The sequence below is a fragment of the Mixophyes fleayi genome, chromosome 4, assembly GCF_038048845.1.
Source record: "Mixophyes fleayi isolate aMixFle1 chromosome 4, aMixFle1.hap1, whole genome shotgun sequence".
Classification (NCBI taxonomy): Eukaryota; Metazoa; Chordata; class Amphibia; order Anura; family Limnodynastidae; genus Mixophyes; species Mixophyes fleayi.
Window position 1 is genome coordinate 332481121 of NC_134405.1, and position 60948 is coordinate 332542068.

General features: G+C 42.0%; 1 protein-coding gene across 2 annotated transcripts; it reads left to right on the forward strand.

Annotated features, from left to right (window-relative positions):
- Positions 1–20283: 20283 nt before the first annotated feature.
- On the forward strand, positions 20284–60692 carry LOC142153121 (solute carrier family 23 member 1-like). 2 transcript variants are annotated; one of them, XM_075210424.1, is made up of 12 exons: positions 20284–20400; positions 40825–40985; positions 44050–44207; positions 48214–48373; positions 49784–49965; positions 50260–50383; positions 52867–53023; positions 56101–56354; positions 57586–57750; positions 59151–59259; positions 59701–59796; positions 60059–60692. In XM_075210424.1, exons 1-12 carry the CDS (start codon positions 20346–20348, stop codon positions 60283–60285), a joined length of 1848 nt encoding a protein of 615 aa, XP_075066525.1. In that variant the 5' UTR covers positions 20284–20345; the 3' UTR covers positions 60286–60692. The 2 variants fall into 2 exon arrangements, with proteins under 2 accessions (XP_075066525.1, XP_075066526.1); XM_075210425.1 differs by lacking the exon at positions 20284–20400 and adding an exon at positions 25456–25824 and having other exon boundaries at positions 40821–40985.
- The last annotated feature ends 256 nt before the right edge of the window (positions 60693–60948 follow it).

Below are 60948 nucleotides of genomic sequence, written 5' to 3' on the forward strand. Positions count from 1 at the left end.
GCAAAAAGAGCATTTTAGTCTTTAGTTAAGGCTAGCTTTTGTGACCCAGTCGTTGGCCTGTGATATATTCAGCGTATCCGTTTGATAAATGTTGATATAGCATTTGCAATGGAAACCTGGCTCTGCAAAGCCTGTCCTATACTGCATGTATTATGGTGGTACTGCAGTATGTTTATAGTGATGAATGAAAATACAGATTGCATGTTATTACTTCCCCTTTTGCACAATAGAACTGTAGACAGACTTGAGGTCATTTGCAAACACACAAGTTCCTCACTGTGAAACGCGTTGGGTTTGCATTGGTGCATAGATGGCGTGTCCGGCGCGCATCATACAGGTCTACATGTACTATCAAAGAGCACTATGTTGTGGTATGTAGTAATAAGAACCACATGGATGGCAGGACTGCTGGGACTTGTGGTTCCACTGCAGCTTGAGAACCAGAGGTTACCTAAAATTTGCTCTACAAGTATTGTAACTACTACATAAATATTATATAAATGAATGATACACATGTAGAGATGTGAAATGAAAAAGTTCTGTGTAAAAACCACTTTAGGCAGAAACTGGGAGCTGCCGCTGATAAGATTTGACACGTGAAGGCGGATATTACAAAACACGAGTCCTCCTGTCAATGACAAGCATGTGCTGGATATGTTCTACTCTGTCTCCAAGAATTCAAATCACATGTTAATCAAATCTTACTGTACTGTCTCTGAAGCTCCACAATGTGACTATAAATATATATATCTGCTTAACCCCTGAATTACAGGCTAGCTGATATAGCGCATCATACATTGGAAGCTATGAAGGTGGCTAAATACTGGCCAATGCTGGCCCTCAGCCCAGGGGCCCACTTCAGAGTCACCGTCCATGACAAACGATGGTGGCCAAATTAGACAAGTTTCAACCGATTTAAGTCTATGACGAGCTGCCGGATCAGTGCACTGGGGCTTTGGTTGTGCGGTCAGAAGATGGATTCATTATTGGGGCTCATGCTAGTTCTGGGGCCACGTGCTGCAGTATTGGGCCAGTGATTTTGCTACGTGTAGCCAGCGTTAGACATTGGGTGGTTTTTTCTCTATGTGTGTTGGTGCGAAAGTCATTTAATCCATGGGTAAGACTTGAATACAATTGGTAATATATTGTGGTAAAAATATAAGGTGGACGGGACTTTTTTTCACCAGTGTACACTAACCAAATGTAAGCAGAGATTAACACCAGAGACATTCTCAGCAGAGAAAGAATGACAGAGAGAGCGATAGAGAATGACAGAGAGAGAGAGAGAGAGGATGACAGAAAGAGAGAGAGGGTGGCAGAGACTAGAGAGGATGGCAGAGAGAGAGAGAGGATGGCATAGAGAGAGGATGACACAGCGAGAGAGAATAAAAGAAAGCGATAATGACAGAGAGAGAGTGAGAGTGACAGAGTGAGAGTGACAGAGTGAGAGTGACAGAGAGAGACAGAGAGAGTGACAGAGAGAGTGGCAAAGAGAGTGAGAGAGTGACAGAGAGAGTGACAAAGAGAGTAAGAGAGTCACAGAGAGTGAGAGAGTGACATAGAGAGTGACAGAGTGAGAGAGAGTGACAGAGAGAGAGTGAGAGAGTGACAGAGAGAGAGTGAGAGAGTGACAGAGAGAGTGACAAAGAGAGTGAGAGAGTGACAGAGAGTGAGAGAGTGACATAGAGAGTGACAGAATGAGAGAGAGTGACAGTGAGAGAGAGAGAGTGAGTGACAGAGTGAGTGAGAGAGTGACAGAGAGAGAGTGACTGAGTGAGAGAGTGACGAATGACAGAGAGAGAGAGTATAATGTAATACAAGTGACAGGTCCGCCTTTCGCCACCTTAAGACCGACAATCTAACTCTGGCCATTGTAAGTGACGTCATTCGCGCTGGAGACATTTGAGAGAGTCACAGTTTACATAGGCTGGGAATTAAGCGTGTGGGGAATGTTACATGTCTGTTATATGGTAAGTCTCTATTTCTTCCTTGTCAGCCTTCTACTAATTGGAATTTTTACATCGGTCTAAGTTTTGTCGACATTATTGGAGCCAAAATAATGACGACCACCGATGTTTGGACAGGTGTTGCTCAAACTCCGAACCAACTGAATTATAGTTTTTTGGGTACAAGGGACTTTGTACAGGTGGGGGGGGGGGGGGGGTATATCATTCACCCTCGCCCTCTCTCTCAACCTAACCACTGCGCTGCTCGTCCACATTTATTAAGAGACTCATACATTCATGGACGTAACCATTGGGTTAGCAGCTGCTATGGGGCCTGGCAGCTAAGGGAGCCCATAATGTCCAATTTGCTGTTGGGTGGTCACGTGCCCCATGCCCTCCCTTATCATAGCTTTGCTCCATTGCCAATTATGGGTATGAGTAGTCATTTACACCCCGTGGAAGCGGCTTGTGAGCTAACCCAATATCCATGAGAAAACAACCCATTGATTACCTAGAGCTCAGTACCTCATATATTGATGTTTATTAGTCACAAAATGCCATAGTGACATTCTAGCTTCTTCGTGAATTCTCATGAGTATTGTCACAGAGATGACACAGGTAGACAACCTTTACATCCCCAACGGTTGTGGAACTAGAATTTTGGGCAGCGCGGTGGCTCAGTGGTTAGCACTTCTGCCTCACAGCACTGGGGTCATTAGTTCAATTCCTGACCGTGGCCTTATCTGTGAGGAGTTTGTATGTTCTCCCCATGTTTGCGTGGGTTTCCTCCGGCTGCTCCGGTTTCCTCCCACACTCCAAAAGCATACTGGTAGGTTAATTGGTTGCTATCAAAAATTGACCCTAGTCTCTCTCTGTCTGTGTGTGTATGTTAGGGAATTTAGACTGTAAGCTCCAAAGGGGCAGGGACAGAAGTGAATGAGTTCTCTGTGCAGCGCTGCGGAATCAGTGGCGGTATATAAATAAATGGTGATGATGATGATGAATTTCTAAGATAGGATCGGCAGGACATACTGGGACTTGTAGCTCAACAACAACCGGAGATCCATAGATTTCCTAAACCTGGCTCACAGCATCAGAGAGCCACAGATAACCAGTCATCATATGAAACCTATATAGAACAGAAAAGTACAATATCTCATTGTACAATATATTATTCAATAAAGCATTGTAACAGGGCATCACAGTAGAGTAACTATTATCCCAGGACATAGGCAAATGACACATGCCGTTATTTACTTAATGTGAAGCCACATCATTTCAATAAGGCATCACAGGACAACATACTGCATCTATAAAGGTACAAAACCGCACATCTGCAGCGCTAGAAAAGTTTTGTGACTCAATTTCATCACTAATGCGTCATTGCTAGCTAAATGCAACTTGTGTCAAGGGGCAAAATATTTGTATCTCCTGCAGAACGATAGTAAAGAGCAACACAGGAGACCATATAGAAGTATATATAACCGTAAGGAACACAAGGAATAACAGTGCAGTATATACCAGCAGATATAGACAATCTGAATCCGTTTCACGGTCAAGGCATTTCAGGGGCAGTATTGTATGAGCCAACAAAGATAGTAATGAATAAGACATCTGTCAGACATGCGATTACCACTTAGATGTAAGCAATTGTCCACAATAATGCAATGTGTTAATCATGGGTTGCAATTGTGCAGTACTGTTGGATATGATTGCGTTTTGTGCAAAAAAAATAAATAATAAAACAATTCTTAATATAAGAAACTGGTTCTTTCAGTCATGTAATACATATATGGCAACGGGCTACAAGAACGTATACTGTGTATACATTAATTTTCTGCCTGTTGGATTGTTCTACCCATGGTCCATGTGATTACTGCTAAGGAAACTCTGTAACACTATTAGATTACTAGCCCATTTCCTGAACTTTAAAAGACCACATTGAGCCCACCCTAACCCCTCTAGATAGTAGTATCACCGCACAGAAATTATGTTAAGAATTAAATAGATAGAGCAAGGTTTCTAATGGTGTTAATCCAGCGACAAGGCTCAATTAAATCCCCAGCGAGGCAGCTGTCAACTTAACCCCTTCCAGTCCCTTTAATAACCAATATTGTGAAATCCTTGGATCAACCACCTTAGTTATACTATATACCAGGGCTACATAAGCTTTTTTTTGGCCCAAGGACTTACATTGGGAGATCGTATTCACTTGAACGGACTGCAGTTAAAATTACTCTGCGCATGCTCAGAATCGGGACATACGTCAGTAAACTTAGATTGTACGCTCCTCTGAGCAGGGCCATCTCTCCTCCTGTTTCCACCACTTCTAACTCTGCTCTCCAGCTACTTAGCCCTCCTCCTCGAGGGTCCTCCACCCCACGTCCACTCTCGCTCCCTCCTCCCCCCTGGGGGTCTCCCTGTCTTCCGCGCCCTCCTTCTTGGGCCCCGTCGTTTGCGGATCCTCCCTCCCCCTTCCCCGCCCTCTCTAGCTGTGCATTGAGCGTACTGAGTTGCTGTGTTTACTGTACTGTGCTGTCTCCCATTGTATTGTGATTTTGTTTGTCTCTGTACGGCGCTGCGGATGCCTTGTGGCGCCTTATAAATAAATATTAATAATAATAATAATAATAATAATAAACGCAGCCCTGTCCGCTCTGTCTTCTAGCGCAAATTACACTTACTACAGCCTACGATTTTGGGGAATGAGCGGGGAGGGGGAAGAGGCGTTTTGCCGTAGTCAATGTACATTAGGGGCGTGCCAAACTCCAGTGCACGCAGCCAAGTCTAAATCAAGCACTAAGCATGTCAAAGTTACTTGTTTTTCTGCGATATCTCTTGCTCCAGCTACAGGGCTAGTCTACGTCCCGAGCAGTAGTGATGACAGTCTCCTATGCATGCTATAAGATTTGTAATCCTTAAAAATGCCAAAGGAGAAAAAGTCAGAACGTCTCACAGTTCTTTAAGAAGAGATAGCTGAATCTCGTCTAACCGAATCTCCGTCCAGCAGACCTGAGGCTGAGGAGAAGTCTACATATTGAGCTAGCAAAAGTGATATTGTTTGTATCATACTGGAAATAACATCACTCAGACCTACCAGTCTGATACTGGCTCCAAAAGACAGGGGTGTCATCCGCCATAGACATGGAAGACTATTTTCACATCCAGGCAAATATCAACGACTGATCACTATAACTGTTCAGTGGTGTTCAGTCCTCTCGCTCCAAGCAATGCATAGGTCCTGTTTCAATGTCTTCCTGCTTTTGGCTGGCACACACATCCACATGACCTGCAGGAAACGAGGGTGAAGGAAGCCTGAATAGCAGAGCGGGGGCCTTAAAAATGTGGCCCTGGATGTAAATTGTCTTTCTTCCTTCTTAAATATTTCCAAATAAGTAGAATAATTTTTAATTAATAATGGCTGCAGTTTGGGGAGTCAAACTTTTTGTTCCTCACCCAGTATAAACATGGGCACTGCCCCCCCCCCCCCACGTATCCATAAGACACCTGTTTATTGAGTTTATTATAGATTTTACCCATGTCTTTATCCTTGCCCTTTACACAATATTCTTGGCTAGCACCTTAATTGCTTTTAGCCAATTTAGCTCTTTTCTCACCCACTCTCTCCACCTTTCTCCTTTTTCTTCCATCAAGTTTCTGCTCAATGGGGGGTATTCAATTGGCCGCGATACTGTTAAAAGTAACGCGGCCTGCGCAATATTACCGTTATTACAATAATAATGTGCGCAATTACCGTTATTACGGTAGTTCTAACGACGGCTTTTTGCTCGCAGCTCCCTGAACTGCGAGCTGAAACCCGGGCTAAAACTACCGTAATAATGGTAATAGTTTTAGCACGTCGGTACTTCGGGGGGAATCGAATTCCCCCCAATGGACTTAAGCTGGTTGGTTACATTGTATCTTATAACTGAAGTTTGCCGTCTAGACAACATTTTCTCATTCATCGATGTCCGGTTAAGTTAATTAATTTAATGTAATGTTAATAGGCTCAAAATAGTACTCCAAAGAGCTATGAATTCTTCCTCGCACCTCGTGTCGGGGATGTTGTCTTTCTACAGGAGACTTTTTTTTAGGTACCAAACATCCTAAATTGAATTCCAGGAAGCAAACTGCTGCCCTCCATGCGACTCTACACAGATATAAAGAGGGGGCGGCTATCTTTAACCATCTGGGGCCTGATTCATTAAGGATCTTAACTTGAGAAACTTCTTATTTCAGTTTCCTGGACAAAACCATGTTACAATGCAAGGGGTGCAAATTAGTATTCTGTTTTGCACATAAGTTAAATACTGACTGTTTTTTCATGTAGCACACAAATATTGCATTGCAACATGGTTTTGTCCAGGAGACTGAAAGAAGTTTCTTAAGTTAAGATCCTTAATGAATCAAGCCCCGATGAAGAAGTTTGCTAACAAAATGGGATTTTATACTCAATGGCGCATTGAAGAAGCTCCCGAACACCCGAGTTGATGTTTGTGCCCATAACCAGACTCCATTCACCTTCTACCTGTCCTTAGATTAAAAATCATGACAGCATAACAAAGGTAATCGTTTTTTAGGCAGGGGACCAGGTTAGATGCTAAATTAGGTCAAGCCTTCCTCAGCTGTCTATGAACGATCATCTACAACACTGTTACCTTAACTTAGAAAGCATTTTCTACACAACTCGTAATGGGCTTGTGATAAAGATCCGAATTTCGGTAACATCCCTAATAATTATCTACATCAAATTGTTCTAGAAAATACTTGTGTAACCTTCTCTCTCGTCCCTTCTTAGTTGCTATCGGCACCTCCACTTTTCCTTTTCAGAAGTGTTAGTAAACCTGCCCTTAGGGCCACCCTAAGTCAGGTTGCTTGACAGAAAGCTATGAGCAGAATTAATTGGTACTTTATTTCCACTCTGATAAAGAATAATTGCTACAAGGTATATACAAGATGGTATTTGCTTTCGGCAAGGTTCCCCAACCTTCTCCCCACATCATCACTACAATTTAGCATGTTTGATGGGCATGGGCCTGATTTATTTTGGAACTTAGGCAAGAATTTTAGTAAGTTTTCTTACTTAAGTTTTCTGGACAAAACCATGTTGCAATGCAAGGGGTGTAAATTAGTTTATTATTTTGCACATAAGTTAAATACTGGCTGTTTTTTTCATGTAGCACAAAAATATCAACTTTAAATTTCAGTGTACAAATAAACTATCAAGTATTTGTGTGCTACATGAAAAACAGCCAGAATTTAACTTATGGGCAAAATAATAAACTAATTTACATCCCCTGAATTGCAACATGGTTTGATCCAGAAAGTAAGAAAACTTACTCAAATTCTTGCCTAAGGTCCTTAATGAATAAGGCCCCATGTCACACATTTTTTCATTTCAGTAGGGGATGCCAGCACGGCATTCTGGGGCTTCAAATCCCTTTCACTATCGGGATACACCTAATACACTGATTCAGGTAGAAACATACAGTGATAGTTCTGTGATTGAGGCTATTGCTGCTCTCTTCCTCTTGCATCTGTGTATAAGGTGCCGAATGGGTGGAAAGAGAAGTGATATGGAAATAGTCCTTCCTTTGCCATAGAGGTGGACACCTTGCATCATGCCAGACAGGCAGACAATGATAGTGCACAGCTTATCCTTCCTGATAAACAGTTAAACACCCTCGTGTCACTTCCTCTCCCATAGTTTCCTTACTGGGAAATCTGTATTGCATTAAATAACAGAGGACACTTTGTATCCCATGAAGGGAGATCAGTACCACGCTTGTTACATACAGCATGCTGTAACTAGGTCGTTATCATCCATTTCCATCATAATTTAATCACTGGGTTAAAGACATTTTTGTTTATGAGCGTGCTTCCTGGTGGCCAGACTCTTATTCATATTTATATAATTTTGTAAGAAGAATAGTATACTCCCAGGATAAGTAAAACAACTCTACACTACTATTCAGATAGTACTATCAACATGTCCTGACAGACGCTGCTTATAAAAATAGAAGAGGAAGTCCAAAATTAAATCAGCCCTTTCATAAAAACAAACCTTGTGCTCATACTGATGAACATGATCTTAAAATTGGGAACATCTTGTGCAATTATTAAGAAATAAAAGGGCCATTAACATACCATTACTGTGCAGCGGTTCCCAAAGTGTGCGCCGTGGCTCTCATGGGTGCCGCAGCCAGGAAAAGAAAACTAAAACAAAAAACTTACCAATCCAGCGGCGCCCGGGAACCAGCATCCTCCCTCCTCACTTCTCACTGAATGTCGGACATGACGTCATCACGCCCGACATTCAGTGACAAGCGGCAGGAGAGAGGATGCTGGGTCCCGGGCACCGCCGGATTGTTGTTTTTTTTTCTCCCTAGCCTGATGCAGAGGGGGAAGAGTAAGTGGATGCAGAGGGCACAGATTGAGTGGATGTAGAGGGGGCAGAGTGTGTGGATATGAACGAGGGCACAGTGTGTGGCTGAAGGAGGGCACGGAGTGTGTGGAGATGAAGGAGGGCACAGAGTGTGTGGAGATGAAGGAGGGCACAGTGTGTGTGTGGAGATGAAGGAGGGCACAGAGTGTGGAGATGAAGGAGGGCACAGAGTGTGTGGAGATGAAGGGGGCACAGAGTGTGTGGATGAAGGAGGGCACAGAGTGTGTGGTGATGAAGGAGGGCACAGAGTGTGTGGATGAAGGAGGCACAGAGTGTGTGGAGATGAAGGAGGGCACAGAGTGTGTGGATGAAGGGGGCACAGAGTGTGTGGATGAAGGGGGCACAGAGTGTGTGGATGCAGAGGGCACGGATTGAGTGGCTGCAGAGGGGGCAGAGTGTGTGGATATGAACGAGGGCACAGTGTGTATATGAAGGAGGGCACGGAGTGTGTGGAGATGAAGGAGGGCACAGAGTGTGTGGAGATGAAGGAGGGCACAGTGTGTGTGGAGATGAAGGGGGCACAGAGTGTGTGGATGAAGCAGGGCACAGAGTGTGTGGTGATGAAGGAGGGGCACAGATTGAGTGGATGAAGGGGGCACAGAGTGTGTGGAGATGAAGGAGGGCCCAGAGTGTGTGGATGAAGGGGGTACAGAGTGTGTGGATGAAGGGGGCACAGAGTGTGTGGAGATGAAGGAGGGCACAGAGTGTGTGGATGAAGGAGGCACAGAGTGTGTGGGTGAAGGGGGCACAGAGTGTGTGGATGCAGATGGCACAGATTGAGTGGATGCAGAGGGGGCAGAGTGTGTGGATATGAACGAGGGCACAGTGTGTGGATGAAGGAGGGCACGGAGTGTGTGGAGATGAAGCAGGGCACAGAGTGTGTGGAGATGAAGGAGGGCACAGTGTGTGTGGAGATGAAGGAGGGCACAGTGTGTGTGGAGATGAAGGAGGGCACAGTGTGTGTGGAGATGAAGGGGGCACAGAGTATGTGGATGAAGGGGGCACAGAGTATGTGGATGAAGGAGGGCTCAGAGTGTGTGGATGAAGGGGGCACAGAGTGTGTGAATGGAGGAGGACACGGAGTGTGTGGATGAAGGGAGCACAGAGTGTGTGGATATGAAGGAGGGCACAGAGTGTGTGGTGATGAAGGAGGGGCACAGATTGAGTGGATGAAGGGGGCACAGAGTGTGTGGAGATGAAGGAGGGCCCAGAGTGTGTGGATGAAGGGGGTACAGAGCGTGTGGATGAAGGGGGCACAGAGTGTGTGGAGATGAAGGAGGGCACAGAGTGTGTGGATGAAGGAGGCACAGAATGTGTGGGTGAAGGGGGCACAGAGTGTGTGGATGCAGATGGCACGGATTGAGTGGATGCAGAGGGGGCAGAGTGTGTGGATATGAACGAGGGCACAGTGTGTGGATGAAGGAGGGCACGGAGTGTGTGGAGATGAAGCAGGGCACAGAGTGTGTGGAGATGAAGGAGGGCACAGTGTGTGTGGAGATGAAGGAGGGCACAGTGTGTGTGGAGATGAAGGAGGGCACAGTGTGTGTGGAGATGAAGGGGGCACAGAGTATGTGGATGAAGGAGGGCACAGAGTGTGTGGATATGAAGGAGGGCACAGAGTGTGTGGATATGAAGGAGGGCACAGAGTGTGTGGATATGAAGGAGGGCACAGAGTGTGTGGATGAAGGGGGCACAGAGTGTTTGGAAATGAAGGGGGCACAGAGTATGTGGATGAAGGGGGTACAGAGTGTGTGGAGATGAAGGAGGGCACAGAGTGTGTGGATGAAGGGGGCACAGAGTGTGTGGATGCAGAGGGCACGGATTGAGTGGCTGCAGAGGGGGCAGAGTGTGTGGATATGAACGAGGGCACAGTGTGTATATGAAGGAGGGCACGGAGTGTGTGGAGATGAAGGAGGGCACAGAGTGTGTGGAGATGAAGGAGGGCACAGCGTGTGTGGAGATGAAGGGGGCACAGAGTGTGTGGATGAAGCAGGGCACAGAGTGTGTGGTGATGAAGGAGGGGCACAGATTGAGTGGATGAAGGGGGCACAGAGTGTGTGGAGATGAAGGAGGGCCCAGAGTGTGTGGATGAAGGGGGTACAGAGTGTGTGGATGAAGGGGGCACAGAGTGTGTGGAGATGAAGGAGGGCACAGAGTGTGTGGATGAAGGAGGCACAGAGTGTGTGGGTGAAGGGGGCACAGAGTGTGTGGATGCAGATGGCACAGATTGAGTGGATGCAGAGGGGGCAGAGTGTGTGGATATGAACGAGGGCACAGTGTGTGGATGAAGGAGGGCACGGAGTGTGTGGAGATGAAGCAGGGCACAGAGTGTGTGGAGATGAAGGAGGGCACAGTGTGTGTGGAGATGAAGGAGGGCACAGTGTGTGTGGAGATGAAGGGGGCACAGAGTATGTGGATGAAGGAGGGCTCAGAGTGTGTGGATGAAGGGGGCACAGAGTGTGTGAATGGAGGAGGACACGGAGTGTGTGGATGAAGGGAGCACAGAGTGTGTGGATATGAAGGAGGGCACAGAGTGTGTGGTGATGAAGGAGGGGCACAGATTGAGTGGATGAAGGGGGCACAGAGTGTGTGGAGATGAAGGAGGGCCCAGAGTGTGTGGATGAAGGGGGTACAGAGTGTGTGGATGAAGGGGGCACAGAGTGTGTGGAGATGAAGGAGGGCACAGAGTGTGTGGATGAAGGAGGCACAGAATGTGTGGGTGAAGGGGGCACAGAGTGTGTGGATGCAGATGGCACGGATTGAGTGGATGCAGAGGGGGCAGAGTGTGTGGATATGAACGAGGGCACAGTGTGTGGATGAAGGAGGGCACGGAGTGTGTGGAGATGAAGCAGGGCACAGAGTGTGTGGAGATGAAGGAGGGCACAGTGTGTGTGGAGATGAAGGAGGGCACAGTGTGTGTGGAGATGAAGGAGGGCACAGTGTGTGTGGAGATGAAGGGGGCACAGAGTGTGTGGATGAAGGAGGGCACAGAGTGTGTGGAGATGAAGGAGGGCACAGAGTGTGTGGTGATGAAGGAGGGCACAGAGTGTGTGGATGAAGGAGGCACAGAGTGTGTGGAGATGAAGGAGGGCACAGAGTGTGTGGATGAAGGAGGCACAGAGTGTGTGGAGATGAAGGAGGGCACAGAGTGTGTGGATGAAGGGGGCACAGAGTGTGTGGTGATGAAGGAGGGGCACAGAGTGTGTGGATGAAGGAGGGCACAGACTGTGTGGAGATGAAGGAGGGCACAGAGTGTGTGGGGATGAAGGAGGGCACAGTGTGTGTGGAGATGAAGGAGGGCACAGAGTGTGTGGATGAAGGAGGGCACAGAGTGTGTGGAGATGAAGAAGGGGAAAGAGTGTGTGGGATGAAGGAGGGCACATAGTGTGTGGAGATGAAGGGGGCACAGAGTGTGTGGATGAAGGAGGGCACAGATTGAGTGGATGAAGGAGGGTACAGAGTGTGTGGATGAAGGGGGCACAGAGTGTGTGGAGATGAAGGAGGGCACAGAGTGTGTGGATGAAGGAGGCACAGAGTGTGTGGGTGAAGGGGGCACAGAGTGTGTGGATGCAGATGGCACGGATTGAGTGGATGCAGAGGGGGCAGAGTGTGTGGATATGAACGAGGGCACAGTGTGTATATGAAGGAGGGCACGGAGTGTGTGGAGATGAAGGAGGGCACAGAGTGTGTGGAGATGAAGGAGGGCACAGCGTGTGTGGAGATGAAGGGGACACAGAGTGTGTGGATGAAGCAGGGCACAGAGTGTGTGGTGATGAAGGAGGGGCACAGATTGAGTGGATGAAGGGGGCACAGAGTGTGTGGAGATGAAGGAGGGCACAGAGTGTGTGGATGAAGGAGGCACAGAGTGTGTGGGTGAAGGGGGCACAGAGTGTGTGGATGCAGATGGCACAGATTGAGTGGATGCAGAGGGGGCAGAGTGTGTGGATATGAACGAGGGCACAGTGTGTGGATGAAGGAGGGCACGGAGTGTGTGGAGATGAAGCAGGGCACAGAGTGTGTGGAGATGAAGGAGGGCACGGAGTGTGTGGATATGAAGGAGGGCACAGAGTGTGTGGAGATGAAGGAGGGCACAGTGTGTGTGGAGATGAAGGAGGGCACATAGTGTGTGGAGATGAAGGGGGCACAGAGTGTGTGGATGAAGGAGGGCACAGAGTGTGTGGTGATGAAGGAGGGGCACAGATTGAGTGGATGAAGGAGGGTACAGAGTGTGTGGATGAAGGGGGCACAGAGTGTGTGGAGATGAAGGAGGGCACAGAGTGTGTGGATGAAGGAGGCACAGAGTGTGTGGGTGAAGGGGGCACAGAGTGTGTGGATGCAGATGGCACGGATTGAGTGGATGCAGAGGGGGCAGAGTGTGTGGATATGAACGAGGGCACAGTGTGTATATGAAGGAGGGCACGGAGTGTGTGGAGATGAAGGAGGGCACAGAGTGTGTGGAGATGAAGGAGGGCACAGCGTGTGTGGAGATGAAGGGGACACAGAGTGTGTGGATGAAGCAGGGCACAGAGTGTGTGGTGATGAAGGAGGGGCACAGATTGAGTGGATGAAGGGGGCACAGAGTGTGTGGAGATGAAGGAGGGCCCAGAGTGTGTGGATGAAGGGGGTACAGAGTGTGTGGATGAAGGGGGCACAGAGTGTGTGGAGATGAAGGAGGGCACAGAGTGTGTGGATGAAGGAGGCACAGAGTGTGTGGGTGAAGGGGGCACAGAGTGTGTGGATGCAGATGGCACAGATTGAGTGGATGCAGAGTGGGCAGAGTGTGTGGATATGAACGAGGGCACAGTGTGTGGATGAAGGAGGGCACGGAGTGTGTGGAGATGAAGCAGGGCACAGAGTGTGTGGAGATGAAGGAGGGCACAGTGTGTGTGGAGATGAAGGAGGGCACAGTGTGTGTGGAGATGAAGGAGGGCACAGTGTGTGTGGAGATGAAGGGGGCACAGAGTATGTGGATGAAGGAGGGCTCAGAGTGTGTGGATGAAGGGGGCACAGAGTGTGTGAATGGAGGAGGACACGGAGTGTGTGGATATGAAGGAGGGCACAGAGTGTGTGGATGAAGGGGGCACAGAGTGTTTGGAAATGAAGGGGGCACAGAGTATGTGGATGAAGGGGGTACAGAGTGTGTGGAGATGAAGGAGGGCACAGAGTGTGTGGATGAAGGGGGCACAGAGTGTGTGGATGCAGATGGCACGGATTGAGTGGATGCAGAGGGGGCAGAGTGTGTGGATATGAACGAGGGCACAGTGTGTGGAGATGAAGGAGGGCACGGAGTGTGTGGAGATGAAGGAGGGCACAGTGTGTGTGGAGATGAAGGAGGGCACAGAGTGTGTGGAGATGAAGCAGGGCACAGAGTGTGTGGAGATGAAGGAGGGCACAGTGTGTGTGGAGATGAAGGAGGGCACAGAGTGTGTGGAGATGAAGGAGGGCACAGAGTGTGTGGAGATGAAGGGGGCACAGAGTGTGTGGATGAAGCAGGGCACAGAGTGTGTGGAGATGAAGGAGGGCACAGAGTGTGTGGTGATGAAGGAGGGGCACAGATTGAGTGGATGAAGGGGGCACAGAGTATGTGGATGAAGGAGGGCTCAGAGTGTGTGGATGAAGGGGGCACAGAGTGTGTGAATGGAGGAGGACACGGAGTGTGTGGATGAAGGAGGGCTCAGAGTGTGTGGAGATGAAGGGGGCACAGAGTGTGTGAATGGAGGAGGACACGGAGTGTGTGGAGATGAAGGGGGCACAGAGTGTGTGAATGGAGGAGGACACAGAGTGTGTGGAGATGAAGGAGGGCACAGAGTGTGTGGATGAAGGAGGGCACAGAGTGTGTGGATAAAGGAGGGCACGGAGTGTGTGGATGAAGGGGGCACAGAGTGTTTGGAGATGAAGGAGGGCACAGTGTGTGGATAAAGGAGGACACAGAGTGTGTGGAGATCAAGGCGGGCATAGAGTGTGTGGATGGAGGGGGCACAGAGTGTGTGGATGAAGGGGGCACAGAGTGTTTGGAGATGAAGGAGGGCACAGAGTGTGTGGATAAAGGAGGACACAGAGTGTGTGGATAAAGGAGGACACAGAGTGTGTGGAGATCAAGGCGGGCATAGAGTGTGTGGATGCAGGGGGCACAGAGTGTGTGGAGATCAAGGCGGGCATAGAGTGTGTGGATGCAGGGGGCACAGAGTGTGTGGAAATAAAGGAAGACACAGAATGTATGGAGACAAAGGAGGGGATGAAGGGGGCACAGTGTGTGTGGATGAAGGGGCACAGTGTGAGTTAGTTGTAAATTAGTCTTTGACAGAAAAATAATTGAAATTCCCTTGGATTTATGTGTATAATTTTTGAATGCAACTAAATAAGTATTTCTGCCCTGACCAAAATACTTTTTACGTTTTTTTGACCCAATTACTTATAAAACAAAACTGCTCGGTAATTATTTTGGAGGGGTGACTTGAAAAAATTATGGAGACTCTAAGGGTGCCGTGAACTGCAAAAGTTTGGGAACCACTGCTGTAGGGGGTTGGGTACCATATAACGACTGTTTAAAACACAACATTACCTACCCCGGCATGATGAAACCAAAGACCTCATTGCTGACTGAGTGGAAAGACTGACAGCTTGAAAGGAAGGACTTTAATAAATTGTGGCAGCTGCAGATCCCGGCAGCATCCAATGACATCAGATTGAAGGGACACTCTGTCATCCGACCTCTTAAGGTAGTAATTTAAAGTGGAGCCGTCTGTACAATCTACGTGGCTTACTAAACAGCCTTGTACAGGTGGCGCCTGTAAGACTCATTTCTTTATTCAAGTCTATCAGTCCTCCTCCTAACTCCCGTGTCCTGGCTCTCTCCCCCAGTTAGTACCACTCTATTTGTGTCTCCCCCTTTCCTTTAGGATGTAAGCTCTCAGGAGCAGAGCCCTCTTTCCTTGTGTGCTCCTTCTACTGTTCCATCACCCCCTGTACCTCTTGGCCTGATTCCCTAGCCATGTTTTCTTTAGCTTCAGCCTACTTCTCGCTGTTTTCTACCATCACTTTTACTCATTGTCCCAGAAATAATCTGATTTGCATTACCTTGTTACCTGTGTTTGTATATATTTTTGTTCTTTCTGTATCATGTTGTGTCTTGGGCCTCTGTTTTCTGTATATGTCATGTACGGCGCTGCGGACCCTTTGTGGCGCCTTATAAGTTAAAGATAATAATAATAATAATAATAATAATAATAATAATACAGCACCGATAACTCCTACTACACCCAACTACCGGTAATTAAGACAGCAGATAATGTTTCTTCAATGTAACTGTTGGTTAGTAAGTAATCAAGCAAGCACAATACACCTTCCCCTCTACTCAGGGAACCGTGTGTCTTAGCTGTTTTAAAGAAAGAGTCTGAAATCATGATATTTTTAAATAAAGTCAAATGTATTAACTCTTGTGTACATGGACCAATCTGGTCTAAAACAGATTAGAAGGGTAGCAATAATAGATTTGTACATACGTTGTATAACCATACTTGCCAACTCTCCCGTAAAGTCCGGGAGACTCCCGAAATTTGGGTCAGTCTCCCGGGGGAGATGGCATTTCTCCTGCATCCCGAATTTCACCGAGAATCGCGTCATTTGACGCGATTCTCTGTGAATCACGCCATTTTGGAGGGCGGGAGGGGGCAGGACGAGGCTAATCTCGTCATTTTGGCCCCGCCCCCACGACACAAATTACGTTTTCGTGGGGGGCGGGGCCAAAATGACGCGATTGGCCTCGTCTCGCCCCCTCCCGCTCTCCAGTCTCGCCCCCTCTCCCGGAAACAAGTTTCCGGGAGTTGGCAACTATGTGTATAAGCAATCATTTTGGCATCCTTGCACAGAGGGGCATTTAGCTTGGCATTTACACTGATTGGATATCTATTAATTATGTGCACCTCTACTCAAAGAAAGTGCCTCCTTTACCTCGATGTGTTAATATATGAGGTCTTATCTCTGTGGTTTGGAGACAATTATTCTTTTATGAATGTTTCTAAATAAGCACGTCCTGCATTAGCACATTCCAAAAAGCATGAACCATGAAAAACCTATTCATCTCTTTTAAAACTTAGTTAAGTAAGTAATCCAGCAAACTGAATATCTGTCACTCTCTATTCTAGGTCATGTTAAATAACCAGGAATCTTGCTTTTTGTACATGGTTCTATTATGTAATGATTATATCGTTTTCTTATATACATTTTCAGGAATGTTGCTTCATGTATTTACTGTTCTATTGTGTAATAATCTGTTGCATAAACAGCAGGGATCTTGTTGTATCATTGTATTGTGTAATGCTTACACCTCATGCTGGGAACCTCATCTTTGGACTAAAGTACAGAGCCAAGAACTATATCAGTCTGTCAATGTGGCGGAACCAGTGTAAGGTGTGCGGGTGACTGATGACCATTTGTACCACTGACGATTGATACTTTCCCGAAAATAAACATATAAACATTTTTTCTATAAACCTTTTTATTATTTACTTAACTTGTTGTGATCTCACTTCCTTACGCTACTGGACTTTCTTTAACATACAGAAGTCCTGCTTGGGAAATCTGGGAAACCCACGAAGAAGATCACTGAGCTCAGTATAATCAATATATAATGTATATACAATTGTTACTTTGAGCAGTCTCATGGCCAGTGTCACCCTATGACCCTCCTATCTTTTTAGGGAATTACGTACTTTGTTTTTCTTCTGTACCCTGCTTATGATAATTAAATTAATTAAAACTCAAACAGATATAGACATGATGTCTAAGGAGGTACAATTTGGTACAGGGAAGTTGTTCCCAAACTTTTGCAGTGTGCGGCACCCTTAGAGTGTCCATAATTTTTTCAAGGCACCCCTCCAAAATAATTACCGAGCAGTCCCGTTTTATAAGTAGTTGGGTCAAAAAAACGTAATAAGTATTTAGGTCAGGACAGAAATACTTATTTAGTTGTATGCAAAAATAATACACATAAATCAAAGGGAAAAGAATATTTTTATATATTTTTTTCAATTATATTTCTGTCAAAGAATAATTTACAGCTAACACACTGTGCCCCCTTCATCCGCACACTATGCCCCCTTCCTCCGCACACTATGCCCCCTTCATCCGCACACTATGCCCCCTTCCTCCGCACACTATGCCCCTTCATCCACACCTCTCACTCTGTGCCCTCCATCACCATTCATCACACTCTGTGCCCTCCATCTCTATTCATCACACTCTGTGCCCTTCATCTCTATTCATCACACTCTGTGCCCTTCATCTCCATTCATTTCACTCTGTGGCCTTTATCTCACTCTGTGCCCTTCATCTCCATTCATCACACTCTGTGCCCTCCATCTCTATTCCTCACACTCTGTGCCCTTCACCTCCATTCATCACACTCTGTGCCCTTCATCTCCATTCATCACACTCTGTGCCCTTCATCTCCATTCATCACACTCTGTGCCCTTCATCTCCATTCATCACACTCTGTGCCCTTCATCTCCATTCATCACACTCTGTGCCCTTCATCTCCATTCATCACACTCTGTGCCCTCCATCTCCATTCATCACACTCTGTGCCCTTCATCTCCATCCATCACACTCTGTGCCCTCCATCTCCATTCATCACACTCTGTGCCCTCCATCTCCATTCATCACACTCTGTGCCCTTCACCTCCATTCATCACACTCTGTGCCCTCCATCTCCATTCATCTCACTCTGTGCCCTTCATCTCCATTCATCACACTCTGTGCCCTCCATCTCCATTCATCACACTCTGTGCCCTTCATCTGTGCCCTCCATCTCCCTTCATCTGTGCCCTCCATCTCTCTTCATCTGTGCCCTCCATCTCCCTTCATCTGTGCCCTCCATCTCCTTCATCTGTGTCCTCTATCTCCCTTCATCTGTGCCCTCCATCTCCCTTTATCTGTGCCCTCCATCTCCCTTCATCTGCGCCCTCCATCTCCCTTCATCTGTGCCCTCCATCTCCCTTCATCTGTGCCCTCCATCTCCCTTCACCTGTGCCCTCCATCTCCTTCATCTGTGCCCTCTATCTCCCTTCATCTGTGTCCTCTATCTCCCTTCATCTGTGCCCTCCATCTCCCTTCATCTGCGCCCTCCATCTCTCTTCATATGTGCCCTCCATCTCCCTTCATCTGTGCCCTCCATCTCTCTTCATCTGTGCCCTCCATCTCCCTTCATCTGTGCCCTCCATCTCCTTCATCTGTGCCCTCCATCTCCCTTCATCTGTGCCCTCCATCTCCTTCATCTGTGCCCTCCATCTCCCTTCATCTGTGCCCTCCATCTCCCTTCATCTGCGCCCTCCATCTCCTTCATCTGTGCCCTCTATCTCCCTTCATCTGTGCCCTCCATCTCCTTCATCTGTGCCCTCCATCTCCCTTCATCTGTGCCCTCCATCTCCCTTCATCTGTGCCCTCCATCTCCTTCATCTGTGCCCTCCATCTCCCTTCATCTGTGCCCTCCATCTCCCTTCATCTGTGCCCTCCATCTCCCTTCATCTGTGCCCTCCATCTCCCTTCATCTGTGCCCTCCATCTCCTTCATCTGCGCCCTCCATCTCCCTTCATCTGTGCCCTCCATCTCACTTCATCTGTGCCCTCCATCTCCCTTCATCTGCGCCCTCCATCTCCCTTCATCTGCGCCCTCCATCTCCACCCCTCACTCTGCCCCCTGGGTCAGGAAGAGGGGAAAAAAAAATACTTACAAATCCGGAGGCGCCTGGGACCCAGCATCTTCCTCCCTCCGGCAGCTTGTCACTGACTGTCGGGCATGATGACGTCACGCCCGACGTTCAATGAGAAGCGAGGAGGGAGGATGCTGGGTCTCGGGCGCCGCCAGATTGCTAAGTATTTGTTTTTTCTTTTTCTTTTTTTTTCGCTATCTGGCCGCGGAACCCCTGTGACAGCGCCGCGGCACCCCTGGGAGTTGCTGCGCACACTTTGGGAACCACTGAGTTAAGGTGAGAAACTCATCTCAGGCACCACATAGGGGTAATAAAGACTTGGTAGGTGTATCAACCCTTCTTAAAAGGAAAAGTGGAGATGTTGTCTATCAGATTCCGGGATGATGATGATGATGATGAGAATGAGGTTGATAAGGATGAGAACGATGAGCAGGATGATGATGATGATGGGGAGAAGGAGGATGATGAGCAGGATGATGATGAGCATGATGAGGAGGAGGATGATGATGAGGAGGAGGATGATGATGAATAATGATGAGAATGATATTGATGATGAGGAGTAGGATGATGTTGAGGAGAAGGGTGATGAGGATGATGATGAATAATGATGAGAATGATATTGATGATGAGGAGTAGGATGATGTTGAGGAGAAGGGTGATGAGGATGATGATGAGAATGATATTGAGGATGAGGTTGAGGGTTATGATGAGGTTGAGGAGGATGATAAAGAGAATGATATTGAGGATGAGGATGAGAATGAAGAGGAGGAGGATGATGGTTATGATGAGGATGATGATGAGAATAATATTGAGGATGAGGATGAGTATGATGAGGAGTAGTATGAGGGTTATGATGAGGAAGATGGAGTATAGTTGGTAGATATGTACATACACATCAGCTTATTCATCATGGTTAAATATATTACATCTGACTATTTCTATCATTCACACCAGAGAATGACTGGGGCAATTTTGCTAGAAATATATAACATATTGATCCTAGAATCACCCTCCACTATGACAGATTCAGAACAGTGTTTGGGCCTTTTATCAGCAATAAACTTTTCCCAGCCAATTATAGTCAGATTGCTCTAATTCCCCTCACATGAGCCTCAGCCGCTCTGCCCTTAACTTCCCTGCCGAACAGTGCAGCTTCCCATTTCACATCTTGTAATGTAGCATGAGGTATTGATGAACAGTCGATATTATTTAAGTGTACGACGTATGCCTGTCAGCTGCCAGGATAATGACTGAAGGAGTCAAGATCTGCAACGGACTGAAAAAGGCAGTTTTTAAGGCAAGTCCTCATTCAACAATGATTTTGCTCCAACATCTTATGAACTTGTGTCCTGCTCCAGATTAACGTTTTACCTTGACTTTGCAAAAGTTGGTTTATTGATAGTATATGTAAACTACCTAAAATATGTTTTGTATTACTTTTTAGGCATGTAGAATATTGCATTTTTATATTTAGGTGCTAGATATATCTATAACCTGATTTACAGACTAAGCAACCACTTTCAAAGTTTCGTTCTGTGTTTTTCAGGACTTGTTTTACTCTTCATGTAGGTACAACTACACAGTAACACTTTTCCTATATAATATATATAGTTATTCTGTATACTGGATGGTATTTGCCACATCTGTTCCTATTCTTTAAGATTGGACAAGTGCACAGTACTACTTCTTTTGTACTGTATAATATATATAGTTCTTAATAATAGGTGCTTTCATGTATATATGTACAGAGCCACTTCTCTTCTTTCTAGTGCTAGATATGAATCTCCATTCATGATTATATTCTCTATACATAGACGGATTTTGAAAGATATTTCAGCCTCAAAAATGTTCTTTGTTTATTTGTGCCGTACACAAAGAAAGCTGTGTATGTTATTCCTCTGTGCAGGACAAATCTAGGACAAATTTGTGGATCTTTTCCTCACTTTCCACTATGGTGGCAGACATATTGGATTCCACTAGGCCATGCCTACAGACTGCTGTATTGTCAGGGGATTATCACATCTCAATAAAGTTAATAGCAGGAGGTAAATGTATTCTAGGGAAGAGAAGGCAGGCAATGTGACTGTACTGAATGGTTAGCTTTACAAGTAGACTTACTAACGTGATAAAGTCCTACAACAAAACATTTTCAGTTATCTTTTAATATTAAAATGAGACAGAAAGAGAAAAAATAGGGTTAAAATCCCTTTAAATAGACTTATTTGGACCTTCTTTTTTAATGTGCGCAGTTGCAATATGCAAAGAGCTGCCACATTACTTAAACTTATATATTTCACTGTGTTTATAGTAACGTTTTATAACTGACGTACTGCAGATACCCTAATCTCAAGTGGCAACAGCTAAACTATAACTTTCATAGAAAGGGTTAAAGGTGATGTCAACTAAACTTACCAGAAAATAATAAATTTCTCAATTGGTAAAATAAACCTGCTATATTTGTAATCATTTATCTGCTGTCTTATGGCTGAAATACAATATTTCTGTTTACTGCAGCAGAAGGACTGACTTTTGATTTGCCAAGAGCGGCAACATTGTTACAACAATGTATAAAATTAATACAGGAGTTGGCAATCAGCCAGGACTACTGTTTTGAGTTCTGGGGTGGTGGGAGAAGGAGGGGGGCAGTTGGCAGTGTGTGAGAGCTCAGACTATCACCCAAGACCTGCTTTAGGGTTCAGGCCGCTCTAGGCTAATACGTAGTATTCCTTAGCCGTCGGATCTTTACTGTTCGCTGACTATCTCTCTTACTTTGTTTTATCTCAAGCCCAAGGATGACTCATTGGGGCTGATTCATTAAGGAAAGTCAAGCAAAAAATATGAGTAACTTTGTACCTTGGCAAAACCATGTTGCATTGGAGGTGGAGGCAAATTTAAAATGTGATGGCAGATTTATAGTGGGGGTAGGGCTTGTTCTAGATTAAATTTGAATTTCAGTCTACTGTGTGCTATATGAAAAAAAAAATAGCCAGTATTTATCTTATGTGCAAAATATTAAACTAATTTGCACCCTTTGTATTGTAACATGGTTTGTCCAGGAGAAAACTTTTTTGCCTTACTTTCCTTAATGGATCAGTCCCAGTGTCTCCAACCTTTACCATGGGACTATGTCAAGATTAAACCTTACTTAATTTTTCTTTCTACATTTTTTTATTCTCTTACATTTTAAAATTAATTTCACTTCATACCTTTCCTTGACACAATTTTGCACTCCCAAAAATGTTGCTCCCCCTCCAAAAGCCTTGCGCCATAGGCTGCAGCCTAGACAGCCTACTGGGTAATGAGGCCGTGGTATCATCATACTTACTTAATGGTCCATAGCACAAGGCCATACAATTGTGACCCTATAATGCTTTTTGTGCCCCCAGCTTAAAATTATTGCAGGATATATATTTTTTATAATAGTTTTGAGCCCAAGAGCAAGTCATTATACCAGACTTGTTGCCCTCTTCTTGCCAGTACTTGATAGTACTCTCATAGGGAACCTCTGATTACAGACAGGTCTATAGTTTAGTGCAGGGCCTCTTAGCTATGAGGGAAGAGGAGTTCTTCATCTAAGGTGGCAGGAAGTGGGGTCGGAGTTAATAGGGGAGTCATGTTGGGAACAAATTCAGGCTCCTGGTATAACCAAACTCTCACCCTCTCACGCTACGGTCCCACATACAGGCACCTGTCTTGTTACCTGCCTCTCACAGACCATAAAACCGGCATATCCTGGCATCAGGCTCATTCCATACGTCACCCTGCGGTCAGTTCTGCGCAGGTGTAGTGTCTGTTCCCCTTCGAGACCTCCTCTCTTCCCTCATTGGCTATGGGATTATGGTGCACTATTTAAACCTCCTGGATTCACCTGTCTGTTGCCTGTTCTTCAAGCTCACTTCCTGCAGCCTGTGGTTCTGGTTCCTGTCTTCCTTGTGGGTTGCGTTTGTTCCTTCAGTCTGCTCTCAGCTCGTGGCCTGTGTTGAACTACCGCTGTTCCAAGTATCTCTATTACCATCTCTTGAGTACTACATCGTGTCAGCTTCGGTTCTCTCATCGCTGCCTCTCAGAGCTGCTACTGCTTCTGTGACTCCTCAGCTGTTGTCCTGAGTTACCACCGCTGCATCCACTTGCTCTTACCGTGGCCGGCATTGTATTACCATTGTTCCAGTGTCTCTACCACTTACCTTTTGGTATCAGTGTCTGCCTCCTAACATCTCCTGCCTCCTCCACACCACTCTGCTGTCCACTCACTCGCAGGACCGCGACCTGTAGGCTTGGTGCCGCTAAGACCATACTTCCTTGCAGAGGTTCCTGGTGAAAACTACCTTCCTTTTAGACTCAGCTCCCGTGAGTGGGCCTAGCCATGCCCAGCAGAGCCTAGGGATCTAAAGTCCAGCCTTGTCAACCGTGACACTCCCTCATACCTCCTGTTGTCACCTAGTGCTCGCCTCCTCCTGACAGTTGTTACGATCTGTGGCCCTGGACTGTATGTATGCGATGAGCCTCCACCCCACATGTAGGTCACAACTACACGTCCAACATAAGTCATGTGTTCCAACTACCCCATGGCATCCCCATCCTGAACAACCTCCCTATGCCCCCTTTATACCCATCATTCCCACATGCCACCTTCCTCACTAGCCCATGCCACACACACTCTCTGTACCCATCACCCCAACATGCCACCTTCCTGACTTGTCCTTGCCACCCCGCTCCGTACCCATCACCCCTAACATGCCACCTTCCTCACTAGTCTGTGCCCCACATAACCTCTCCTTACTTGTTTGCCAACTTATCAGACTGTTGTGAAGTCCAAGAGATATATGAGGATGGGTAAATGATCATGGAATCCTCAGGACTTCCCTCGACTGGCAGCCAATCACAAGTGTTTTCCCACACTGGCTGCTTTAAATGTCTGGTAGTAAAGGTCTGGTAGTGAAGTCCCAGGGATCATTTCACATCTCCAACATCTAGCCACTACTTGCACACGGCACATTGGACATGTTCACTATGTAAGCATGCCCTACTGCTTTGGGCCACGGGTATCCACCCCATTCACCCCTATTATAATCTGACACTGCCTCATGGAACACAAAAACTGGAAATTAAAAACACAAGTATGATATATTCCAGTATCTTTAACCCCCTGACTGTTTTGTATGTGATCTAACCAGACCCTTGAGACCGACTGGCCCATGTTCAAATGATGTTCATATGGAACCCTTCTCCACTGCGGCCTTTAAAGTTCACGTTTGAATATTTGCTAATACCACCAAGATCTTTCACAGACTCAGCATTATTCACATTACATATAGACTCTAGGGGGGAATTCAATTCCCCCCGAATTAGCGCGGCGTTAAAGTTATTACAGTTATTACGGTAATTTTAACCCGGTTTTCTGCTCACTGCTCAGGGAACTCGAGCAAAAAGCCGGTAATAACGGTAATAATGTGCAGGCCGCGTTATTTTTACCAGTAATTCTATTTTGCACATAAGTTAAATACTGTCTGTTTTTCCGTGTAGCACACAAATACTTGATAGCTTATTTGTACACTGAAATTTAAAGTTGATATTTGTGTGCTACATGAAAAAACAGACAGTATTTAACTTATGTGCAAAACAGAAAACTAATTTGCACCCCTTGCATTGTAACATGGTTTTGTCCAGGAGACTACTTACTCAATTGTTTTACTTAACTTTCCTTAATGAATCAGGCCCATTGTATTCATTAATACATTGTATACATTTAATATACACAAGAGAATTAGAGTGGCTGGAAAATAAGTGGTGAAGACAGAAGCAGTCTATTATTACTTTGTGAAAATTTGGCAGGTGTGCACTACCCCTTTCTGTTCTTTTATATATAGGATTATGTATAAATAAACTCCAGAGTTGCCAAATTAGCCATACAAACCTGGACGCGTATCAAAATCTGCATTATTGCCTTGGAATTCATTCATGCATAGTATCCATGCCTTGCCACTATGTTACATGTAATTAGCTTTAAATGGTTATTTCAGAGCCATTACTAGGGCAGCGTGATATGTACCCTTGTCCAGGGCTCAAATTAAAAGGGGCAGCGCCTATCGGGACTGCCGTGGCAGGTGAAATCTGCTCAGACCCGTAGCCCGGCCGCAGCGAAGAGCAATTGGCAGGGTGTGTGCTGTCACAACTCCGGTTGGCGTCAGTGTTCTCTCTTGCCCAAGGAGCTAACGGAGTCTACTAATGGCTGTGCCTGGAGCTGTGTAACCTGGCTTCTCATCAAACTGTGTTTCATAAACTGGGAGGTACTAAGAAAGCAAAACTAATTTATTTTCACAAGACACTCAACTGATTCATTCATTCTGTCAATGAATTCCAACACTCCCTTACCAGGGCAATGGTGATATAATGATTAACTATGCAGTAATACAATGATCTCGGTGATAAAGACAAACCCCTAAACTCAACAGTTCAGCTATGACAACGACTTATACAATTGAACTGGCACAATTAGTCTTTCTGATCTTATAAACATTGACTCGTGTTGGATAACAGGATAGTTCCATACAGACCAGCCTGGATTTCCCCTCAGTATGCGGTTCATATAAGGACTTAATCTATCAATTGTACGCCTGATACATCCCAGACATGGACAGGTAGCTCAGTAGTCCACGGACAAGGACTATAACCTGGAACCAAAGATGGACACAGAAATCAGTGGATTGGACAATCCTTCTTTTGAGGTCAGAATGTATTATTTATAATTATAGACACCAGAGGGGGAGTTCAATTAGTCCTGCAGTGCCTCCAGAACGGTGGTGAAGGCGCTCTGTGGCGATGGAACATCACGGATTTCTCCTCGCACACAGTAGAGGTGCAAAGAGATATCCGCGATGTTAAGGTACCGTAGTACCTGAATATGTGCGCTGCAGCAATGTTCAGTGGAACATCGCGGCTAACTGACCAACCTCCCCAGAAGTTTGCTGGGAAGAGAATTTAGAAATATAGTTATAAAGTATTAATTTACTGATATGTTAGTTTTGATGGTTGTTGATGGAAACAAATGCAGTTAAAATCACAGCATAATTTAATGTAAACATATATATTATAAGTACAAGCTTATGCTCTGGATATATTATTTTTGGTTAATATTTACGAGACAGTACTGTTTAGCTTGGCATACATTTACCGCTGGGACAAGTATGTTAAAAGAGGTTTAACAATTCTTAATTGTGTCAGTTTTATCACATTCAGTAATATTTCAATAAAATGTCATATAAAGAATTATAGTTTACAATGAAAGAAGGGAAAAATTATATTCCTTTTGCATGCACTCAGACTCTATTCAATACCAATTAAAAGTCTGATTACTTTATTTTTCTTATTATTCATTAAACATCGATCTTATGAGTGCCCATTACATATACTAGAACATATTAGAAAACTAAATGCTTAAAATATAGTAAACGTATTTGTGAAAAAAAAGTGTTCTTTAAAAAGCAAAAAAATGTGAAAGATTCGTAGTGGGACCCTCGAGATCAGTTTATACCACGGATGTGTCACTTATTGTATTCATCATTGAATGGTTGAGGGGAATATATACGAAATAAATGAAAACAATTAAATGAGAAATTAGCAGCGGTTAAATAGCAGACAGTGAATTAATTAGTATGGATTAGGGGGTGTGAGATAAATTACTGATAAGATGGGTAAGAGAATCAATCACTATAGATCACAGATATAGTGAGTGGATGCATTGCAGTAACTATAAGTGAACAAACAGCAGCGTATTCATTAATCATTATGTGCTAAGTAGTAAGAGAAACAACAGTAATATGGAGATTAAAGTAAATTAATGTCACTGAGTAGTATCTAATGTTAGTGTGAAATGTGGACTTGAATATTTAGTTGAGGTTCTTGTATTGTACCAGTTATGACCAGAGCCGGATTTAGACCTCATAGGGCCCTAGGCAGGATACTTTTTTTGGGCCCCCTCCCTGAAACAATCCATAGCACTATATTTTTGCAGCCTACCATATACCCAGTGCCGTAACTAGACATTTTGATGCCCTGGGCGAGACAGGGCACCGGCGCCCCCCATCTAAGTGGGAGTGGCATTTGACAAGTGGGTGTGGCCAACCTAATGTGGGTGTGTTTAGCACTTTACTGAAAGAATTTGTTTGTGTATATATATATATATATATATATATATATATATATATATATATATATATACACATATCTGCACCACCCTAGTTACGGCTCTGTGTTGTCGGCAGTAATGATTTTTAATGCAAGTTTTTTTTCTTTCGTTACACATGGACAACATGTATAGGTGCTCTGCAATTCATGCACACAAACCATCTTTGTAAATCATTTCATCCTTATTAAAATCATGTTAAATCTTTCAAACAAATATAATATTAATATGCTTCTTTACTTTGCTGAGGATTCTAGTATGAGACAAATTAATATGATTTTAGTTAAAATAGCAGAAATGTAAATATATTCACCATCCATCACATAGTCCTCATGAGGAAAATCCTGAATATACAGTACTTAATTAGCTAAGTAGCAGCTGGTGTTAAATTGGATGAATCCAGCATCTTCTAAGGGGCATTGTTATTCCTCCAGTGTTGACCTTTTGTCTTAATCAATAATATTTGGAACCATCTGTCCAGAAATTATTTTGTGGAGTTTAAAAATGAAAAAATACATTGACTATTCAACAGCTTCACTTTCTGGTGTGTTCAACTGCCTATTAGAATTGCGATCACAATATATTAGCGTTTCACATTAGTCATAGGTAAAACAGTTCCAGTGATACTTCTGTTTAATCCCCTCTATATTATTAAGAGCCTGGATTTACTCCTCCAGAATCCAGAAACAGATTAGTAGAGAAGGCAGACATAATTAGAAGCCAAAGGGAATCATGCAACATTTTAAGATGTATTTTACAGAAGCACCTAATGGATACATGGAATATATTTCTAATAGACGATGTGGAGACACGGGAGGGGACAAACAGCAAACCTGGAGGAGAGTGCAGACAGGACGCAGCGGAGCCTTTCACTCAAGATGTGCCTTTGACTTCCGCAGTGGAACGCATATGCGTTCCACAGACAGGAAGTTCGGTATTTGGAACTTCCTGTCTGTGGAACGCACATGCGTTCCACTGCGGAAGTCAAAGGCTATTCTTATTACTGGCAACAGAGCTAGGTAGCGGGCGGCTGCTGCGCCCTCTTTGGGCTTGCGCCCGGGGCGACGGCACCGCCCGCACCACCCTAGTTACGGCTCTGCATATACCCCTATAGTTACGTAGAAGTGAAAGCATGTGCCGCCACATGCCTACCATATACCCATATAGTTAAGTAGATATGAAAGCATGTGCCGCCAAAGAAGGTGAGGGCGTGGCTTGCATCTTTGGGGGCGTACCTAACATGTGAAAAGAGCAAGGCCACCCTGCTGCAGAAAAAGGCACCCCTAAATAATTACCAAGCAGTCCCATTTTTTTAAGTAGTTGGGTCAAAACAACATAATAAATATTGAAGTCAGGGCAGAAATACTTACTTAAGTTGTTTGCAAAAATAATACGCATAAATCCAAGTATGTGCTCTTGTCACTTTTGTCCCTCTATCTCTGTGCCCATCACCACTTCTGTGCCAATCACCATCACCACTTCTGTGCCAATCACCATCTCTGTGCCCTTCACCATCACCACCTCTGTGCCCTTCACCATCACCACTTCTGTGCCAATCACCATCACCACTTCTGTGCCAATCACCATCTCTGTGCCCTTCACCACCTCTGTGCCCCTTCACCATCACCACTTCTGTGCCCCTTCACCATCACCACTTCTGTGCCTCTTCACCATCACCACTTATGTCCCTTGTTTTACTTACCTTTCTATTGCGCGCTGCTCCTCCTCCGTCAGTCCAGATGTAAAAAAAAAAAAAAAGAAAAGAAAGAGTGATCGCTCGTCGGGTCCCGGCAGCCTCTCCTCCTCTCTCTATCACTGAGACACTGAGAGGAGAAGAGGCTGCCGGGACCCGATTCTTTCTGGTGAAGGCTGTATGTTAGAATTTCATGTACATGCAGGTTCTAAAAATATGATAAAACTAAAGTAGTATATATAAGAAGCTTTTTCTTGAATATTTTGGATTGTAAAGAAAGGTACTCTCACTTTTTTTTAAAATAAATACATGTTAAGACCCTTTGCTCACAAGCACATTTAGGGGTTAATGTATCAACCGGGGTAGGATACATTTACCCCTTAGTATATTTTAAGCAATTCGTTTTCTGAGATTTCGCTAGTATTTTTAATGAGACTCATAACATTGATTATTTTTTTTACATATTTAATGTATAATAATAAATTGTAAGACTTTTGATCTTGTGATTGCGGTTTTAGGGGTAAATTTATCAAGCTGCGGGTTTGAAAGTGGAGATGTTGCCTATAGCAACCAATCAGATTCTAGCTGTCATTTATTTAGTACATTCTGCAAAATGACAACTAGAATCTGATTGGTTGCTATAGGCAACATCTCCACTTTTTCAAACCCGCTGCTTGATAAATTTACCCCTTCGAGTCTAACCACTGGCGAATCCAGAGTGGGGCAATTGGGGCTAACTTCATTCCATTAAACTGGAGAGGTCCGATCATTGGGGGAAAAGGGGCGAGGCCAACCGGGACCAACCAATTAGAGTGAAGGAGGGTGTGGCTAGGCAAAATTGCAAAAGGCAAAAAATTCTAGGTCTGCCCTTGAGTCTAACAGGCTCATGTTAAGTTGAATGCAAATGGCATTCTTGGGGCTAGATTTACTAAGCTGCGGGTTTGAAAAAGTGGAGATGTTGCCCATAGCAACCAATCAGATTCTAGCTTTCATTTATTTAGTACCTTCTACAAAATGACAGCTAGAATATGATTGGTTGCTATAGGCAACATCCCCACTTTTTCAAACCCGCAGCTTAGTAAATCTAGCCCTTGGTGTATAAAGGATGTTTCCTTCTGGGCAAGTGCACAAAGCGCTGTATCCGTGCGTACTCACAGATGTATAAAAGTGTATTATACGCCTGGAAGGCAATCTGCCTTAACCTTAACATGTGCCCCTGATTGCCGCCAACAGTAATATACATTTCCTCTTCTTTTTATATGAATTTTAAATTTATTCAGGACATCAAATCCCCACTACAGAAGAAATACAATTATGATAAGGTCACTTATTGTGGGGTAAGATTCTAATCCAGTGTATCGTGTGTGGTTTTTTATATGTAAATAACTAGCGTTACCAGATAAGCTGTGTAAATCCAGACACCTGAAAACACAGGTACTGCTGGCTTTACTGTAATTGCAGCGCTCCCTGTATATAACACCAGCTCAACACACAGTCCCAAACCGGCGTCATAGCAACGCTGGTGATTTAAGGTGACATATAATGGAATGAATGCGTTTCAATCAGGTGTGTTCCAGAGCTAGCAGCTACAATTGTGCCCTTGACATTATCCATCATAAACCCATGCTTATCAGTTGTGTACACTTTAAAAGACAACTGTTATTTCCAAGTATTAAATCTATCATACTAGTTTTGTATCAAGAAAATTGTAATTTTTTAAATTATTTTTGCTGCCACAGCCTAGGTAATAATAGGCTCAACTCTGATATTATTGCAAACGTAGGGAGACTGGATAATACCACTTTCTACTAGGAGGGGGTTTCTGTATTTTAATCTGTGTATAAAATTCTGTAAATTGCTATTATTGTTTTATACAGAAATTATCTTACACATGCAACAACAGAAAATAGGTAATAAGTCATTGCAAGCAAAAGATAGGAAAAGGCAGATAATGTTCAGTGATTCAGGCTTTCAGCCAACCTCCACAGAGATGGATTTCATCCTATTTGAGAATCCGTAGGACAATAGGACATATCTACTGACTCTACCTAACTTTCTGTTAATTTCCATACTAAACTGTTATTTTAAGCTGTGATAACAATGCCAATCACTTGTACTTGCCCCCTGGGCCAATATTTGTTTCTTCTCCCTTGCCTGTGAATCAGGCCACTTTAGATCATGCTGAAGTCATTGGAACACAATCTAAATCACCTTGACGTCAAACTGAATCTGGTAAACTGAATAATTGTGAGATAATTGCTTACCTCAAATACAGGAACACAAGAGGCCACACCCCCATTCACACAGACACGCCCACAAACTTACCAATGCCTCCAGTCAGGCCACACCCCGTTTGTTTGGGGTAAAGTTGGATTGTTCTGCCACAATCAGCTGTTGGGCAGTATTGTGTCCTGTCTTGTAGTAGGGGTGTTTTTATCGGTTAAATTAGAGATGAACAAAAACTTTATGATTTGTATTTAAATATGTTCTTTAATAATGAAGACTGAATTATAGCCTCTTTACGGGCGGGTGCCTCGAAGCACAGTGTGGGTAGACGGGTTGTAAACCTCACAGCTTTGGTCATTACACCTTCTCTTGACTTCTCAAAGCCGTGCCTACACCCAAGTCATGTTATCTCTCCCAACTCGACACCTCCATTCTGCACAAGATCTGTGTCTCTCTTCCACTCTCATCGCATCCTCCCATTCTCGGTTACAGTACTTTTTTTGGGCTGCACCCACTTTGTGGAATTCCCTCCCTCGTGCAGTAAGACTTTCCTCTAGTCTTCAAACCTTCAAGCGTTCTCTGAAAACTCACCTCTTCAGACAAGCTTATAACATTCCTCAACCACCATCTTAATCTCCCTAGGCTACCCTATTACCACTCTCTACACAGCTAACACAAGACAACAACCCTCTGACCAACATTGCTGTGTGACTGATCACACAGCCCACTAAATGCTTTTACCTTTGCATTTTAGCTGGTCCAGTGTGCAATATGATGTAGCACATGCCCTTGTGTTTCAAACTCCAATTGTCCTATAGATTGTAAACTTGCGAGCAGGGTTCTCTTACCTCTCTGTCTGTATGTATTACCCAGTATTGTCTTATTAATGTTTGTTCCCAATTCTAAAGCGCTACAGAATTTGCTGGCGCTATATAAATACATGTTGATGATGATGATCTCTTCAGTCTGTAGGTCCTAGCAGAGTCCACCAGAGGTTGTTTCATGAATACCCCAGCCTGGCTCCCTAAAAATAACACTATTGTAAGACATGATCTAGAATGTGCATTGTAATGTAACAGCAAGATGATAAATAGATAACAACAGGATACAATAATTTGGAAGGTAACATTTTTTGAATTATGTACAGTAGTAATACTTGAAGACAATAAGATAATATTTAGATGCAATTTACATAAGCAGCTTCAATAGAACAAATAAATGAACAGCAATGATGTTATTTAAGACACTTTAAATTACTTTTAAGAAGGGTGATATACTCAGCTCACACTAAGAAAAGTGAGGCAGTATATCAATATGGACTAGTGGTAGTAAAGAGGGGTACGGGCAACATGGATGAAATGAAAAAGCTATCACTAAAGTCAAGGGTACCTTATGGACTGTAAATGGGAATAAATGAAAATTACGTAACAATAAGTTACATCACAACCTTAAAGACAATTATAAGAATTGTAATATATTAGGGAGAAAGTAAATGAGAGAAAGTACAAAGATGAAGGAATAACAGGATTTAAGCTTCAACAAAATCTGGTAACAATTCTTATACCAAGATAGTATTACAGACCGTCAACAATCTATTCCAATTATGAGGAATAATGGGACAAGTATTATTTAGCATTATTATTTTATAATTTAGTTGGCATAGATTTAACGACAGTCCAGTAATCAGTATAATAATAGTAGGATACTAACTACTATATTACAGGCTGATACATTGTTATCATGATAGAACACAGATAAAGATCAACTAATATCAACCTATACAAAACCTGTGAAATAAAGGCTGTGGTATAGACACTTAATACACTGGAAGGAAATTTAGCAATATAGGGAAAGCTGATATATTGTTTTATAATCAAGCACAGGATTAGATCAGCCGATATTACATTGCACACAGCTTGGAAATATAAACTGTATATCAAAGGTTGAAAAAGATAAATATTTTATATACCTGTGTATATTGAAGTTAACATTGTCTGGAGAGTTACTGAATAACCCTTAACTGTACTTTATATGAACCCACAAGAGCATTTTGTGCCAAGATTGAAGTATCTAACAATAAATGGAATATTTACTATCAGAATAATAAACACACTTCTGTAAAAGAAATATAATATAATATATAATATAATAATAAAAATATAAATATAAACATAGACCATTAAGAGAAAAATGAGACACACTAAAATGTATCTGGTGTTCAATAGAAAACCTGGAAAGTGTTCACCCTAATTTTAATACACAAGTTAAATTTCTTTCATGCAATTTCTTTATATTTTAGAAATAATTCACTTTTTTAGAAGAGAATATATTTAGCCTGCGATTTTAGTGTATAAGTAATAAAGTTTAGAGTTTGTAACTACTTGTTGCTGTTTGCTATGTGTACCACCAGATGATAACCCGGTTTCTTTGTGTCTGGAGTCTGTACGATATATGTATTGGTGTTAGCACCCCAGCATGTCCATATGTAGAATAATAAAGAATATGAGGATAAGATGAAGAGCAGTAATTACATTAAAAGGATTGGAAACCCAGCAGTAACTGTTATTTGAACCTAGCAGTGCGGAACATGCTACCAATGAATGTGGATACAAATATTTTTCTTTAGTAAACTATTAGGAGTGTTTCATATGCTCTTTTAGTGTGTTTAGCAAAAATGAGTGTTTGAGAGCTAAATGCCAGACTTTATCATTCCTCCTTTCTTTCAATTTATGATATGGTATCAGAATTCTGCACATGTTTTCTATTATGAACGCTATATAATTAGATACATTATATAAATAACGAATCAGTAGTGTAAATGGACCTGCTGATTCTGTTTATATTTGGAAAAGTGTTCTTATTCTGTTGAAAAACAGTCGAAGGAGCATTACTTTGAAATTTTAACAAATGTGAACAGAGTGGTTCTGATTCATGATGGGACGTACGTCCATTTGTGTAGCGTATCTTGCGTGAAATAGCTCAGTGCATGATCAGAAATGGACCTTATCCCAAAGAATGCAATTGCATCCAATTCATGTCCGAACGCAAATGACAGTTACGACTGTCTACAGCTTTAGAGGCGGGAATGGGGAGAAAGGGTGGACTAAGTAGGCAATGTACAATGAGGACTTGCTGAGGGCTTTCTGATTCAAGTCCTCGGCTTCTCATACGTACGCTAGTTTTGACCCGTGTCATTTGCACCAGCTCCAGAGGAGGTGTGAGTACCGATCACTAGAGATGACTGACACGGCATAGTGTTTGTAACTGCACAAATGCATGCCACTAGCTAGCACATAACGTGTATGAAAGTAAGATAAAAACACATTGTATGTGCACATTAAAAACATCTTTATTTATGTATTTAAAGTTAAAAATATAAATGCTTTTAAATCAATATATATTAATGATTATACTGTTAAGAGTTTTTTATTTATGTTGTAATATAATCATTTTTTTATGAGTTCTAATGTGACCTTATATTGCGCATGTCTGTATAACACAGTCTGTTCTATGTGTCTACATACAGCAAGTAACGTTTAGGCAGAGCGTGCTCACACACAGATTTGAATGGAAACGTATCTTGAGATCCGCTTGGATTAGAATATGGTGCAACTATGCTCTGTTCCTAATTTATTAGTCTTACCACAGTGACATATGCCTTTAGGGTGAAGTGATGGTTAGTGATGGTTGTTTTTAGCAATCTGTTCCTATGTGATCTTGGTATCTGATTTCTTTTTATAGTGCTCAGTGGTTAGCACTTCTGCCTTATAGCACTGGGGTCATGAGTTAAATTCCCGACCATGGCCTTATCTGTGAGGAGTTTGTATTTTCTCCCTGTGTTTGCATGGGTTTCCTCCGGGTGCTCCAGTTTCCTCCCACACTCCAATAACATACTAGTAAGTTAATTGGCTGCTATTAAATTGCCCTTAGTCTCTCTCGGTCTGTGTGTATATGTTAGGGGATTTAGACTGTAAGCTCCAATGGGGCAGGGACTGATGTGAATTAGCTCTCTGTACAGCGCTGTGGAATTAGTGGCGCTATATAAATAAATAGATGATGATGATCCTGCTGGCCGCTTACTTTCACTCCTCTCTTGGACTGGCAATTCCCTCTGATAGTCTGGTAGCTCACTCTAGCAATCTGTCAGCTTTTTGGACTAGACTGGCAGCTTTGCCTATGCTGTATATTTTCTCTGCTCCTCTGCCTGGCTTTACACAGTACTCACTTACACTCACTCTACTTTTTCCCAATTTGTAAACATGAACCCACACCAAGTTTTAATTTCTAGACTTTACATTAGCCCAAGGCCATATGGAAATAATGGGAAGGCTTCTTATGGGGACCGAATACTCTGGAGAAGCATTCTACCTAGGCAAAAGTTAGACATTTTAGGGCCCATAGCAAAACTTTGTAAGGGCTCCATGTAGTTAAAATGGTTAGAAACTGAAATATACATATGGGTTTTTGACAAGGAAAGCAGCCCCCTCAGCTGTAGACCCTGTACCAGTCACACCCTTGAATCTGCCATGTATTTGGTTATACCTTAACTCCTTGGGGCACTGTTGGAGACTATGAAGGGTATTAGTAAAGATTGGTGCATAAGAAAAAGATGTTAGAATATTAGTTATCAATGGATTACACTACAGTTTAGAAAATTAAAGTAAACTTCTGGTTGCTTTTAGCTACACGACTATTTCTTTAGCATCCTTTTTATAATGTTCTAAAAAATGAACAATAACCAGTGCTTTGCTAGGATATTTAAATGAGTTTCAGAGGGGGGAAGGTTGCACATTTAAGGGGGTGTTTCTTGAGGTATATTTACTAAACTGCGGGTTTGAACAAATGGAGATGTTGCCTATAGCAACCAATCAGATTCTAGCTGTCTTTTTGTAGAATGCACTAAATAAATGACAGCTAGAATCTGATTGGTTGCTATAGGCAACATCTCCACTTGTTCAAAACCCGCAGTTTAGTAAATATACCCCTTTACTTTTACACATCACAATAGATGGCAGTACATGGGCTTTGGCACTTTGCACCACCAAGCTTCAATTGGAAGGGGCCAGACCAAAATGTAAAATGAGTATACACCTATATGTATAGGACAGTCAAATATAATAGGATACAATTATATATTTATATATCAATCAATAAATGTAACAAAGGAATCAATAAGCAATGTGATATTGCCACTAGGTTGAAAGAACACACAAATAGCGCAATTCAAAGCGCTGATGACACTATTCAGTGTAAAATTAGTGAGAAATCATAAATGTGAATAATACACTCCCTTGTAATATTGATGGTGGGCAACGCCATTTTATACACCTGCTGTTTAACAATCTGAAAAAAATGAGAAAGATGGAGACACACTGTGGCTCAGTGGTTAGCACTTCTGCCTCACAGCACTTTGGTCATGAGTTCTATTCCCGTCCATGGCCTTTCCTGTGAGGAGTTTGTATGTTCGCCCCGTGTTTGCGTGGGTTTCCTCCGGGTGCTCCGGTTTCCTCCCACACTCCAAAAACATATTAGTAGGTTAATTGACTGCTTTCAAATTGACCCTAGTCTCTGTCTGTGTGTGTGTGTGTGTTTGGGAATTTAGACTGTAAGCTCTATTGGGTCAGGGACTAATGTGAGGGAGTTCTCTGTACAGCGCTGCGGAATTAGTGGCGCTATATAAAAGATGATATAATGAAGTATATTAATTCAAAATATGGTGTGCCAATAAATCATAATGCAAAATAGCTGCTTACCAAATTTAAATTAATATCCGTCATTAGCCATGAGATCCTCAACATTCTTCCTTTAATGGTTTGTGTCAGTTCCTTAAAGTTTAGAAGAACATAAACAGCAAACAACCATACAGTGTAGTATTCTACAAATGGTTTAACAAGGAAGTAACAATTGCACAAAAATCAATAAAATTAAGAAACATCTTATCTGGATAACATAAAAGTCCAAAGGTGTTGCTCCTTTTTGATAAGTCCAAGAGTCCTTTAGTCTCTAAAGCTCCCGATGTCACCAACAGTCATTCAAGAGGATATTCAGAATCCATTGTGGAAGGTGTTTTCTGATTTTATTGTATGTGCAGTTGTACTTTCTTATCAAAACATTTGTAGAATACTACACATATCATTGTTTTCTGTTTATGTTCTTCTAAACTTGATATTAATTTATATTTGGTAAGCAGTCATTTAGCATTATCCATAAGTGGCACAATATCTCTTGAACTAATACAGCACACTATTAGGTGACTCCATTTAAATGTTAAAAATTAAGCGGAGTGTAGTGTAAATGCAGATTCTTAGGTGATAAAAGATAGAGCAAAATTGACTATTTAATATCTAAAGTCAGTGTTTTTTTTGTCATAGAACTCACCGGAACTGAGTTCCGTCACCTTTTTCAAACGGATTTTCCAAGTTTTAAAAGTAACTTTTGAACATTTGACGTTTGGTCCACATGGACTTGAATTGCCCTGTCGAGCGTAGTAGGTCGGCGGCAAAGTCATTAAAATGGTGCATGCAGGCTGCTTGTGTGTCCAGTCCAATGCATGAGTACATCATCCATGCTGGTTGTGATGGCGCTGCTGGGCTTGTGGCGCTGCTCAGCTTGTGGCGCTGCTCAGCTTAAATGGTCGTGTGGTTGAACACTGAGAGCTTATTGCGGTCGGCGCCCGCTATGATTCGTTACACAACTGACGTGTGTATGTGTGTGTACAGTGATTGACTACGTGATGTGAGTTCCGGCACCTTTTTTCTTACAAAAAAAGCACTGTCTAAAGTAGTAGTATATATATATATATATATATATATATATATATATATATATATATATATATATATATATATATATATGTGTATATACTGTGCATATTGTGATTTTTAGCACTGTAGCAGCGAGTAAGAGCATAGACAAATGTGACGTAATTTTCCATGCTTGCATTAGGCGTAATAACAGAATTATAAAAGAACGTCCATGTTTTCATATGTTGAGTTTTCTTCAGGATGTGCAATTTGACAGCCTCTGAATTTCTTGGGGGTGGGGACACACATCTATGTGAATGTAGCCTCTTAACAGTAGACGTCTCAGTGGACTTGCGTAGATGAATAAGATAAATAATAGAAGATTAAGGCAAAAGAACTTTAATGGTCAAAATAATAATCTGAAATTTAATAATATTCATAGAAAATTTACTCAGAACCATGGTCACTATGAGAACATTTGGGCTTCAATAATGTATCTTGGATCTATCCTGACGAACTGTCACCCTCCCCTGTCTTCCCTGTGCCTATAGTGGGCTACCTTGGAATGAGTGATATTCACATCCCCTCCATTCTGATTGGCTGGTGCGGGTTGGCCCCGCCACCAGTCCGTGAGTGACCACGCCCCCTCACCGGTTTGATTGGCGTCTGAGCACAAATTAAAGGTAGGCTTGTGCTGCTAGGGGGGACGATTGACCCTATTGTCCCGTGCTGGGTCACTGGGCTACCTGCATTTTCTATCCTTTAAAATGTTCCTAATAGGCTGCTGAGCCGAGTCTCGCCCCCCAGCTAGCCCCTGTGCTCCCCCAACCACCGACACCCCTGTTCAGAATGCAGTATAATCAGCAGTTCTTGCTTAAGTTTTTATAGCATACAAAATAAAGGTATAAAATATAAATCATTTTTATTTTATATTTATAGTTTTTCTGTCCAGGAAATTCCAATTATCCATAAATCAATAAAACAGGTGTCACTTACATGAAGCACACCACAATAAGATGAATATCAGTACAAAGTCTTAAGTCAAAGACAAGATGCAGAAGTGAGACAGGGTAAGGCTTAATTTATGGATAGATTGGAGGGCAAAAGCCCTCTGTGCCACATTTCCATAGTTGTGAGATATAAGGTTCTGTATATAGGATCTAGATAGAAGTTTATTGGTAATTGCTGTCCATTTAATTTGTCATATGTCATATTTTGCTACAAGGTATCGGAGATATAAATCATTAGAACAATCTATACACAACTGTTAAACCACCATTGCCAATTACCTCTGAAATCCTTTACTCATTAGCCTATTGGTATAAACATATACCCGTTGAAGAATGGTCACAATAGATATCAGCTCTAGACTGTGACTTGTTAATGGTTTCTAATATAATCAAAGCCGGTATCAGCTAATTAATAGTTTATGGACAAACGTTAAATACAGATAAATTATTTATTGTATGTCATGTATTATATTACGCATGTACTATATTATTTATAATGTCTCTATCATTTATATTTTGTTACGTTATTTATAAGAAGCTTTTAGCGATGCTCCTGTCCCTGACCCCCATGCTAACATACCTCCAAAAAGTGCATTTATTTGGTCAGTCCTAATTTTCCGACAGCCAAATGGGTATAAAAAAAATGATTCATAGTTTTCTGTTATTTGGACAGATCGGCGTCTGACCTTATTTTGTCAGACTGTAATTTTTTCCTCCCCTCTTCAGTTTTTGGGAGATGTTTTAGCGGTCAGCTGTGTGACCGTACAGGCCTGCTCCCATCATTGTCCGTAGGTCTTTACGGCCAGCTCTGCTAAACTAAACCCTGCCTCCTTCTTCTCTGATATATAGTTGTATCATTCTATTCTCTTGACAATGTTTTTTATTTATTTTTTAGTCCTCCATCACATTACTGTATGTTAGATAGAGCAGAACACACTTCCACTTCATTGACTATTTGTATTATTAATTTACAGTTATTAGGGCACGGATTCCATTCAGGATTAGATAGGATTTCTGGGTGCCCCTGCCACTAAAACTTCATTGGCAAAATTATATACTGGTGGTGTTATATATTCAGTCAACCAGCATAGTATGTGTTTTCCCAATCTCTACAGACAGACGATATACAGAACCTGTACAGTGCCCCCAGTACCCCCATCCAGTCTGCCCATGTGTAGGTTGGGCACTGACTGACTGAAGTCTGAATGCTGTACGACCTTGTATGAGCGCCAGGCAGAGGGCACACACAGCCCGCCTGTAATCCGGCTCTAATGATATTTAGGAAGGGTCCCCACAAATTTTTCTTTGCACACCTTTTCTGCAATCCCAAATATTAAAGTAGATATTAATCATTTTAATATTATTCTGTATCAGTCAATTTTCCTATATACAATTCCTGATTTGTTTTATTAATTAAAGGTGAACCAGAGTTCAATATATTGACTCACAGACATAAATTTGGATTCCAGCTTAAACTAGCATGACCAACCCTTAATTGGGCGTAGTTTGGGTTGATTTTTAAACTGGTTGCTAGCAGGAATTAATTGGTCCCATTGTACAATCTGAATAGAGGCCCTTGTGTCATGCGGAAGTTCCAGCATTGGTAGATATTAGAGACTTCTATGGTAATGCTGGATAGTGATGAGTCACACCGTCCACCTGGATTTGGAATTTCTTCCTGGCAAGACATGCTAGTGGATCGCCAGAGTTCCACCGCTGTTTAGAGGCATTTGGCAACTTGTCAGAGTAAACATGTGCTCTGAAGACTTGAAATGCAAGGTTAACACAAAGCTTTTAAAAAGTAAGAAGTTCCTGTCTAGCGCCCACAGCTATCGATCTCTATTGACGGTTTGTCTTACCTCACCAGATAGAAGATGCCAATCATTTTAACATCAAGTCTTCATTTGATGCCAAAGACCCAAGAGAAGGGGGGAAAAAGAAAACCAATCACATCAAGAATGAACGGAACAGGTTGGCGTACACAGTGATGGATGTGCCCCCTTGGTACCTGTGCATCTTTTTAGGCATCCAGGTAATGTTGAGGATTTGTTTGTTCCATCTGAAATATATGGTGAAAACATCCAACAAAACCCAAACCACGAAGATCGGTTTCACTTCTTTCTAAACATAGGAAGATAGAATTTGTGTTGCCATTTGGCTGGTAATAGGGAGCCTGGTGTAATTATTAGTAACAGGGCAGAAAAATAACACAGACGGGAATGCCAGGATTTTTTTTTTTGTGGTGGAAGACCACCTGCCCTGATTAACAATAAGTCTAAAATAAAGTCACACTCAAGAATGTAAGAATATAATTATGTTACCCTTACAAAAACCTTCTATATTTATATGCCATCTATAACAATCCCATCTTTGAATGTGAAATCTACAACAGCCCTTAAATCCAGGTCTAATTTGTAGAAGTCTAATATCAAAGACTACAATCGTCAGCATTTTTATCACCTGCAAGGTATTCTCAGCACTGGGAGTTGTCTTCTTTCTTTATGAGTACACTTTTTACTATACAATGTATCGTTACAGTCCTTTGCAGGTTCCTGATTGGTTGTTTCAATATTTATTTGCATTCGGCACAAGATGGAATTCCAGACTTGGTACATTTCCACTGTATGAATATAGGCAAATAAATAAATGTATAGAAAGTGAAATAGATATATAAATTAAATGCAGCCAAAGCACTACCAGATTAGGCACTTCATATTAGCCCAAAAATCTATCAAATTGTCAAAAATCGATGGTCTTCACTGGTCCTAGATGGGAAATACATGCGTCAAGACAGTGCTAAACGCTCACAGAGCCTGAGTCTCTGATGGACAGGCTTCACTCGCGGAAACGTATATAAATGAACCTTAAAACATAAAAATAAGCCATAATAGAGCTGTATATTTTGAAGAAGACAACTTTATTAAACAGCAACTTATGTGTACATTAAAAAAGAGAGACAATGGGTTATGTGATATTATGGTACAGCTCCACTTCTGGTAATCCTGTGAAAACATGCTTTTCCATAAAGAGCCACTTTAGAAATCAGTCAGAAGTGAAGCATGATAACCTTTTCTGGCCTCTCTTCCGACTAAGTGGCCTCTTTACGAACCTCCGAGGAGGGTTAAATTCTCAGAAATCTGCAGTTTTCATGGGGATTAAGGTATTTTAAAGGAACAAGGCTACTTATTATTAGAGGATCACAGCAGATATCTGCTGCGATCCCAGCCTCTTCCACTGCAAATACAGTACCCATAGGTGTCTGAAATTCGGAGGTTGACTCTTACCGGCTAGCAGTGGCGTCTTGAAAGGTTGGCGATCTCTCCATTTTCTAAGGGCATGAATAATACTGACATTTAGGGATAAATGTATCAAGCTAAGAGTTTTCCGACGGGTTTGAAAAAATGAAGATGTTGCCTGTAGCAACCAATCAGATTCTAACTGTAGAATGTACTAAATAAACGAAAACTAGAATCTGATTGGTTTTTCAAACCCGTCGGAAAACTCTCAGCTTGATACATTTACCCTTTAGTACTGAATGTGTTTGTGATTACTTAAGTGATGTACCATTTCCTTCCAGCTCTGCTTTCAACATATATATAAATTATATCCCCATAGTCATTATTAATCCCTATTCTCAAATATATATATATATATATATATATATATATATATATATACACAAGTTAACCCGTGCATGATACTCATGCATTCTAGTCAAATCAAGCTACTTAAGGTCTTAAAAAGGTTCTTGTCATGCATTTGGACCTAGCCCAGGCCTCCTCAGGGGAAGAGCGTTAGGTTCCGACGCAAGCGGCCTTTTTAATGTGTGTTCATGAGGTAAAATTACCTCACGAAAATGAGTTTGACCCCTCAACTCGTAAATTTAGCCTTTACTACCCCTCCCACGGGGGGAAGGGGGTATGATGGAAGTTAACTGACTTGACTATTCTAATTTTTTTGTCAAATAATGTCAGTATATTAAATTTCAGGTCAATTGGATGAGCCCTTTCTGAGAAAATAGTTTTTTTCCACACACACACACACTAACGCACGCCTCTACACATGTGTGTTCATGAGGTAAAATTACCTCACGAAAATGAGTTTGAGCCCTACCAAATTTCAGCTCTTTTTGAAAAAATTTTCCCCACACACACTAAGAATTTAGTAGGTCAGTGTATAACTCTGCCCAGCAGGTGGCGCTGCAACTTGTTTTTTTTTTCCCCACACACAGACGCCACTAAGCATTTATATATTAGATATATATATATTGTAACAAAAGAAGGCATTTAGCTGGCAATATGCAGAGAAAGCAGGGAAGTAGAGTAAAACATTTGTGCAGTAATGCACCTAGAGTGAAGACTTATGTATGAAAAGCAATAGTTGAAATTTGGTTAAACTTACATGATCTGAAATTCTTCCTCTTAGCAAACAGACAGGGTGTGTCTGTGCAAACAGAGCCAGTGATGGGTGTTTTCTTTTAAAGAGAAGGTGGGTTTGTCACCTGTCCATCAAGCTAAGGCTGGGGGAGGAGTATCAGGTATAAAAGCTTGTTTGTTTCATTTGTTCAGGGAGACCAACGCTGGAGGAGCTGGCTGGTCTTGAGAGAGAGCTGGTCTATGTATAGCTAGCGTTTAGGGTCTCCATAATTGCTGTGAAATCTGTACGGTGTCAAAACATTTACCATCCTGACAATAAAACTACATAAAAAGGAAGAAGTTGTTTGCGTGTGCTTCTGCAGTAGCGGGCTCTTGCCACAATATATATTGATTGTTTGGTAGTATATTATTAAATAAAGTATTAATCATGTTTTAATAGAGTAACTCATTCGTAATTGTTTTAATATTTTTTGTATCATTCCAGTGTCCAGCATATTATAAATATACTTTACAAGAAAATTTACATTAATTAAAACTGGATCAGTTATTGCAGTACTGATTCACATCCTAGATGGAATTTAAGTATCTGCCAAAGATTAAGATCTCCTGGATTAGAGGCACTCAGTACCTTCCAGTGTAAATCTATTAGTTTCATGCTGTATACTCAATTTCTCTGTAATTATTGTATACCACTGATTTGTCCTCCCCTTTCTCCCGCAGCATTTCCTGACTGCCCTGGGGGGGATTGTGGCCATTCCTTTGATCCTGTCTAAGGATCTCTGTTTGACGCATGACCCCCTGACACAGAGTCACCTGATCAGCACTATCTTCTTTGTCTCTGGGATTTGCACACTCCTGCAGGTTCTGTTTGGGGTCAGGTAATATCATACTTTAGCACACAATAATCTATTGCACAGAGCCAAGTTGCCTCACTGAACTTATTGTTAAAACATCAGCCTTTATCTTTGAAAGACTCAAAGATAAGGCTGGGTACACACTACAGATTTTCCGCCAACTATCAGGTCAATCATACGATGAACCGTTTGGGCCAAGATGGCCTTAGTGTGTATACTTAGACGATGAGCAATATTCGTTCCAAAGTACCGATCGCCGTTTCATTTGATTGCTAAGCAGAACTATAAATCTCGTTCCAATCCTGCAGTGCGTATGCAGTCACGATCAGGATCTCCATAGGGTTTACAGAGTCATGATCTTTTCAGCTGATGGTTATCACAGATGAAGAGCACAGATCTGAAGGTAAATCGTGTAAAACGTGTATAGCGTGTAGCCATGAATTGACATGCTGATTGTGACTTTTTTTTTCAGTCGTTGGTACAATCATTCTAGATAACACATTGGTCGGAATAGGCTGGGTACACACTACAGTAAATTTCTCCCGATGAGAAATCTTTAATGATTTTACCAACGACAGAAAAAGAAAATAGTCCTGATCAGAATGCCGATTCCTGTGTACACACTATACACGTTTTATCTTCAGATCTGTGCTCTTCATCTGTCATAACCATCGGCTGGATAGATCGTGACTGGGCACGCTCCATAGAGATCTATGGACACTGCCGGTCCTGAGTGCTTACACACTGCAGAATTGGAACGACATCGTTCCATCGTTGAACAAAATTTTTAGTCCAGTTTAAAAATCAAATGAAACGATACAATGAGCTTTGGAACGATAATCGTTAATCACTGAAGCGTACGCACTATTGCGATAACGGGCTGAACAATTGTTTATCGTGTGTTTGGCCCGATAGTAGGCTGAAAATCCTGTAGTCCGTACTCAGCCTAATTCTTTTGCTTCTCATTTTCTCTTGCTGCTGTCTCATGCCTTAAACCTTTCTCTCCGATAGCTCCTTACGTCTGCGACTCCATTGCTTTAATCCTTGTCAAATTCTTTCACCAGCTGTCTTCATATATAAGCTGAAAACCTACAATGTATATTGCTCGCATCGTCGCTGGGCTTAATAATTACAGCAATTAAATATACCAGATATGAGAAGTTTCATTTTGTAGTTTTGCCTACCGTCATATCAGCATAGGTCTGCTACTACCCAATCCTCAATGTCGGTGTATTATAATGTGTTTGTACACTGTACATTACATAATTACATTTTGAAGACAAAGGCCGTGTGCAACGTGGAGGAAGTTAGGAGTTTTGTTTTATTAGTTTATTAGATGTTTTTCTACTTTTGAAACAACCTTTTTTTATCTTCATGTAAAGTAATGCTTTCTGCAAAAAGATAATAGTCATAAAAAAAGATTAAACAATAACACAGATAAATGTCAGGTATTTATACACCAGTGTATGGCGGCTGGCTGAACTTTTAAAATGCAAAGTAGAACAACAAGTATATCCCCCGTATCTCCTCTGTTAACTATGGTGTCTTCGTATTACATTTATGAGAAGTGACAGTCTGCTTAAAGTGCTGTAAACATTATAAAATAATTTAATGTTTGATCGGTTCATGGAAAGGACAACTGGTAATAAAATGTGAGAAGAGTTGGACAGAATAAGGACCTTTACAGGAAAAATATATTTTTTTAAATTGACTTGAGATAATATCCATCACCAGGTGAGCCCTGGCAGTGGTACAATGCCAACCTTAAATGGGCAGATACACAGCCACAGAGCATTGGTGAATTCACATCCACCAAAGTTAGTGTTGATAATCTTAACCACACTTGCCAACATACTCAAAATTTGAAACACAGATGACCACACCTCTGGTGAGTCCAATTATGCCCTTTGAGTCACTAAAGCTGGGTACACACTACAGAATTTTCCACCAACTTTTTATGCCGATCGATTTTACATCCGATCGATGGTCCGATCGCTCAGTCCATGGACTACATATTAGAGATGAGCGGGCTCGGATTCCGCTAATCCAAGCCCACCCGAACAGTTCGGATCCGAACGGGATCCGAGCACTGTTCGGATATTTTCGGCGGGCAAAAAAATTGAAAACGAGGCTCTATCGTTCGAATCTCGCGAGGGGTGGGAGGGAGGGCCCAGAACAATTCCATCTTGTACCTCTTTTTTTAGCATTATGTGCTCAAGCTACCTCGGTGCAACCTTTTGGCCTAAAAACAATATTGTGAGGTGTTCAGAATAGACTGGAAATTAGTGGAAATAATTGTTATTGAATGTTATTGAGGTTAATAATAGCGTAGGAGTGAAAAAAAACCACAAAACTGGTTTTTAGCACTTTTTCTGCTTTTTTCAAAATAAATCCGAATCCAAAACCTTACGTCAGGTGTTTTGCGAAACAAATCCGAACCCAAAACCTCAAGCAAATCCGAATCCAAATCACAAAACACGAGACACCAAAAGTGGCCGGTGCACATCCCTACTACATATACACTAGCCTTGTTTTAGACGATAAAGGGAAGAGCCGCAGTCCCGTTAGCGACTTTTTACAGCCATGTTGTCGTGAGCAATGATTCTAATTTCATACACACTGAAGCAACATTTGTGGGGCATGTGACGGTACATGTAATTTACATACACACGCCCCCCCCCCAGGTCGAGGAAGTATCGGAGGGTTGTCGTGGATCAGTCGCAAATTTATACACACTACACAACGAAAAGGAGATTGGAACGAAAATATGGAACGGTACGACCAACCAAATGAGGCGACAATCGTCCATTTGGCCAGACTTTCGACCATTGTGTCACTACACACACTGACCCGACTTTCAAACGAGCGGTCGTATGTCGGCTGGTTGAGCCGATTATTGGCCAAAAACTCTGTAGTGTGTACCCAGCTTAAGTCATGCTGTTGAAGACCAAAATTTATACATTCCTTTTGACCAGATAACACAAGTCACCATTAATGGTGTTGAATGATAACAGCACCTGACTGTATTACCAACATTGACTGACTCCACGGCAGATGTTGACCGTGTCCAGCAGTCACAAGCTGTAACTGTCAACTTTTTGGAGCATAAGTTCCTCTTTCGTGCCTGATGTATAGATATGCATGAATAACTTCAATTAGTGGCTCTAAAAGTGTCTATCCAGCTCCTAAATGACCATGAAATCTGTATAATATTGTGTGTTATTGGCGGAGCTGTAACTTAAAATTACAGAGCTTAGAACAAGAAGGAAAACTGCTGACCCCCAGCCCTCAATTTTAACCGAATTAACTTAAAATATTCATAAACTGTGCCCCCCTTCAGCGCCCATCTCGCACAGCCCTAGTAACGGCCCTGGTTATTGGGCTTTACATTGTTTGTAGCAATGTACAGTTAAGTGATAATGTCATCTGAGGTTTGTGTTCTCATCTCAATCTCAAATCTTTGGCCATATGAAATAATTGAAATATGTCAATGGGCCCATTACAAGCTGTGATCTGCAGCCAATAAAATCTACAATGACCTAATCAGCTGTCAAAATCAAAGTTTATCCTTAGTGGGTGGCAGGCTTAATTGCTGCCCATATATAAAAAATATGCAGCTATATTGACCTTTGCAGTCACCAAAGCCTACAGATCATCGTCATCATTTATTTATATAGTGCCACTAATTCCGCAGCGCTGTACAGAGAACTTATTTACATCAGTCCCTGCCCCATTGGAGCTTACAGTCTAAATTCCACACTTTATAAGATATGTCATAAAACAAAATATTGAATTTGCCTCCATCTGCAGTCCCCCACATTTATAATTTTCCTCATTTATATGCTTGAACTGGCAGCTTCCCATCAATATAATATGCTACATTGTCTCTGATGTATCGTAACAAATTCATGCTTTGCCATGTCTGTGACTTCCAGACACTAATGTGCCTGTTCCGCTAACATAAAGTGTCTTGTTTAGGAGAGAAATTGATGGTTTCAGTATGATTTATCTTTTTTATTAATATTTGTAGGTTACCGATCTTGCAGGGAGGAACCTTTACCTTCCTGACGCCAACTCTCTCCATGCTATCCCTACCCAAGTGGAAATGCCCAGAATGGACCCAAAATGCCACCCTGGTGAATGCCACGTCTCCAGAATTTGTGGAAGTTTGGCAGTCACGGATACGGGAGGTAATGTGTTAAATTTCTTATTACTAGTCAGCAATGGTAAAGTTGCAAAATTTATAGGTTACGTATCATTAACTATGTAAATAAATGTGAATCAATAAATATTTATTATGCCATTTACAACATGGTCGGGATTTATTGAGTGCTACATTCATAGGTTGCTAAACAGATTAAAGGGAAATTAATTGTAAATGTTTCACTGGAAGCAAACACAGAAGAGAATGAACATAGACTTACTGTTTTCTTGTTCCAATGTGATTACCATCTATCCATGGCTGACAGGAGCTGTCTTCCAGCACAGTAACATGGTCTAAGAGGCAATATCTGCTTCAGCAGAGACCATTCAAAGCCTCAGACACCATCTCTTAAAACAAAGGCACCTTCTGTACCAAACATAGACACAAGCTCACGCACATTATTATTATCGTAGATTTGTAAGGCTCCACAGTGCTCTGCAGTGCCGCACACTAGGAAAAACAGTACATACATAAAACAGTGACATACAATGTAGGCAAAATAAATGCAGACATAAGACCCTGCTCATTAGAGAGCTTACATTCTAAGTGGAAGAGGGCACAGCTGAAACAAGAGGAGCGAGTGTGGCTCAGAGCGGAGATTGGGACAGTTATGAGTCTGCATTAGTGTGAATAGTGTTATCTGGGATAAGATCACCTCCAAAAAAGAGATGGGTTTTTAAAAGCATCTAAAGATTTGAAGGCTGTGGGAGAGTCTGATAGAGCGTGGTAGGGAATTTCATAAGTGGGGAGCAGCACGGGAGAAGTCTTGTAGGCGGGAGTGAGAGGTGGTTACCAGAGACGAGACAAGGTGCAGGTCAGAGGTAGATCTAAGAGGGCGGAGGGAGAGTATTTTGATATGAGATTTGAGATGTTTGAAGGGGTGGTGGTGTTGTTGAGGGATTGGTAGGTAAGAGTGAGTAATTTGAATTGGATTCTGGAGGACACAGGGAGCCAGTGTAGGGATTTACAAAGTGGTGCAACAGATGTAGAGTGGTGAGAGAGGAAGATCAACATACACATAAAATACACTAAAACACTTGTGTGCCTATACTAACAAATACTGCACTAATATAAACATAAACACGCGTGCAGCCCTAGGTCACGGACATCCAAGTGCTGCAATTAAACACAGACTCTGAACTATAATGACACTTAACTAAAACACACAACACACTGCAATAAAACACACAGCAGTTTATTCTTTCAATTATACATTCACATTTCTCCACAATTGGCACCTTTGCTAGTAATCCTTAAAAATGGCACAATACCTACTTTTATTTATCTGCAGGTACTCATTCCTGATATAAAGCTGTTACATGTAGGCTTGCTGATATCTCCATTGAAAAATGTCTACCTTTCCTTTGACCTTCTTCTTTATAACTTTTGTTTTCAGGTTCAAGGGGCCATTATGGTTGCGTCTTGTTTTCAAATACTTGTTGGATTTTCTGGGTTGATTGGGTTCCTCATGAGGTTCATCGGGCCCTTGACGATTGCTCCCACGATCACCCTGATTGCTCTCCCACTCTTTCAGTCCGCTGGTCTAGATGCTGGGACTCACTGGGGAATATCCGCCATGTAAGTTACAAAACAAACAAGTAAAAACAGTTCTATAGCAACACTAGAGAATGTAAGAAAAAAAAGTTGATCATATTTTTAGCTTTTGAGTATTTATTGTTAGATTTTGACATGTTTAAAGACGTAATACGAAGAAGGAGAGGTGGTGGTGGGAGTACATATAGGCAACTTTAATTTTACTGTTTCGCTAGGAGAATATTGTTCTGGTACATTATTGTATCATTAAGCTTTTGTAATGATTGTACTTACCAGTCTATTTGTATTGATATATTTCTCTGCATTGATCTCTTTCAGGACTACATTTTTCATAGTCTTGTTTTCTCAGTACCTAAGAAATATACCATTGCCAATCCCATATTACTCGAAAAGTAGCCGGAAGTGGCGGTATTCCAAGACTTACATCTTCCAGATCTTCCCAGTAAGTCTGCTTTAGTAAGATCATACGATAAATCACCGTTTGGACAGATATTGCAAGAGTGCATGTTTTTTTCATACCAAAGCAAATTGTATGATTTGCTTTGCTTTTTTCTAAACTACCTAAAAATTCCGATCAACGATGGAACAATGTCGGGCAAATGTGGAAGCGTGTACGCGCTCACGGCCAGCAACGTAGGCAGATCTCTGTAGAGTGTACAGAGTCAGGATCTTTTCAGCAGAGGCTTATAATAGATGCAGATCTCAGATGTGACTATAAATTGAATAGGTGTGTACGCATGATTCTCCATGCTCATCAGGACTTTCAGTCGTTGGTGAAATGGTTATAGAAATCGCAACTGAAGTAAGATTGCATAGGTGTGTACCCAGCTTTCCACAACACTTATACAAAATAATTTACTTATAGCCGCAACACACAAGTGACATCTTTTCTCCAGGGTTACCTTGGTGTGGCTGTTCTGTTTTAACGTGATTTGTTAACATGTAGTGCAATGACATAGATTTTCAAGTGTACAAAGCACACCTACATACAGTGCTGGAATGCAGAGATGACATTCAGAAACTGAAATCCAGCTCCTAGTTTGCAGAAAGGAGGAATAAACAGACAGAGGCAGCTTGCCGTGACACGGTAGTTAGGATGTGAGTTATAGCTTGACCCATCTATATCTATAAAGATCCAGGTATTCTGAAGAGTAATGTACCTGCATCTTTCCAAATCCAGCTGAACTGGAAGCAAATGTGCCAGGGCTAAGTGTTTTGAACATAAACTTAACTGGATCTAAATGATTAGGTAATTGGATCTATCTGTGTTTTTAAAACAACTTACCTGAATCTTGTTGAATCTAGGGTTACATTTGCAGTCAGAAAATCTGAATCTGGTAAATTCCAAGAAAGTTTGCATTCCAAACTCCTGAATTCGACTTGATGTGTGTATTTTAGCATTTAAAAACACCTTGATCCAGCATGATTCAGGTTAGTGTGATCTAAGAACACCTCGACCCAGCATGATCCAAAAAAAAACTTCATCCAAAAGACTTGGATTGGTCTACTTTCTTTTACATGTAGAGTGGTACCTGAACTTGAGAAGATCTGGGTACTTTTGTTTTTAGAACACATAGATTCAGATATACCAGAGTTTGGGAAGACCCATAAACGTCCACTAAATCTGAATGGATCTGGTTGTTGCCCACATCAACTGTGTTCTCCTACCGCAGTCATGGTTGTGAGTAAACAATCGACTGAATCCTTGTAGTGAAAATTGTGATTGTTCACCCATGAAACACAGTGACCGCACTACTGAGAAAACTATATGAAGCACGGAAGGGAGCCTGTCAGTTTCTCAGCGGTGGCCCCTTCTCCAATAACGATGGGCTTCACGTGGATAATTACTCTCCTGTGAGACGGCGCCCGATGTGGCAAAGAAGGTTATTGCATTATGGGGTCTATTTACCAATGACCGCATAATATGAATTAAACTTTTTAATCCTCATGGCATAGATGCGGATTGAAAAGTTTCTCATATGTATTAAAAAATCAACACAGGAACAGCCGTTCCAAAAAACGGCTGCTCCTGTGAAGATTAACACTTACCTGTCACTGAAGTCTTCTCTTCTCCTCCCTCTGCGGTGCTGCTCGCCCCTCTTTCAATCCCTGTGCGCATGCGCCGACCAGTAAACTCGGGCATGCGCACAGAGATCCCTGTCTGACGGAACCTGAGGCAAGTGTGGAGGGATCACATGATCCCTCCACACATGCGCTGTGCAGCCCTGCTTGTCAGAGCAGCGCTGTTTTCAGTGAAACTTTTCAATTATGGTAATGTACGCCAGCTTCAGATGGCGCCAGCTTCAGATGGCGTACATTACCATGATTGAAAACTAAGTATCAGTCATTGATACATAGCGTTACTGAGCACTTCCCATACACTGTTATGGGGAGTGCTCAGTAAACCGATGAGAGAAGCAAAGCAGCAGATATCTGAGATATCTGCTGCGATGCTGCAATAATACATAGTAATTTAGTGGTAAGTCCCCGAAAACTGCTGTTTTCGGGGATTTACCTCTAAATTAGAGGGGAGAGATCTTTGATAAATAGGCCCCCAAGTGAGAGTATTAGCGGACTCAGCTGGTTCCAAAACATTTCTTAGAACAAGTCCAGCTTTGAATAAAATAACATCAGGCGCACACAGAATTTGGCAATCACTAGTATATAGTGCAGCTGTCAGAAGCTCACTTAGACATCACTAGACGGAGCACTAACAAATTTTGGCTTCAGACATATACACAAATGTGGTTTGTTGTATCTGTCAGGGCTGACTTTTCGGCCTACTTTAACTTTGTTGCTCACTGAACTGGTCTTTTGTTGCTCAAACCAAAAAAGCCGGAATGCCAGGGTTTTGGGCAACCCTAGAATATTTCGAGTAACTTGGTGCAGGATACAAGATTTGTTAACAACTCTCTTCTTGAACAGGTCCTCCTTGGTATCTCCATCTCTTGGCTCATCTGTTATGCTTTGACGGTCACCAACGTCTTTCCATCCAAACCCGAGAGTTACGGGTATTTTGCTCGTACGGACGTTAAAGGAAACGTTTTGTCTGAGGCTCCGTGGTTTCGCTTCCCCTATCCAGGTATCTATATGATTACAGTTTTGTTCATGTATACTTTAAAATGGGACAGCATAAATACTCAATCATTTAATATTAAAGGACCATTAACATTTAACTCTACTCTTTAAATGATGAATTTTACCGATATAGTGCTACCAAGTTTGATAAGAAAATAAAACTGTAAGTAACATCCACGCGTATAAAGTATGTTAAGGTTTCATGAACTTATTAGTACTGAAGATACTTCTTTGATAACGTAGGGATCATTTTCTATGTAGTGTACTAAGGCTGGGTACACACTACAGGGTTTTCAGCCGATTATCAGGACAGTCACATGATAAATGAACGTTCAGCCCACTATCGTATTAGTATGTATGCTGCAAAGATGAACGATAATCCTTCCAAAGCTCAGATCATCGTTTGATGCGATTGTTCAGCAGAACTAAAAATGTCGTTCAGCTATGGAACAATGTCGTTCCAATTCTGCAATGTGTACGCACTCACGGTCGGCAGTGTTCATAGATCTTTACGTAGTGTGAAGAGTCACAATCTTTTCAGCATTTGGTTATGACAGAAGAATAGCACAGATCTGAAGGCAAACCTTGGAAAACATGTATAGTGTGTTCACATTAATCTGCATGCTGATCGGGACTTAACGATATCACATCAGGAGAAATTTTCTGTAGTGTGTACTCAGCCTAACTTATGTAAAGCAATTGAAGGACACTACATGGAGCCGTTAGTAAAATCATCCCAACTTCTGGAATAGTTACATCTATATTAGTGAATAATTAAAATGGCTTTCCAAATAGATAAACCTGAAAGTTAGTTTTAGAGGCCTTTAAAGGACGATCTCTTACACAAATATGTAAATGAACCACCTGGCAGTTTTTAGGGGCTTTAATGCAATGACATTAGTTTTTATTTTTAATCACACCTTGGGCTAGATTTACTAAACGGCGGGTTTGAAGAAGTGGAGATGTTGCCTATAGCAACCAATCAGATTCTAGCTTTCATTTTGTAGAATGCACTAAATAAATGATAGCTAGAATCTGATTGGTTGCTATAGGCAACATCTCCACTTTTTCAAACCCGCCGTTTAGTAAATATACCCCCTTGTGTAGTTGCCTAACAAGTGCAAGTGTTATGGATCCTACCCAGACCAAAAGATATGTATTTTACCACCACCATAATACAATCATATTTGTATCACTTAAGGCAGTGATTTCAAACCCTCCCCAACAGTCCAAATATTAACGATATCCGCGCTTAAGCACAGGTACTTGAAATCAAAATCGCTGAAGCACTGATTATGTCTCCTGTACTCAAGCATGGAAACCCTTAACATCTGTTGAACTGTTTGGGGCTGAAACATGAAAGGAAAAGTTGGGAAGCACTGAGTTAAATGGATATTACTGTAAATTGTAAATATTAATGTAAAGTTCACTAAAAATATCTTGATACAGATGGAACATGCGTAATTAGATTAGTTGAATTCATGCCCTATGGATGTGAGCTAATTTGACATAGCACAAAAATAATGTCATCAGGTAACTGCCTTTTAATCATCATCATCATTTATTTATATAGCGCCAACATATTCCGTAGCGCTTTACAATTGGGGACAAACATAGTAAACTAATAAACAAACTGGGTAAAACAGACAAAGAGGTGAGAAGACCCTGCTCGCAGGCTTACAATCTATGGGACAATGGGAGGTTGATACGTGAGGTTAAGTCTACATTTTCCATTTCGGTCCAGCCAGACTGCAAAGGTAAAAGTGACTCATAAGCTAAATGATCCCGTCACACAACAATGTTGGTCAGGGGGTAGTTGTCTTGTGTGAAATTGTGTCAACAAACAAATGGCACTTTCTGATTTGGCCTTCAATATGTGCAGCCAAATACATGGACGTTAGAGAACCAGGCTTACAACTAAATATCCATATTTTGCCACGTGTGTGGTTAGCTTTATTAGAAGTAATTAATTTTGTAATGTAGAGTTGAAGGGGTTCAGGGTATCCGAATATTGTGGTGGAATTCTGCAGGGGACCCAGAGGCTTCCAAAGACTTGTCATTCAATGTCCCTTCTCTGATCGCACAAAATAGCCATGTTCTCTCCCCATAGCTCACATAACACTCCTTTATCTGCAAAGGCTTCAACTAGAACACACCTCACTAGCTCGAGGTCTCTTTCAACCCTTTCCATTGAATGTACAGAGACGGGGCAGCACGGTGGCTAAGTTATTAGCACTTCTGCCTTCCAGCGCTGGGGTCATGAGTTCAATTCCCGACCATGGCCTTATCTGTGTGGAGTTTGTATGTTCTCCCCGTGTTTGCGTGGGTTTCCTCCGGGTGCTCCGGTTTCCTCCCACACTCCAAAAACATACTAGTAGGTTAATTGGCTGCTATTAAATTGACCCTAGTCTCTCTCTCTCTGTCTGTGTCTGTCTGTGTGTATGTTAGGGAATTTAGACTGTAAGCTCCAATGGGGCAGGGACTGATGTGAATGGGTTCTCTGTACAGCGCTGCGGAATCAGTGGTGCTATATAAATAAATGGTGATGATGATGATGATGATGATGACCTAGGCAGAGCTGTTGTCTCCCTATTGGCTGCTGATATCAACCAATAGGGAATCAGCATGATGTGTTTGTTATGAAGATGTCAACACACTTGAGAGCTCTAGGCCTCCAAAGAGTTATCTGCAGGTTAAAACTCAATATAGCCGACTTGTCGGTGGATTACAGTTGAAAATATAAACTGAGTATATTTTATTATAAGTGGATGCAAAAATATCAAAATCTGTAGAAGATGCAACCTGAATAGAGGAGTGTAGGACAGCTCCACCCATGGGATGTTAGCAGACACTGCGCCTATTTTGTTTGAACTTCAGTATATTAAATGGTGTAACTGCCAGTAATTGTAATCAACAAAGTGAGTATTACACTACATTTTCTAAAGGTTTTTTTTTCTTTTAAAGCTGAAGGTTTGACTAATATCCCAAAAAATTGTAAATATAATCTTTATCTACCATGTTCTCACTCTCTCTAGATATAAATGTCTTAAATTACCAACATAAATTTAATTTGTATTTTAGGTCAATGGGGGATTCCTACCGTCAGTCTGGCGGGAGTATTTGGGATTTTAGCCGGAGTAATTTCATCCATGGTGGAGTCGGTAGGCGATTACCACGCATGTGCGCGCCTTTCTGGGGCACCGCCCCCTCCTAAACATGCCATCAACAGAGGAATCGGGATAGAAGGGATTGGTTGCTTACTGGCTGGAGCCTGGGGCACCGGAAACGGAACCACATCATACAGTGAGAATGTCGGTGCCCTTGGAATCACAAGAGTGAGTGTCCCAGGCTTCTGTCATGGAGGTCAAAAAACAAAGGGCCTGATTCATTAGTGTTCTTATCTGCTGTTTTTTTGCTTATCTTAAGCAAATCCACTCTGTGCATGCCCAGAAAAGGGAGATAAGAAATTTTTCACTTACGCAGTGGATTTTGATTAAGTTAAGATGAAATTCCATCTTAACTTCACTCTTATCTCCCTGTTTCTTCTTAAAATAAGCATCTTAACTTTTGCACAAGATAAGATCACTAATGAATCAGGCCCAAAGTGTTTAAATCTATAAAATTAGGCCACAGGTGAAGCACTTTTGATGGTCAATTAGATTGTTGTAGGCCAATTGACTCATTCTGTGCGTGTAGCCAAAATGACCACCCCAATCAAAATCGAGATCAATGCTGTTAGTTGGACATGATGCTAAACTTTGTAGGCAGATTAACTCAACCTGTCTGTGTGCACGGCCTCTGTCGACAGCACTAAGCCGGTCCCATGTGTCCCTGTTGCGGCCCAAGCGTCAAATCAGTTTGTCCCCCATGTGGCCAAACTAAACAGATATTGTTGTTCTGCTTTCAAACTGCTGCAGTCTTGACCCTTTACAAGATCTTGGAGGACTATGGTCTTGTTTTTCAACTAATTTAAGTTTTATCATGAGAACTACACTAGGATAAAACCTCAGATGTTGTACAATTAAATGAACGTTTTTAGAGAATACCTAAAAATAAATGCACATACATGTGTAGTTACTTTTGGGGCTACTTCATTAAGGAAAGTTAAATAAAAAAAATGAGTAAATAGTCTACTGGACAAAACCATGTGACAATGCAAGGGGGTGCAAATTAGTTTGTTTTTTCATGTAGCACACAAATACTTGATAGCTTATTTGTAAACTGAAATTTAAAGTTGATATGTGTGTGCTACATGAAAAAACAGACAGTATTTAGCTAATTTGCACCCCTTGCATTGTAACATGGTTTTGTCCAGTAGACTATTTACTCATTATTTTACTTAACTTTCCTTAATGAATCAGGCCCCTTTTCACAATTTCATTCAAAATGAAGCCCTGCACATGTAGGAATTACAGTTCATATAGAGGAGCATAACATATATATTTGCATCTCTCTAAGGGATATTCTATAAAAAGAGAAATGTAAATTTATCTTTAGGGTGGTTTGGCCCAGCGGCACTAATTATTATAAATCTGTCCTGGTCTGATATTGATCTTTGTCTTTCAGGTTGGGAGTCGGATGGTGATAATTGTCGGAGGGATACTGATGCTCCTTATGGGCATGTTTGGCAAAATTGGTGCCGTGTTTGCCACTATTCCAACTCCAGTAATTGGAGGCATGTTCCTGGTGATGTTTGGAGTAATATCAGCTGTTGGCATTTCCAATTTGCAGGTTAGTTGAATGACACATCACCAAATCCAATGTCTAGGATCTCTTGGTGGGTCTGTCAAGAAAAATAATATATGTAACGGGGTAGAACCAGGGTTCTCAAACCATTATAGATGGAGAACTCCAGCCTCCAGAAAGCATCCCCTCCATGTATGAGTGGAACCCTATGGCTTCTATACTCTTGGCCATCAGTTTATGTGGTGGTTCTTCCATTCTATATAGTCTCCAAGACTCCATGACTGGACCACATTCAAGGTGGAAAGAGCCAACAGTGTAGGAGTGAAACTGATTGGACATCCTATGGTGATAGTGCAAAGTGAAACCTAGCAGTAGCCCCTGAACATTCTCCAAGCTTGGAGTCAAGGATTATAAACTGAAACGGGAGGACTTGACAGTTTTTGACCAATGGTTCTATTAGTTGAAGAAGGGGAAGGTACTACCTACATTTGTTTTCTGAGACTGTAATTCTCATTTAAATGGCCAATTTAGAAAACAATACAAACTTCTAGAGCTGAATAAAATAGGTCTTCTGTTAACTTGGTACAGATAATGTGGCCATTCAGTTGCACTATCCTTATAAATGCTGATAGATGTTGTCAATTTACCCTGCTAAAGCAATCAATACAGTAGCCAGAACTGATATTAATACTAATAAATATCTTTATGTAGAATACCAAGCAATAACTTTAAAAAAATATCCCTTCACTGAATTGTAGCTCACTATGAAAGCACAGCAGTTTCAGTTCAGTAAACGGCTAGAAGGGGAGGCTTTGGACGAAGCCATACCTGCTGTCAAGTTTGATGTGCAGAGTCATATCTGGTGCCAAATAAACTATTGCACTGACCATTTTCTGTTTTCTCCGTTTGAATTGTGATTCCATCCACTTTGGCTAGGTCCCACTGTTAGCCCTATTCCTGCACAGTGTAGAGCGCAGGACAGGAGTTTGTGTGTAGAACGCAGACAGGAGTTCGGTGTTGAAGACTGCAAACCTCCAATTCCAAGGAGTGGAGGCCTTTAATTGCCAGCAAGTGCTGCCTCTAACCATTCACATGTATTTGGTGTAGCTTAAGGTTGAATTTGGGGGTAGGAGGGTGTTATTTGGGAGCAGGAAAATGTCTGCAGGAAAATTCTGGTAGGTGAGTGCACTTACACCATGCAAAACTTGTAGCTACAAATTTCTTTAAAGCAGGGTTTGTGCTCTAATGATTTGTGGATGAGGCTAACACTGTAGGGCCTCACTTATGTTACTAAAGGATTAAATCAACCAACTGTACCAATTAAATCAAACAATATTTTCCTAAGGCCCAATCAAACGCAAATTGCTGTTTTTTTGTGACACTGGAAACGTTGAAACCTCTTTTTTTTGTAATCATTTTGTCTTTTGCATTTTTATTTTTTAAAGTATGCGGACATGAATTCCTCAAGAAATATATTTATCGTTGGATTTTCCATATTTTCTGGACTTACGATTCCAAATTGGGTGAACAATAATAAATCACTTCTACAGACAGGTAAAAACAAAACAGTTTGTGATCAACCCAGTTCAGTTCATGTTCTATAGTAATTTTATTGTTTGAAAGTACACAATGTTCACACTTGTGCCATTGTCCAGAAGTTATCCCTCAGCACTTTGCTATGATATGATCACTGCTAGGAGGCTGGGTAGCAGAGTGGGATCTCCGTGGGAAAAGGGTGGTGGGACCTTGATAAGGAAAGCAGAAACAAAAATTTGGGGGGTGGTATTTGGATTACACGGTTTGAAATAGTGTCCTGCTCATCTAATTTGGCACGTATTGCAATGGCTCTAATCAATCTTCATAATAGCCATCGTGATCTAGAACTCTTAGAATGGACATAGATGACGCAGATCCTTGGAGTTGCTATCATTGCCCTATCTAGACGAGTCTGGGTCAATACTGTGAGTGTAACTTACTTTTTACGTTTGTGCCCAGGGATTGTGGAGTTAGACCATGTGATCCTGGTGTTGTTAACCACAGGAATGTTCGTAGGAGGGTTCCTAGGATGCTTTCTGGACAACACCATCCCAGGTAACCATGGTTCTTCATGTTAAATATTGCTCACTTCTGGAGCACATTTGTCAACCAGCAATTAATTTACCTCTAATTTACTCCCTTTACCTTCCTTCCACTTGTCAGCTACACATCTTCGCTCGCCAAATCTTCACTTTTCTCATCTTGCTCACTCTTTCATTTTATGCTTGTTAATGGCCTTTTAACTATATAACAATTCTGGTAGGTGCTTTGGGTGTTACACTGACTCTTCGTCAAACTGTCTCTTACTGCTCGACAGGTACAAAAGATGAACGGGGAATAAGTGCATGGAAAGAGATTAATGGAGAGACTGAAGATGACGGTTCCGATGTTGGGGATGTGTATGACCTTCCATTTGGCATTGGCACCAAGATCTGCGCATTCTCCTGGCTTCGATACATTCCATTCTGTCCGAAACCCAAGGAATTGCCCTTTGCCACCCATGAGAACAGTGACCTGAATAGCTACACGGAAACTAAGCACTGATGAGTGTTGACTTAAGCAAATCTAGTGCTTTATATCAAGGACGATTCATACGTGCTCTCCATAAAAGCTATAGAAATTCTAGGGCTTCTACTACCACTTATTGGGTCAATTGCTACTAATCTCTGTACAGACCTATTGATGGGGGCCTGAAAGTTAACTCGGAATTGGAATGCCCCGTAAGTCTTGAATTTATGGTCACTTTTCCTTAAGCAATGAAGTGGTCCCATACCTGGGTTATAAAATGACTATGAGACGAAAGGGATGTTACGTTTTCGGCAGTATAAACCTTGACCCAGAAGAATACACCGATTAATCACTCCTCACCATAACAAATCAATGAGTGTAATTATGTTACTGTGATATTATTTTTTATATAAAGGAGTTCACTTGAACAGAAAAATAAATCCTGACACAAATGTCTTATACCTTCTTTTCAATACACTGCTTTCAATAATTCAAATGTGACTATACAATAAGAATTATAAAATGAGGTGTTGCTTTCAATTGAATCTGATTTACTAGAGAAATATGAAAAAAAAGACAACATAAATTATGGGTGCACTAAATCCAGGATTCCGTTCAGCAGAATCCTACAATTCATTCCTGGCTTCCACTTGGCTCCTCGATACCGATCTGTCAATGTAATATTCTGAATGACAAAGC

Coding starts and splice junctions, on each gene's coding strand:
- LOC142153121 (XM_075210424.1), top strand. CDS start 20,346: ATGACTGAAGGAGTCAAGATCTGCAACGGACTGAAAAAGGCAGTTTTT. Junction 56,355..57,585: donor GTGCCCTTGGAATCACAAGA/GTGAGTGTCCCA, acceptor TTTGTCTTTCAG/GTTGGGAGTCGGATGGTGAT. Junction 57,751..59,150: donor TTGGCATTTCCAATTTGCAG/GTTAGTTGAATG, acceptor TATTTTTTAAAG/TATGCGGACATGAATTCCTC.